The 72089-nt window shown below is 43.9% G+C and overlaps 2 protein-coding genes and 1 non-coding gene across 3 annotated transcripts; 1 reads left to right on the plus strand and 2 right to left on the minus strand.

Annotated features, from left to right (window-relative positions):
• Positions 1-17656: 17656 nt before the first annotated feature.
• trnaa-ugc (transfer RNA alanine (anticodon UGC)) lies at positions 17657-17728 on the minus strand. Its single transcript has one exon. It is a non-coding gene; the product is annotated as a tRNA-Ala (tRNA).
• A 26928-nt stretch (positions 17729-44656) lies between these two features.
• On the plus strand, positions 44657-45016 carry LOC137312543 (histone H2A-like). Its single transcript, XM_067979080.1, has one exon. It carries the CDS (start codon positions 44657-44659, stop codon positions 45014-45016), a length of 360 nt encoding a protein of 119 aa, XP_067835181.1.
• A 12328-nt stretch (positions 45017-57344) lies between these two features.
• On the minus strand, positions 57345-57734 carry LOC137312377 (histone H2A-like). Its single transcript, XM_067978950.1, has one exon. It carries the CDS (start codon positions 57732-57734, stop codon positions 57345-57347), a length of 390 nt encoding a protein of 129 aa, XP_067835051.1.
• Between the last annotated feature and the right edge of the window lie 14355 nt (positions 57735-72089).

The following is a 72089-nucleotide window of genomic DNA, read 5'->3' on the forward strand; positions in this document are numbered from 1 at the left end:
ACCCCCCGCCAAGTTACTTTAAATCCTCCCCAACAGCACTAACTAACCTCGCGCATTACTCTATCAAACTTCATGATTTAAAATTTAGTCTCCTCTGCTGTATATCCGTGGAAATAATCGAGTATCAAATCCGTCCACAGACAGTTTCCCTTGTCTGGCCTCATTTGAGAGAATCTACGTTGTGCTCTCTATGGGTTTAATGTTGTTTCTAATCTGGGGTGTTCAATCTGCTCATTATAGTCTGGACATACCGGGTTTAACCAAAGAGAACATATAATGAAGTTACATCCTTGTCATCAGCCTCAGAGAGCAGCAACACGGTTTGTAATCAAAGAGAAAGAAGACAAATAACGAATAAATCTTCACCCTGGTCTCTGTAGCTGGTCTCATCTTAGACAGAGGGCTCACTAAAGTCTGCCTCCACTGTCCATTTGCCCCATTTTGGGAAGCCGTGCCTTCAGCCATATCCAAGCTCCAGAATGCCCTCATTTTCAATGCGATGTCCGTAGATAATCGGAGTTATGTTGTTCGAAAAAAACAGTCTCCACGAGTAGTTAATTTATCTCAACAGCTCCGTCTATTGTATAAATCTATTTGTGGTACAAGAATATTAGCCCAGAAATTACTTTTGTTCATACAGTGGACAACGAATGAACACATTCCAATGAAAGTCAACAACAACTCGCATTCACAGACCGCCTTTAATGTACCAGACATTCCGAAGGGGTTTCAAAGAGGAGTGGGTAAAATCGAGCACTAAATTAATAAGAAGATACCAGGAGGACTGGCGAAAATCTTGGTCAACGAGTGGGTTTAAGGAGGGTGTAAAAGGAGGAGAAGCAAATGGGGAGAGGAGGTGATAAGGTTGCTTTTCGAGAGTAGAATTTAGATGTCTGAAGGAATGGCCACCAATGGTGGGATGAAGAGATTGGAGGATGGTACAATATAAGAATAACTACTTGTATTATATAGCGCATTTAACACAGATAAATATCGTAAACCCATTTACTGAGGTATAATTCGGCAAAAATGGACCCCCTGCTAAAGAAAGAGATATTCGGAGGGATGACAAAATCATAAAGCAAGAGATTGATTTCATGGAAGGTCTGAAAGAAGGAAAGAACTTGCCTTTATATAGCGCCTTTCAAGACCTCAGGACGCCCCAAAATACTTTAAAGCAAAGAAGTGCAATTCAAATTGTAGTCACTGTGGTAATGTCGGAAAGGTACCAGCCAATTTGCACACAACAAGCTCATACAAACTGCAATGAGATCAATGACCAGATAATCGTTTTTAGTAAAGTTGGTTGAGGGATAAATGTTGCCCAGGACACTGGGGAGAATTGCAATGCTCTTTTTCGAATATTGCTGTGAGACATTTTACATGTACTTGAGAGGGCAGATAGGCCCTCTGTGTAACGTGTCCTGTGTATGTAGGCAACTCCGACAGTACACCGCTCCCTCAGGACTGCAATGCAATATCAGCTTGGATCACGAGTTCAAGTCTCTGGAGTGGAATTTGAACTCAGAACATTCTAACCACGTCCGACACCTGAAAGGGGGAGAGGGAAGTGGGAGAGCCTTAAGGAGGGAATTCTGGAGCGTGGATGTGGCAGAAGGCACGGCTGTCAAAAGTGGAGCAAATGGACTGCAGTTGCACAAACGGCTCGATTTGGAGTAGCGTCGTGCTTGGCAGGGGCTCTTGGACGGCAGGAGTTTACAGAAATAGGTGTGGTGGATTTAACTGTAAGAAAGAATAAAAATAAACTACCGGCTTAGGAGACTGGAAGCCAAAGCAGATCAGTAAGGACTTGGGTGATTGGTGAGAGACTCTCCAATCAAAAAGAGAAGCGTGGGGATGGACTCTGCGGCCAGGTTGTGGAGACTGTGTTGCCAAAGTTCATGACTTCCCAATTTTAATCTGGACTGAAATTGTGACTCAACTAAAACAGAATGTCGCTCAGACAAAACACATGCATTGGAAGGATGAAGAGAGGCAGTGGTTTTGTCAGCGACCATCTGAAAGCTGGTCCATGTCTGCGGACAATGTCACCAGAGGGCATCATGTAGATGAGGAAGAGGAGGGAGCCAAGGATTGAACTTTAAGAGACATCAGATAAACGGTAATTGGGTGGGTAGAGAAGCTTCTCATGGTTATGATCAGATTGGTGAGTGGAACCAAGCCAGGGTAGTCCCACCAAAATGAGGAGGTCACGGGTGGGTTTCCTGTAGGTGTGGAGGGGAGGGCGGAGATGGGGAGGGGTGGGCCAAGGATGGATTTAAACCCAAGGATGAACATTTTAAACATTAGACGATCGATAACTGGGAGTCAGCGAGGGTCAGTGAGGCCGAGCAGGACCTGGTGCTGGTTGGATGGTGGAAGTTCAGGGGAAATTTAGCAGAAGGGTACCGGGAATGAAGGAATTCAGTTACGTGGAGAGAATGGAGAAGCTGGGATTGTTCTCCGTAGAGCAGAGACGTTTTAGGGGAGATTGAATCGAGGGGTTCAAAATGAGGAGGAGCTTTAATGGAGTCGATGGGGAGAAACTGTAGGGAGGTTCAGTCACCAGAGGACATAGATTGAAGGGAATTGAGAAAAGAGCCAGAGGGAGATGAGGAGAATGTTTTTAGGCTGCGAGTTGATCTGATCTTGAATTCACTGCCGAAAAGGGCGGTGGGAGCAGATTCAATAATAACTTTCAAAAGGGAAACGGGTCAGTCCTTGAAGGGGGGAAATTTGCGGGACTGTGGGGAAAAAGCAGGGGAGTGGGACTAATCGATCGCTCTTTCACAGGGCCGGCACGGGCGCGATGGGCCGAGCGGCCTCTTTCTATGTTGTTTGATTCTCGCTCACTTTTGGGCTCCGACCCACTGCCCGTTTGAATGGAAGGCTGCAGAGTGACTCCGCCCCGTGCGCAGCTCGACACCGGGCGCTGCCAGAGTGGAGATTCACGGGGTCCGCAGGAGGCCCCGAGTAACACCCCCCGTCTCCACCACCGACCCCCTCCCACCGCACTCCTCTCTCAGGCCACTCCCAGGTACGGGCCCTCCCTCTTTCGGCCTTACCCGCCCCCACCGCCCCTCGCCCACCATCATCATCCTCCTGGCGCCGGTATGTTGCCAAGGGAACGCGACACTGGGACAGCGCCGCGTCTGCGCGGCGTCCCTCGGGCCGATCGGCACGTGCGCGTCGTGACGTTCGCGCACAAAGGGAAGAGACGCGGTCGCGTGTCACGTGATGGGAGGAGTGGCGGGGCAGTTGGGAGCTGTCAATCAAAGGGCTAGGATTCAGCCCTCACTGCGCACCGGGATTGGAGAACTTATGTAAAATGCAAAATGTGCAAGAATGAAACAAAAATAGAAATGTGCAAAAAAAGGAAAAAACTGCAAATACAATAATCAGAATTAAAAACAGAACCGTCTAAACTCACGTAAGTCTGATGGTCTGGATCCTCCTGCCACTATTCGCCTTCCCTACCTCGGGCACAGGCTGAGCATAATGCTTGAATCTAACTTTTTTAATGGAGAGGGTGCTGGGTGTATGGAATGGACCAGCAAGAGAGGCAGTGGGGCCTGATTATATCCGCAAGCTCCCGAGAGTTGGCTAAATACCTGATAGTGATACCTTGGAATATGACAGCCTCGAAATTTAAAATTATTTCTGGGACATGTGCACTAGTTTTTAGTGATTGCTGTACCTAGACACCTAAGCCCCTTTGCTCCTCTACCGTCTCCAATTTCTCACCATAAAGAAAATTCTGCTATTTATCACCTGGTGTCAGCAATAGAATTACATAGAATGTACAGAAGGTCCATGACGGGGTTTATGCTCTATATGAGCCTCCTGTCACCCTTCCTCATCTAAGCCTATCAGCATATATTTCTATTCCTTGGGATATGACGGAAATTGGGATCTTGAATGTTATTTCTGTTACATGTGCACTTGCTTTCCACTCTTTGCTATCCAAAAATAACAGACTTTTATTGATTGATGTACCTGGACACCAAAACCCCTTCGCTCCTCTACAGTCCCGATCGATGCTCTTTGTATTACTCCACACATCTTTGCAATCTGTCAGTATTTACTCTCTTCACTGTCCAATAACAACAGAGACGGCGAGAATGGAACATTTTTTTTGTATTTCAAAATATAGTTTATTTCATAAAATTTGTGGATACACACTGTTCAGTGTAAATGTCACAATTACAATTCAAAAGAATACAATACAGATCGTTCACACTACGATTCAATTTTAACAATTCAGCACACAGTAGACATTTTCTAAGACATGATGCACAATAGAAGGTGAAATGGTCTTACACAGTGGCATTTCCCCATAGACCCTTTGTGCAAGCCGCACCTCGCTTCTATGTGTCCCACAGCTGCTGGGGGTTGAACCCCTCTTCGACTCCATCGTATAGGGATCCTGTCTCTATGGAGGGGGGTTATCAACTTTACCTGAATACGTGGATCCATTCGACAACATTCATGTTAGTGTTTGGCAAACACTGTCTGATGTCTTTCAAACACCTGTCGAACCTTGGGGTCAGAGACGTAGTGGATAATTTCCTGATGGAGCAGAAATTAAAATCGGGACGGTTCTATAAGGGGTGGGTGATCCGCTCTACCAGTTCAGCCCTCAGCGATGGTGAATATTTCTCTCCACGTGTTGTGAACTGATCGGTTTGAGACAATGGACCAGCTTGTGGGCTTCGAAGATTGAACCACTGAATAGGTCAGGAAAGGTGTGGCCGATTCTAGGCATCCGCGCCTGGCGGAAATAGGGTGGTCGTGGCTAGTTAATGATGTCAGGTCACTTACCGCCCAATTAACGCTGGTGTTCCTGCCTCCGCCATCGTGGGTAAGGTCCTGAGAAGAGCGGCCCGAGCAACACCCACCGGTTTCCGGTCAGGCCACGTGTAATATGTAAATCAGAGTATTATGGCGTACACGGAACATCATTTAATATTGGGTACAAGTGGGTGGGGGAGCCGCCCTTTCGATGGGCATTGAGTGGTCCAGAACACTGAGAAGTTTCTTTTTAACTTATATTTTGTGGGGCAAGGAGGAGCAGGAGAGTTTTCCCTTGGCCTGCTACGCCCGTACGAAATCTCCTGGCCCCTAATCGTCTCAGAAATGTATCAGGAGGTTTCCTTAAAGAACTGTGGAAGCAGGCCTAGCCTCATGTCCCATTAAACTCCCTGCAGTGAGTAAACATTGCTGCACAACAGCTCAGAGAGGAAACCATTTCCAGAACTCCCCACTGGAGTTTGAAATTACATTAATATTTCACGACTTAGTAACGGTCCGGGTGTTGGTTCATTACTATTCTGTTCTGGTCAAAACAAAAACTCCAATGAACTGGACGATGTCTGACCCTGACAGCTCACCCTCTGTCCATCCCATCGGGCAGTGTGTGTGATGGGAAATAATCATCAACATAAAAGGATAATTTGATTTTATTCATTTCAGGATTAAACATTTAATATTGAAATCATATTATTTCCAGACTAAAAACAGCAAACCATTTCATGTTAAAATCACATGTTGTATCATTTCACAGCACCGCATTTGTCGGGTGAAATATAATTCCTGTCTGGTATTTCCAAATGCATTTAAAGTATTGGATTGATATCAGTTACTTTAGTGAACTCATTGATGTCAATGGATAGTATAATCAGAAGCGCTGAATAATGAGCGCCCAATCCTCGACCGCACGTCTTACGCCACCGCCAAACGTGAGAATGTACTTTAATTGACTTTTTATTTAATTTCGGATGTTTCTATGATTTAACTAATGTAACAATTAGATGCAGTGGATATTTCACCCCGTTCTTCAGCTCCTCTCTGAATTTAGTCTGGGTCACAGCATAAATACACGTGTTGGTGCAGGAACTGAGCAGCTGAAGCATGAATCCGGCTGACTCAATGCCACTCTCTGTGTAGGACTGGGCGTTTGTTATATACAGAGAGATAACATAAAAAACTTCTGTGCTCCATAACAATATAAAACTGCCTGATATACTGAAGAGTAAAATGATGGATTTCATTCGGTTCTCCATCTCTGGATCCTTGTGATTCTCTCCATTGCTGCGGTCCCAGAGTCCCCGGCGGACTCGACTGGCCACTAAAACGTGCCTGGCAGTGAGAATATTGAACAGCAAAATCAGAATAAATGGGAGACAAGGCGTTAACACAAGGTTAAACATGTCAAACGCTGCCCATGCGGATGAAGTCAAAAGGCTCAGTTTCCAGACACAACCCCGGGGTACATTGTCCATTATATATTCCGGGTCAACTCCAAAGTACCAGGGAATGTTTAGTAAACAGCTCAGCGCACTCACCACCCCGATAACAGCAGCCGCCATTTTCTTGGTGCAATATTTTGTTTTCAGCTTCTGACAACAAATGGCCACAAATCGATCAAAGGTGAAAACCACTGTGAACCAGACAGAGGCCGCTGTGGCTGCTAATCTCAGGATGGCAATGAGACGGCACACGGGGGTAATGGTCAAGAATGAAACTGGGAAATAAATATCAACAATGCGCCACATTATGACATCAGTGAAAACGACCAGGAGATCGGCCGCCGCCATTCCCACCAGGTAGCGAGAGATACATTTGGAGAGTCCGCACTTCCCTCGGGACAGGATCACAATCGCCACCAAGTTAACTGTAAGAAAGAGAAAAGGAAGTAGAGAAATTACTGATCAGACCTGGAGCCAAAGCAGCAGTTTGAGAGGATCTGGGGCGAAATTACCAGCTTTGTTGCTCCATCAAACGTTGGAAACTGATTCACTGACCTGAGCAGCGCTTTCGAGCAGAGAAATGTTTTCAAACACAATTATCAATAATCAATTGGGAAATTGATACAGAAAGTGAATAAAGTGAGCACCGGATCCACTGGAAGGGCCGAGTGAGGGCGCAGTGCCGGCGGGGACGGGATAAGGGGTTTTACTGAGCTGGAATTCAACGGATTAAATCCGGATTTGGGCTCCAGATGGACGGGAAAGTGAGCGAGGGCAGGGAAGGTAAGGGGAAAGTGGGAGATGCTGCTGGTTTGTTGCTCTCGGTTAAGAGAGCCGACAGGGAACGGCACGAAACGGGAAAGAGCGAGTTCCACGGCGGTGAGATTGAGGCTTCGGATCGGATTGGAAGAGACAGCTGGAGGCCAAGCCAATGTGTGAGATTGTGATGGAGAAAAGGAAAAGGATATGTTTGAGCTGGCGGGGATTCAGGAGCAGATGATTTGGGAAAGCGGATAAACTGAAACAACGGATGAGGAGTCAGAGGATTCAATGCAGTGGGAGGAGAGTCTGGGATTCACAGGGAGAGACTGTAGGAGAGTGTTAGAGGAAATCTAATTTATAAGTCACAGTAACACAACACAATTAATAAATTCAAAAGTTCATTTCTGTGGTTATTGATGTTTGATATCCTGTGTTGGGTATGAAATGTGTTCAATAAATTTACTTTGTACATTCAATTACAAATAAATTTATATGTATTGATTAAATCAACCTCGTACTTCAATGAATTAAGCTGAGACATGGCGATTCAAATAAAATATCCGAATAATTCATTACCATCTCGAAATGACTGAGTCTATTCTATCAATACACTTCAATTTTGTTTATTTATTGAATCAACTAATAAATAAAAGGAACATTCACATAAACAGATTGAGGACCTGATAGCGATAAACACACCTAGCGACAGTACAATAGAACTCTCACAATCTGACAACATCCTAATAACACCTTCAAGTCTCATTTCCTCTTCCTAATTGTCCTGAAAGTTTCAGCATTTCATTCCAATGAATTACTCACACCACAACCTTCCTCTCTCCCTCTCTCTCTTCTCGCGTTCATCCTCCCGTCTCGTTTTCCTTCTCAGTCGCGTTCCCTATCGCTCCTCTCTATCTCTCCGCACTGTCACTACTCTATTTCTCAATGCCCCTTTTCACATCCGAGTAAATCCTAACATCCTGCCCCTGCTTTCTCTTCACCAGCCCCGTGTTCCAACGATCCTATTATCAGTGTCAGTTTGTTAAATGGTGAAGCCTCTGTGAACATTTAGTGTTTCGACAGACCATCCAAGTCGCCACCTGTTCCCCTACACTGTTCACTTCATTTACAATGCATGGAAAACCCAGAATCGAATGCCTCTTCCAGACACACCTCACAGTAATTGAAATTCCTCCTCCTGTAATTACAAAGTACAGCGTTAGATGGCGGCATTGTTCAATTTAAAAAAAACACCACCATCACCACTACTACTTATAATCGACAGATAAATAGAAGGGCTCCTGATTCCGACAGGTAAATTGCAAATTGATACAACATAACCACAAAATATTGCATTTTACAGTGAATTCATCCACTGTAAAGCAGAGAATGAGATGTGAAAGAATCAGCAGCAAACTCAGTTCAGTAACCAGACATCTGGAGCTGCATTCTATCCACACATAATGAAATAATCTTTCATAACAGTGACAATCAATAAATACATTGAAATCCCAATTAAACTGAACCATGTTATTGTGGAGGGAGGACATTGCGCTGCCTCCTTGTAACATTGAGACCGTGAGCTGTCTCTTGATCAATCACTGAAAACACATTGATGAAAAAATATTACAGGACAGGTTGGTTGCACAACATGAAACTGTTAACAGCTTCTGATTGTCTGATACCAGCTCTTCGCCCAGGCACCTGATTGCAATACATTCAGTACAGTGAATACTCCATTAACAATGCCAGTGTTATATATACAAAGTTCCTTGCAGATATAATGCAGCTCCTGCAAGACCGAAATTGTCTTCAATCCATCATCCAACTGATAGAACAGAACATGCGGCTGCGGAAAACATACGGCAGTAAAACTAATTGGCCAAGTACAGCAGCAGAGTTAACACCGATTTTGAGTATTCACAGGTGAGTTAACGGCTTACCAGGAACTCCAATGGCTGAAATAACGGGATAGCAAACGCGTTCTACCTGAAACATTAATGAATATCCCATTTCTGTGAGAAACAGTAACTTGTGTTGATCTGAACACCGCAGCTCTGGCAGTGACTCTGAGCTAATGCATTGCAACCAGCCCTGATTTATACTGGAGATAAATCCCCACTGACACGGTTATACCCCTGATCATTGCTATTAGTTACAGTCACCTGAACAAACACAGTACATCAGCGGCTTTGTCTCCAATGTAAATAATGACGTGGATATATCACAAACATCTCAAAGTCCAGGACATTATCTTAATGAGACCTCTCTCAGGAATGAAGTTAAAAGCTGCTCAGAAAGGACTGGTCCAACAACAATGAGCGGCTTAATTTACAGTTTTACGACAATTGTATTGATCATGTTCACTCCGGCCGATTCATTTATAAATTTTACAGCATTCTTCGCGTGCACACTGAATCCAGGGACACACGCAGACCCGTTTCACTCTGTTCCTGCAGTTTCCCACTTACAAAATGAATTTTGAGTCTCTGACACGGGGATAGTTAAAGGCCACGTTGAGGATTGGAGCCGAGAAATGAATGTGGGTGATATTAGGGGTGTGGACATTGAACGAACTTCATTGCCATTCCTCTCTCCGTTATTTTACTGCAGATGTTTACCCGTTTATTTTACACTGATTGATGGTTCCAGTAAAATTACTCCCGTGTAACCCCGAGCCAAGCTCATGACCCGATTTGACCTCCACCACAAAGGCTCCGTGCTTCCCTCACGCGCCTCCATTCCTTCCTCAGCCCATTGTCATTGAGACCCTCATCAATGCCTATGTCCCCTTCACACTCCATTTCTCCAATGTTCTCCAGGCCGGCCACTCATCCTCGATCTTCCAACCAGCACCAGGTCCTGGCCGGACTCATCGACCCTCACTGACTCCCAGTTCCCCATCACGTAATTTTTAAATTGTTCATCCCGGTTTTAAAATCCCTCCATGGCCCACCCCTCCCCATCTCCGGCCTCTCCTCCACACCTACCTCCTCAATCATCGATCACTGGCCTCTTCGGTTGGACTACCCTCGCTTGGTTCCACTCACCGTTATTTCTGCTGTCTCTAAAGTTTCAATCCTTGGCTCCCTCCTCTTCCTCATCGATATGCTGCCCTTTGGTGAAATATTCCGCAGACATGGACCAGCTTTCAGCTCTACGCTGACAAAACCACCGCCTCTCTTCAACCTTCCAATGCCTTTGTGTTGTCAGAACGATATTGTTTAAGTTTAGCCCCGATTTCATCCAGTTAAAAATTGGGAAATCATGATCTTTGAGCACACAATCTCCACATTCTTGCCACATGGTCCATCCTCACCCCTTTTTTTTGATTGTTGTGTCCCTCACCAATCACCCAAGCCCTTATTGACCTGCAGTGGCTTCCATCCAAAACCTGTAGTTTAGTTTTATTCTTTCTTACAATTAATTCCACCAGGGCCTCACCCCTCGATATCTCTGTAACCTCCTCCAGCCCCGCAGCCCCTCCCAAATACTCTGGCCGCTTGTGCCTCCTCAGTCCATTAGCCCTACTTTTGACAGCCATGCATTCAGCCATATCCACGCTCCAGAATTCCCTTCCAATGCACCTCCATCTCCCTCTCCCCCTTTCAGGTGTCAGCCATGGCTCTTAGGTCGCAGTCTCAGATTCTGAATTACAAAGTGGTGAGTTCAAGTATCACCTCAGAGACTTGAACACATAATCCAGGCTGACACTGCAGTGCAGTACTGAGGGAGAACTGTACTGTCGGAGGTGCCGACTTTCGCACGTTAAGCCGAGGGCCCATCTGCCCTCTCGGGTAGATGTAAAAGATCCCACGGCAATATTCGCAAATCAGCAGGGGAGTTCTCCCTGGTGGCCTGGCAATGTTTATCCCTCAACCAACATTGCTAATACCGATTCTCTGGTCATTTATCTCACTGCAGTTTGTGGGAGATTGCTGTGTGCAAATTGGCTGGAGCCATTTTCCTACACTACCACAGTCACTGCACTTCTATTTGTGCTTCATTGATTGGAAAGTGTTTTGGGATGTCCTGAGATCTTTCAAGGCGCTATTTAAAGGCAAGTTGATTCCTTCTTTCAGACCCTCCATGAAAGCCACCTCTTGCTTCATGCTTTTGTCATCCACTTAATATCTCCTTCTTTGGCTGGGTTCCATTGTTGTCTGATTATACCACAGTAAATCGCCTTAGGATATTTATCTATGTTAAATCCGCTATATAAAAACAAGTAGTTATTGTTATGTTTTACCATCCTCCACTCTCTTCATCCCACCATTGGTGGCCATTCCTCAGACATCTAAATTTTACACTCGAAAACCAACCTTATCCACTCCGTCCGTCCATTTGCTTCTCCTCCTTTTATACCCTGCTTAAACCCACTCATTGACCAAGGTTTCCGCCAGTCCTCCTGATATCTTCCTATTTCTTTAAGGCCCGTTTTCACCCACTCGTCCGTGAAGCCCCTTGGGAATGTTTATTACATTAAAGGCGGTCTGTGAATGCAAGTTGTTGTTGACTTTCATTGGAATGTGTTCATTTGTTGTCCACTGTATGAGCAAAAGTATTTTCTATGCTAACATTCTGGTAACAGAAATAGATTTACATAATGGGTGGACTTGTTGAGATAAATGAACATTGGCAATTACTCATGAACACTGTTTTGTTTGAGCAACATAACTCGGTTTATCTACAGACATCACATTGAAATAGAGAGCATTCTGGAGCTTGGATATGGCTGAAAGCACGGCTGCCAAAAGTGGGGCAGATGGACTGCGGAGGTAGCCTTTATGAAGTCCTCTATCCAAGATGAGACCACTAACAGTGAATAGGATGAATGTTTATTAGTTATTTGTCTTTTTTAACTTTGTTTATAACCCGTTTTACCGCTCTATCGGGCTGAAGACGAGGATGAAGCTTAAGTATTTATTCTCTTTGGTTAAAGCCCGTAGTTCCAGAGGACAGTCTGCAGTTTCGACGCCCCCTTATAGAAACAACATTAAACCCACAAAGAGCACAATGTAGATTCTCTCGAACGAGGCCCGGGAAGGGAAAATATATGAGTCAAAATTTGAAATACCGGCATTATTTCCACAGAAATAGACACGAAACTTAAATTTTAAATATGAAGGTGTTTGATAGAGTAATAGAGAGTTACTGTATCCTTTGGTTGTGAGGATCAGTGATAGAGTAATAGAGAATTACTGTATCCTCTGGTTGTGAGGATCAGTGATAGAGTAATAGAGAATTACTGTATCCTCTGGTTGTGAGGATCAGTGACAGAGTAATAGTGAGTTACTGTATCCTCTGATTGTGAGGATCAGTGATAGAGTAATAGAGAATTACTGTATCCTCTGATTGTGAGGATCAGTGACAGAGTAATAGTGAATTACTGTATCCTCTGATTATGAGGATCAGTGATAGAGTAACAGTGAATTATTGTATCCTCTGGTTGTGAGGATCAGTCACAAAGAGTCATCAATTCAGCTCATCATGGAAGAGTTTAAGTTTAAATTCTTCACGCAGAGATTTTTTGGAGCTCGGAATGTTTTACCAAAAGGAAGGGAAAAGGCAGAAAAGAGACAATTGCAACTTTTACCATTGCCTCGTTTAAGAGGAAATTGAATTTGTATTTGAAATTGATGAATATATAGGTCATTTGGAAAATATTTGCCATGGCTAACGTTTTGAATTGCTTGAATGATACTACAGGCCGATGTGCTGCCCCATATCTCACAATACGGTACTGTAACTCAGGGATATAACTAAAGTTCCCTCTTATAATCTGAACTGGATATTCATGTTTCTGCACTGTCCAATATCTAATAATACGATACTGTAACCCAAGGAACTAACAATAGTTCCCCCTTCTACTCGGAACTGGAAATTCGTGTGCCTGCATTGCCCAATATCTAATAATACGATAGTGTAACCCAAGGATCTGACAATATTTCCCTGGATAATCTGAACTGAATATTCATGTTTATTCACTGCCCCGTGTCGATCGATACGACACTGTACCCCAGGGATGCATCAATGGTTCCCGTTTTAAACTGAACTGGATATTCGTGTTTCTGGGCTGCCCTTTTCTAAAAATACGACAGTCGAAATCAGGGATGTGACAATAATTTCCCTTATAATCTGAACAGGGTTACTGCACTGTCCAATATCAATCAATACGACAGTGCAACCCAAGGATGTAACAATAGTTCCCCCCTGATAATCTGAACTGGATATAATTGTTTTTGCCCTATCCAACATCTAGCAATGTAATAGTGTAACCTCGAGATGTAATAATAGTTCACCCTTAAAATCTGAACTAGAAATTCGTGTTTCTGTGCATATGTCACATGCCTCACCAATCTTTCAATATTCGGACCCAGGAAACACTTGTTAAGATGAAGCTGATCCCAATCGATGAACTGTTTCATTTCACACCAAGCAAACTCACAAGCCAATCGGTATTATCGGCTTCACCAATTCAATCAGTTCGTCTTAACTGTAGCTATCAATATAAAATAAAGTATATGCAGCACTTCCCCACATCAGCGGGTCTATTTGATTGACCTAATCAAAATGTCTTCTGACTGTCCTCCTGTTGTCTAACCTTCTAAGTCTTTGAAAGCTTGTCCCTCCCCGGAGATCAAACTGGTCCTGATAATTCTATACATGATCCAACTTTTGGACAAGGTGATCTCCACCCCAGCCAGAAACAGGTCCAGCTCTCGCTTGAAGGAATTCGGCGAATCGGCGTCCACTGCACGAGCCGGGAGTCTGTTCCAGAGGTTCTTTATTCTCTGGTAAAAGAATCACTTCTTGTCATCTAACCTCGATCTGGCTTTGTACAACTTAAAATTGTGTTCCCTGGTCCTCCCGAACCTATTTAGTTCGTACGAACTGTCTACTCGAGCTCAATATTTTCCCTTCATCATCTTATACACCTCGATCAAATCACCCCTAAGTCTACACTTCTCAATGGTGTAGAGTCCCAGCTCTTTTAGCCTATCTTGACAAATAAGATACTTCAAACTGTGAATTAATCTAGTAGCCCTCCTCTGCACCCTTTCCAAAGCCTCAATATCACCCACCATGCGGGGAGGCCAAAATTGGACATATATTCAAACTGAGGTCTGACCAAGGTCTTGTACAAGAACAAAATAGTAGGTGTTGTTTTGTAAACAATTGGAGTACAATGTGGGGAAGTGAGAGGTCATTCCCTTTGGGACTAAGAAAATATATCAGAGCATTTTCTAAATGGCGAGAAGCTAGTAACTGTAGATGAGCAGAGAGATTTTGGGGTCCAACTACAGGGATCAATAAAAGCTAGTGCACAGGTACAAAAATCATTAAAAAGGCTGATGAAATGTTGGCCTTTATCTCAAGGGGGCTGGAATACAAAGGGGTGGAAGTTATGTTACAGCTGTGCAGAGCTCGAGTTAGACCCTATCTGGAACAATGTGTTCAGTAAATGGGCACCGAACCTCAGGAAGGATATATTGGCCTTGGTGGGGCTGCGGGGCAGATTCACTTGAATACAGAAGATTAAGGGGAGATCTAAATGAGATGTTCAAGATGATTAACGGGTGTGATAGGGTATATAGACATGAACTATTTCCTCGGGGCGGGGGGTGGGGGGAAGTCAAGAACAAGGGGGCATAAACTTAAAATTAGAGCTCGGCTGCTCAGGGTGATGTCATGAAACACTCCTTCACAAGACGGGTAGTAGAAATCTGGAACTCTCTCCCCAAAACGATGGGGGTCAATTGAAACTTTCATAGCTGAGATTTATAGGATTTTGTTCGGCAAGGGTATTCAGAGATATGGAATCAATATTGCTGGTGGAGTTAAGATGTAGATCAGCTATAATCTAATTGAATGGCGGAACAGGCTCGCGAGGCTGAATGGCCTACATTGGTTCCTCTGTTCCTATCTCCTCCAAAGTGACTCCAGCTTCCTATTCTCTTTACCTATCACATCACGGCGTTGCTCGTGAACCTTTAGAGCTCTCTGCTCTATTTAAAGTTAAGTTTAAGACAGCTGCCGATCTGGGCCTTGAAAGACTGCGGGACTCTCTCGTAAAGATCAGATGCTGCAGTATCAGTTTGTTTCAACCATGGGAAAGAGGGAGAGAGGGAAAGGAGAGAGAGTGAAAAGTTCCAGCAGCTTGTTTTCGCCAGCGAGGATGGGAAAACATTTCTCCTCATTTCCCCTCTCGTTCTTTTGCCAACTCTTCTAAATCTCTGAACTCAGGTTACCGACCCACTTGCCAGTGGAAACAGTTTCTCCCTATTTGCTCTACCAAAACCCCTCATTATTTTGAATACCTCTACTAGGTCTCCTCTTAAACTTCTTTGCTCTAAGGAGAACAATCCCAGATACTCCAATCTCTCCACATAACTCGAGTCCTTCATCCCTGGTATCGTCCGGGTAAACCTCCTCTGTACCCTCTCCAAGGCCTTGACATTCTTCCGAAAGTGTGGTGCCAAAATTGTTCACAATACTCCAGTTGACGGCTTTCCAGTGATTTGTAAATGTTCAGCGTGACTTCCTTCTTTTTTGTTCCATGTCCCTATTTACAAAGCCAAGTGTCACATTCGCTTTCTGAACCGTCTTATCAACTTGTTCTGCCACCTACAAACAGTTGTAAATATGCACCCCCAGGTTCCTCTGGTCTTGCACCCCTTCAAAATAGTACCATTTGGATTCTCCTGCCTCCACATGTGGTTCCTCCTAAAATACATCAATTCTCACTTATCCGCAATAAATTGCAACTCCCATTTATCTGCCCATTTCGCCTGTCTGCCTATATCACCCTGAAGTCTGCTACTATCCTGCTCACTCTTTATCTTTCGATTTTGGATAAAATTGTGAAAAGATCCTCTTGGACTCACCTCACCTTTAAACACAAGGAAGGCAAGACTTTCGTTACCTGGAGACAAACCTAATGCTCGGCAGAGGATAGCATTCAATGGAAGAGCGCACGCACCGTATCAATGGTTCCGAACCCAGGGCTGGATTGCGGGCCCAGTGAGAGAGTATTCCACTTTGACAGATTGGGGAGGACCCGGGACAAGTGTTTAGACTCCGCAAAGGCAGGAATAGGCTGGATGTTAGGCGGTTCTTCTTTTCCCAGTGAGTAGTGAGCCTCTGGAATGCGTTGCTCGCTGGCGTGGTGGGGGCTGACTCTCTGTCTGCCTTCTCCAGGGAGCTGGACCGGTTTTTGGGCTGGGGCAGAGGTCGCAACATATAAAAGGTAAGAGGATTTACAGTTACTGTACGTACGATCCATGTGATCTCCTGGACTGGTTGTGATCACCTGAGGCGGTCGGGAGGAATTTTCCAGTGTATTCTATCCCTTAGAAGCCCTAGATTTTTCTCACATTCTTTGCCTCTCCCAGGAGATTCCATGGCTGCCGGCGGGGGGAAGGGGGAGTATGTGTCAGTAATGATGCTCCAGCCATCACGAGTGAGGGGCGGGCCTGATGGACCAGCTGATCTTTTACTGCCCGACATTTCCGTTTGTTCGTCCACATCACCAGCCTGTCAAGGTGTTTTCAATGAAGCGATCTTCACACAAACCCACACCTGGGGCATGTCCTGCGTCTGTCTTTAGTGAAACGGGACGCAGTGTCTCTGCTCCTCACGTTATTTTCCTCTGAAGCTCAAGGGCTCGAAATATTCTCGTGGCCTCTGCTACAATGTGTCTGAGAATTTCTAGTCCCGTCCAACCGTCCGTTGTGGGATAACATGGCTGTTGTCTGCTTGAAGCACAAGAGGAGATGATTTTAAGCACAGTAAATCATTGTGTTGTCTAAACACAGTAAACACTCTGTCCTTCTACCCTTGGTTACAGGTCTATTGGATTCGGGATTGTAGCTCTCTGGTCTCGCGCCTGCTTTTCATGTATATATTTCTGGGTTGAATATCTAACACCTCAAAAATTGTTATTTCACCAAAATGTCCCGCAGAATGGCGAATCGTGCTTTCAGAGCGAAGCGAGTTACAACTTCTGAGACAAACATTCTTCAACTGTTCCGGAGCAGGACTTCATCTCACGGTCCCCTCAGCAGCTCAGCTCATAGCAGCCGCTGACTGACCGGAATTCAAATCATAAAGTCCTTGGGAAATAACCTGCGACCTCATACACGCGAAACATGCGGTCTATCACTGAGCTAAAATAGCCAGATAATAACGACATCTAACCATGTGTAAAAGGGCTGCGTGCCTCTGTTTGCGAAGTCTACCCGAGGATTTACTGGGCTGAAAAGCATCTCATTTTTTAATCATAGGAGACAACTATACCTGAGGTTTGCGGACCTGATACAGACATAGTTGAACAGAAGAAACCAGGTCTCGCTACTCAGAGAAATGAGAAAGGAAGCGTTGAGAAGAAAGTCTGAGAGTCTCCTCGGGCTGCGCTGACCATTATTTCTGTTTTAGGTCGGCGTTCTTCGAACGCCTACGCTGGACATTGCACCGTCACATATCCCGATCAGTCGGCGGTTGCTATGAGCTGAGCTGCTGAGGAGACCACGAGATGAAATCCTGCTCAGGGGCAATTTAATGCTTGTGGAGCCTCAGAGGTTAGAATTCGCGGCAGACCGAAATCAAGATTCGCCTTTCTGTGGGTAATTCTGGTGAAAAAATAGCGTTGGAAATACTGGGGTCTAAACCCAGGACCTCATACATGCAAAGCACGCGCTCTACCACTGAGCTACATCCCCACATATGAGCACCTTCCAACGAAGAGCTGATCTCCTTAATTTCATGAGGCAACATAAGGTTTTTTGGGGGGCTTCAATTCATCTCCTTTTCTGCTCCAACCAGACAATTAAACATGAAGTTTGTGGACCTGATGTAATTGTGGGTGAACGGAAGAAACCAGACCTCGGCACTCAGAGCAATGAGAAAAGGGGCGTTGAGAAGAAAGGGTGGGAGAGGGGGAGAGTCTCCTTTGGCTGTGCTGTAACCATCCTTCCGATTTCATGGCACATTTTTCGAACGGTCCCGTTATCAGTCACTTTGCTTACGGTTGGACGGGACTAGAAATGCTAAAGCACATTGTGGCAGAGGCCGGCAAGAATATTTCGAGTCCCTGTGCTTCAGAGGAGGGTAAGGTGAGACACAGACAGCATTGTGTATAATTTCACTATAGACGGATGCAGGACTTGCCCCAGGTGTGGTTTTGTGTTTAAAGATCACTTCACTGCAAACACCTTGACGATCTGGGGCTACAGACGGACATGATGGTCAGGAAAAGACCAGTTGGTTCATCAATCCTGCCCCACATGCCTGGAGCATCGTGACTGGACACTTCCCACCTACACCACCCGCCCCTCCTCCGGGAAACATGTAATCTCCTGGGAGCGGTTACAATCTAGAAATAAATCCAGCGCCAATAAGGAGGGGACATTCTGCGAAATTCCTCCCCGACTCCCTCAGGCGATCGAATCGAGTTCAGTGGATCGCACTGACCATATGTAGGTGAACTGTAAAATCACCCACCTTCCATATGATGTGATCTCTGCCTCAGTCAAGAACTGGTCCAGATCCCTCGAGAAGGCAAATTGAGAGTCAGCACCCACCACACCAGCCGGCAATGCATTCATTATTCTCTGGGAAAAGAAGAACCGCCTAACATCCAGCCTATTCCTACCTATGTGTAGTCTGAACGCCTGTCCGAAGCTCCTCCCCGATCTGTGAAACTGGGAATAATCTATTTCTTCACTCAGAGGGTGGTGAACCTGTGAAATTCTCTACCACAGAAGGCTGTGGAGGCCAAGTCACTGAATATATTTAAGAAAGACAATATTCTACACACAGAAGGCATCAAAGCGTATGGAGGGAGAGCGGGAATATAGTATTGAGATAAAGGATCAGGAATGATCATATATAATGGCGAAGCAGGCTCGAAGGGCCGAATCGTGATCCTATTTTCTCTGTTATTATTACTGGGCACGCTCTCCAGCCCCGGGATGGGAGCCATTTCAAAGGCGCGTGCGTGCTTCCATTGCATTGCATCGTATGCAGAGCGTTCGGTTTTTCTCGAGGTAAAGAAACTCTTTCCTGTCCTTGTGTGTGAGGACAAAAGGATCTTTTCAAAATTCGAAACATAAAGAGTTTGGAGACATCGGGGATTGACCCGGGGAACCTCATACATAAAAAGCATGCGCTCTTCCACTAAGCTACAGCTCCTTACTAAATCCCTTTCCACTTTAGAATAAAAAAGTGGGCTTTCTGCTCTGTCTCTCTCGGAGAACGAGATGCCCAGTCGTAGTACGTGCTCACAATGTTCAACCTCTGCTTCAGTTCACGGGGTTTCTGTCCTCTTTACTTCGAACTTTCCAAAAAAAAAGTCAGCGGAAATTTTAAAAATACAATTGTCAATGATCAGTGACGAGGCTGACATCCAACCTCTGAATCATAAAGTGAGATGAATGAATGACAGAGCGTCAAACAAGAGCTGGGACTGCTCGCTCGACATTGCACTGTCAAACATTCCGGTCAGCCGGCGGTTGCTATGAGCTGAGCTGCTGAGGGGACCGTGAGATGAAGTCCTGCTCCGGGGCAATTTATTGATTGTGGAGCCTCAGAAATTGAAACTCGCTGCGCTCAGAAAGCACGATTCGCCTTTCCGTGCGTAAATCTGATGAAAAAATATATTTGGAGGTGGAACCCAGGACCTCATAGATGCGAAGCATGCGCTCTACCACCGAGCGACATCCCCAAATAAGAGGGTGGTCCAACCAGGGAAAGAAGAGCTGATTTTTCTCATTCTTTGAGACCACCAAATGTGGGTCTGCCACGTGATAGATTATTTCCAGTTTCAAAGATTGGGGAGGAGCGGGAACAGGCGTTAAGACGACAGAGAGGGAAGAATAGTCTGGATGTTTGGCGGTTCTTCATTTCCCAGAGAATAGTGAGTCTATGGAATGCACTGCCGGCTGGTGTGGTGGGTGCTGACACTTTGTATACTTGGCTTAAAATCGTCTAGTTTTCTGCTGCAACCAGACAATTAAAGGTGAAGTATGCGGACCTGATACAACTGTGGGTGAATGGAAGAAACCAGGCCTCGACACTTAGTCTAATGAGAAAGGGGGAGTTGAGAAGAAAGGCTGGAAAAGGGGGGAGAGACTCCTTGAACTGTGCTGTAACCATCCTTCCTATTTCAGGGCGCATTATTCGAATGGTCCCGTTATCAGTGACTTTGCTTACGGTTGGACGGGACTAGAAATGCTCAGGCACATTGTAGCAGAGGCCGGCAAGAATATTTGGAGTCCTCCAGCTTCAGATGAGGGCAAGGTGAGGCACGGAGAGCATTGAATCTCATTTCACTATAGAGGGCCAGGTGTGAGTTTGTGTTTAAAGATCACTTCACAAAAAACACCTTGACGAGCTGAGGGTACTGACGGACATGATGGTAAGGAAAAGACCAGTTCGTTCATCAATCCTGTCCCTCATGCCCGAAGCATCGTGACTGGACACTTCCTCCCTACATCAACCGCTCCACACACCGGAAACATATAATCTCCTGGGAGCGGTTACAAACCAGAAAAAAATACAGGGCCAATTTCTGGAAATTTCCCCCCCGACATGTTCAGGCGATCGAAACCAGTCCAGGACATGACATTGAACATGTGTCGGTTAGCTGTAAAACCACTCACCTTCTGTATGATGCGATCTCTGTCCCAGTCAAGAACCGATCGAGATCCATCGAGAAGGCAGCAGAAGACTCAGCACCCACCACACCAGACGGCAATGCATTCCAGAGACTCACTACTCTCTGGAAAATGAAGAACCGCCTCACTTCCAGCCCATTCTTACCTCTAAACCCCTGTCCGCTGAATTCCAGCCTCGGAATCATAAAGTGAGTTGTATGAATGAGAGAGTGTCAAACAGGAACGAGAACTGTGATTGCTGGCTTGACGTTGCACCATCACACATTCCGGTCAGTCGGGGGCTGCTATGAGCTGAGCTGCTGAGGCGACCGTGAGATGAACTCCTGCTCCAGGACAATTTAATACTGTGGAGCCTCAGAAAATTCACCTTTCCGTGGGCGGCGGGTGGGAGAGGGGCAAGAGACTCCTTGCTTTAAGATTAGGCATTTTTAGCATATCAAGCCGACATTTAGATTAGAAGTTTTCAAAATATAAACCATAGAAACCTCTCACGTTTACATTAGGCATCTTAATGCATAAACAGCACCCGCTTATAAAAATAAGATCTCTGAGGATAGTCGCTGAGGATCATGAAATGGCCGAGTTAAAACTTACCCAGAATACAGAAGGTCAGACTGAGCGAGGTGATGCTGGAATCTATTTACATTCCAGGGTTCAATCATTTTGCAGAAGGTAACAGGCGACATTGTGAATGTGTAGAGAATGTGTTGAGAATATGATGAGGATGTGTTGCGAATATTTAGACCTTGGGCATGTCGTGATATAGGGGCATTGGGTCCGCACAGACCATCAGCATTTCTGATAGAGGGTCAAGGAATGTGAATAAGAAATAATGATAAGGGAGAGTTTGCATGAAATGAGTGGTATAAAGAATTCTAGTTTTACATTTCAATTTATGGAAGGACAGGACGGCGAGAGAGAGAGACGGATAAGCAGCCACCCGAGGGTTACAGCTTCTATGCAAAGCAAGACTAAAGGTTAGTATCCTGTCCTTCTGACTAATAATATGGCCTGAAACATTGTGTGTGTGTTGATACTTGCTAATATTCAATAAAGGATTAATCACAACCTATTGGTGTCGAGTCCGAATCGATCTTATAAACTAGCGACTGCGGCGTCGGACCTTGACAAGAGATAATGTGGATTGAGTGAAACTAAGTGCTTCAGACGGACAAGGTGCTAAACCCAGTCCGTTAAGGTAGGAAAACCGTTTCGCCGGGACCATGAGTTTTACTCTCCAATGCTTACAGTTACCATGGGGGCTATCAGGGAAGCTTTTTGAAAAGTATCTGAGCGTCGTGATGGGCAGAGAAATCTGTTAAGAATTGTCTAGGAGGTAACAGGTATGGGTGAGACTCAGACTGTGAGTTTGAGTCTTTGACTCAGTACAAAATGGGGTTAACTAGCGAACAACAGTAATTGAAAATTGGTTTGGGAGAAAACAGGATAAATTAGTTTATCATATAATAAAAAAGGAGAGAGTGGAAGATCCAATCCCTTTTGTAGTTACAAGCTACAAAAGTTCTTTTGTTTGCGGCGCACTGTTTCTTTAAAAGCCTGTGTGAATGTTTCGGTGCCAGTGGCTGTGGCAAAACCCTCTTTTAAAGCCTGCAGTGCAAAAAATGTTACAAAGATTTTGTTCAGCTGCGAAGGCTAACTTTTCTTCAATTATATTCAGTACTTTTTACACTCAATTGGAAAGGCGACTGAAGAAACAACAAAAAGAAAGGGAAAGTAATGTATTGGGTTTTTGTAAGCACGCGCTATTTCTATAATGTTATCTGTTTTGAATTGTGTTAAGTTTAAGATATTGCTGAATTAAATTGGAGATATTGAGGTTAACTAATCTATTAAATTGTGAAAAAACAGACTTTTATTGCGGCCACGGTGAAATTCTGATTATTGTAAATTATGTGTGAGACTTTAGTTCCCAACATGAGATTATCACATTAAAAGCAATTGGCATTTTTGAATTTCTCACAAATGCCAAGGAGTTAATGATTTCAATTGGATAAGTAGTTGATGTTGAGTTTAATTAGTAGGCAAAAGGTTAGGCACAACCTACTCTTTTCAAAAAGAGATGTATGAACTAAAATGCTGCCTTCCCTGACAGGAATATGTTTAAAATTAACAGTGATGTTAGTCATGATTTCAGCTTGTTTTAACCGATTTTCAATTCCTAATGAAAAAAAAGCTTGTTTAAACAAAATCTGTGCTTTCTCGGCTCATGTATTGAAAAATGGAAGTCAAAAATAAGCTAACATTTATTTTCCAGAATTTAATTGTATTCGGATCTTTGTGCAAATTATTATTGCTTAACGGCACAGAGGCATGGATGGGGTGGGGCGGTTGGGGGAGAAGTAAAATGGAGTTAGGTTCTTTTTCATTCAGCTAAGTTTTTTAAGTTGATGTTAAAGCAGCGTGGGACAAGATGCGTGAGCCTGATGATATCTGGTTCCGCCTTCTTTTCACTGCAGAGAAGTTAAGCCCTTCCACAGGCAGCTGCTTTAGATTTTTTTCTTGTCTAAGATTAACCCTGCCTCAATATTGACCAAGCAGCAGCTTTTCTATTGCAGAATGTAAGCATATATAAGGCATTATTACATTTTTAGGTTTCTTAATTTGAGTGGATATTTCTCCACATTGATGGAAGGAGATCAGGAATTGACAACTTCGGTTCTCAAGAACAACCAGAGTGGATCTTCTTTTAAAACAGGTGAACATGGTTTTCGGAACCGAATCTGTGTTGATGGTGCAGGATTACCGAGAATAGTTCTTTGATATAAAAGTGGCCTCACAGAGTTGCGGAGCAACCCTTGCTGAAAAAGCCTCGGTTCAGGAGGAGATCCAGTAGTGTTAAGAATTTAAGACCTCATCGGCAGACATCGGCAGATATCGAATGTCACAGCGTTGTGATGATTTGGTCCAAGACTTTGCCTCTCAAAGGCTCGGATTTAACCCATTCAGGGTTATTTGTTATCATCCGAGATAGAGTGTTCGAGGGGGTCGTGATATGAGATTTATCTCCAAAAGTATTTGCAAGCACTGCTGGATTGTAACCATCCTTCCTGTTTCAGGTCCCCGTTTTTCGAACACTGCCCTGATCAGTCAGGAAGCAGTCAGTTGGACGGGATTAGAAATGATCAGGCACATTGCAGCAGAGGCCTGCAAGAATATTATGAGTTCTTGAATTTCAGAAGAAGTCAACATGAGACGAATAGAGAACGGGGTCTCATTTCACTAAAGATGGACTTAGGACATATCCCAAATATGGGTTCGTGTTTACAGTTCGTTTCACTGAAAACATCTTGACGAGCTGGGGTTGGTGGCCATTGAAACGGCGCGTGCGCTCTTCGATTGAATTGTATCATATGCGGAGCATTAGATTTTTCTCCAGGTGAAGAAAGTTTTGCCTGTCCTTGCGTGTAAAGGCGAGGCGAGTCGAAGAGGATCTTTCCAAAATTCGAAACAAAAGTGAAGAGAGAAGCTCAGAATAAAACACAACCCTGCGCACATGCGCTTTACCACTGAGCTACCGTCACATTCGAAAGCCAGCTCCATTTGAAGTAAACAAGCGTGTTTTCCCCTGTGGCAAGTACCTCGTATCTGTTGGACAAGTTCAAGGACCGAGGCTCCTCCTGCACTGTATCCTGGGTTCCCACACCTGCCTGACTCGCAGTCACTGAACGAATCTAAACTATTATCTAATCTAAGATGCGGTTACCGGGGATCTCCATGCTCTGCACCAATTCCCACATGCTGCAGTTACGGAATCGCCTGCCCTGCCACCCCCATATAACCGTGTTTTATTTAATTACTTCACTGGAATTTTTTGTACACTTCTAATTCTTAGTTTTATTAACTAATAAGGTTATCTACTTTAACTTATACATGTAATCTCTTAATGAAACCCACTGCCCTATAGCAATACTTACCAACCGATTACCTACCTGCTGTCCTGTGACGTCACTCTTTGATTTTAGTTTTGTTTCTGATTTCACCGAATGTGGACTGGGACCACCGACTGAGACCACCGACTGGGGCCTACGACTGGGGCGACAGACTGATGCCTCCGACTGGGGCTCCGACTCTCGCTCTTTTTACCTCCGACTGGAGCTTCCGACTGGGACCACCGACTGGGGCCTCCAACTCCCGCTCTTTTTATCTCCGACTGCGGAGGAACTCAGAGAGGTGAAGGACCAGGAAGCCTCAGTCGTCACCTCTGAGTCTTGAAAGTTCATCTTCCCGTCCAGAGTCCGCTCCGTGGAGCAGGGAGAGAAGTGCTCGCGCTTCTTCCAGAAGAACTCTGTGATCAGCAGCCTGAAGGAAGAAGACGGCTCGCTGACGTCCTGGCAAGCCGACATACTGAGGAACAACAAGTCCTTTTATATTGGGATTTATGAAGTGAAGCCCACAGACTGCACGGATTCTCAGTCCTTCCTGTCCTTTATTATGGAGGTTATTGAGGACAGCGGGTGGGAGATCATTGATCGGCCACTGACCTTGGACGAGCTGACAAAGGCCCTCCAGTCCTTCGAGAAGAGTAGAACTTCCGGGAGTGATGGTTGATTGGTTGAGTTGTATTTGGCTCTGTGGGACTGGATAGGCCCAGACCTACTGGAAGTGTACGGGGGTATGCTTCTGACAGGCAATATGTCAGAGTCCATGAGGAAAGTCATCATCAGCCTCATCTACAAGCAGAAGGGGGAGAGGGAAGAAATCAGAAATTTGGCACCCATTTCCATACTAAATGTTGACTACAAGATTCTATCGAAGGCCATCAGAACATGCTCTGAGCTGGAGCTGGAGATCCACCCGGATCATACCGTAATGTACCTGGCAGAAAGATGTCTGATAAGGGAGCAGAAGTTATGCTGCAGCAATACAAAACCCTGGTTAGACCACACCTGGAGTACTGTGAGCAGTTCTGGGCACCGCACCTTCGGAAGGATATATTGGCCTTGGAGGGAGTGCAGCGTAGGTTTACTAGAATGAAACCCGGACTTCAAGGGTTAAGTTACGAGGACAGATTACACAAATTGGGGTTGTATTCTCTAGAGTTTCGAAGGTTAAGGGGTGATCTGATCGAAGCTTATGAGATATTAAGGGGAACAGATAGGGTGGATAGAGAGAAACTATTTCCGCTGGTTGGGAGTACTAGGAGTGGGGGGCACAGTCTAAAAATTAGAGCCAGACCTTTCAGGAGTGAGATTAGAAAACATTTCTACACACAAATGATTTTGAACACTATTCCGCAAATGACAATTGATGCTAGCTCAATCGCTAAATGCAATTCTGTGATAGATAGTTTTTTGGCAACCAGAGGTATTAACGGTATATGGAGTTAGATCACAGATCAGCCAAGATCTTATAAAATGGCGGAGCAGGCACGAGGGGCTGAATGGCCTACTCCTGTTACTATGTTCCGATGTTCCTATCCTTGCACTGCTCAGTGATACGATCACCTGCGTGCAGGACATGGGGTGAACACTTGGCTCATCAGCCTGGACCGGGAGAAAGCCTTCGACAGAATATGCCGCATGTACATGATGGACGTGCTCTTCAAAATGTCGTTTGAGGAGGGAATCCACGATTGGATCCGACCGGTCTACACGGACATCTATAGTGCAGTCTTAATCAATGGGTGGGAGCCGGAGGACTTTCCAATCAGATCTGGAGCCAGGCAGGGCTGTTTCTCTTCGTGGTCTTGTTTGTGTGTTGTATCGATCCGGTTGCTGCTTCCATCAGGATGGTCGCAGGCATCGGTGGGGGGAGGGTGGATGGGTGGTGGTGACGATCCCAGGCAGTGGAGGCTCTCAGATTCAAGCTTTCCTCTCCATGGACGACGTGACCGTATTTTGCTCCGATCAGCGGTCGGTTCGCAGACTGATGGATATCTGCGATCGTTTCCAGCTGCCCTCGGGGGCCAGAATGAACCGAAATAAACGCGAGGCCATTTTAATTGGCAGGTTGGAAGCTCGGTCCCTTGTTCCCTTCACCGTTAGTTTCGATTTCGTGAAGGTGCTGGACATCTGGATCGGGGGGGGGGCCCTGGCCTGCAGCAAGAACTGGGGAGAGCGGGTCGCCAAGGCCAAACAGAAGCTTGGCATGTGGGTGGGGCGTTCCCTCACCATAACCGGCAGGGACCTGGTGATAAGGTGTGAGGTACTCGCAGTGTTGCTCTAAGTGACCAGGGTGTGGCCCATACCCCGCCGATCCGCCGTCACAGTCAACCGAGCTATCTTGCACTTTTTCTCGAGGTCTAAGGCAGAACGTGTCCACAGGGACACCATGTACAAGACCCCAGACAAAGGGGGGAAGAGTGTCCCCAAAACTACCCTGATCCTGATGGCCACCTTTTTGTGTGGCTGCCTCGGGATATGTGTAGAGCCCCCACTACGCAAACACCAAGTGTCACTACGTGCTGAGTTTTTAGCTGTCCACCACACTGAGAAGGCTGGGTCTGGCCACGCTGGCCGAGCAGACGCAAGACGTCCCGTCCAACTGAGCCGTAAGCACCCAACCCCATCTGTCCCAGGTGGAGAGGATCCTGACGACCACAAGGCCGCCAGACAGTGTGAGTGCTGAAGGCAAAGGAGAGGGTGGATCTGATCCTGCAGTACCCTGACCAGACGGTCGATGCCATTTGGCAGAATGACTCATTGCCAGAACTGACCAACAGGCGCCAGGATGTAGCCTGGATGATGGTGAGAAGGGCACTCGCAGTGCATTCCTACCAACATGCACGGAATCTCAGCACCACCGCGAGCTGCCCTCGAGACTGCGGCAAGGAGGAGACCATCGTCCATCTCCTGGTGGGCTGCCCCTTGGTGCAGAAATGTGGAGACAGATGTATTTGTATCTGTCCGGGTTCATCCCCAACACCTCAGTAACACAGGTCATTGTGCTCCACGGGCAGTTCCCGGGGATGCACACCAAGACAGATATCAACTGCTGCTGGAAGACCATCAAGTCGGTGAAGTTGGCCCTTTGGTCCGCCCGAAACCTGCTGGTCTTCCAGCTGAAGGAGCTGTCCATGATCGAGTGTTGCCGACTGGTACACTCCAAGGTCCAGGAGGACGTGCTGAGGGATGTAATGAAATTAGGTGCGGCCTAAATAAATGCTCTATGGGGCAAGGCCACCTTATAAGGCGATTTCACATTGTATTGCACAACATGTATTCGAAGAATGTTCTGTGATTTGAATTATAATACTGAGTTCATTGTGTGAACGATCTGTATTGTATTGTTTTGAACGGGAATTGTGATTTACATTGAAATGTGTGCATCCTTACATTTTAAGAAATAAAGTATATTTTGAAATTTTAATGAAATCAAGGGGCACAAATACACAAATCACTAAAAGTAGTGATGCAGGTTAAAAAAGGCAAATCAAGCACTGGGATTCAATTCTAGAGAAATAGCATTGATATGCAAAGAAGTTACGTTAAACTGGTATGGAGCCTTGGTTAGGCCACACTTGGAGTATTGTGCGCAGTCTGGTCTCCATATTATAGGAAGGATATAAAGGCATTGGAGATGGTGCAAAAAGATTCACAACGATGATAACAGAACTGAGAGGATATCCTTATGAGGAAAGGCTGAACAGGATGGATCGCTTTTCTGCAGGAAAGAGAAGACTGAGGGGTGACCTGAAAGATATCTTTAAGATAATGTTAGGATTTGACAGGGTAGATGTAGAGAAAATGTTTCCACTTGTGAGGGAGACCAAAATTAGAGGTAATAAACATATGATAGTCACTAATAAATCCAGGAATTCAGGTTAAACGTCTTTAGCTAAAGAGTGGTGACAATGTGGAATGCGGTACCACAGGCAGTAGTTGAGACAAATAACGGAGATGCATTTAAAGCGAAGCCACATAAGCACAAGGGGGAGAAAGAATTATGGTGTCCTGAAAGGGTTAGATGAAATAAGGAGGGAGGATGCTCGTGTGGAGCATAAAAGCTAGCATAAACCAGTTGGGTCGAATGGCCTGTTTCTGTGCTGTAATTTCGATGTAACTCAATGTACTGTTTTGAGGACGGTTGAAGAGCAGACGGACCTTGGGGTGCATATTCATAAATCTTTGAAAGTGGCAGGGCAAGTTGATAAGGTGGTTAAGCAAGCGTGTGGGATACATGGGTTTGTAAATAATGGCATTGAATACACAAATAGGGAAGTCATGTTAAACCAGCTGGAGTATTGGGTACAACACTGGGCACCACACTTTAAGAAGGATGTCAAGGCATTGGAGAGGGTACAGAGGAGATTTACCAGGGTGATGCCAGGGATGAGGGACTTCAGTTATGTGGAGGGATTGAAGAAGCTGGGATTGTTGTCCTGAGATCAGAGAAGGTTAAGGGGAGACCATTAGCGGTGTTCAAAATAATGAGGGGTTGTTCTGGAGCAAATAGTGGAAACTGTACACTCTGGCAACTGGATTGGTAACCAGAGGTCATCGGTTTAAAATAATTGGCAAAACAACAAAAGGGGAAATGAGGAGCATATTTTTTACACAGAGGGTTGTTCAGCACTGCCTGAAAGGAAGAAGTCCCTTTTAGAGGCTGTCTTCGTGTCAGAGACTCAAAATACATACTTTAACTGTGAAACTGCGGGAACAGAGTGAAACGGGTTTGCTTGTGTCCCTGGATTCAATGCACAATGTGGAGAAACCTGTAAAATGTATAATTGAATCGGCATGGTCAATACAATTATATGAAAACTGTAAATGAAGCCGCTCATTGTTGTTGGACCAGTCCTTTCTGAGCACAGCTTTGAACTTTATTCCTGAGAGAGGTCTCATTAAGGTAACGCCCGAGACTTTGAGATGTTTGTGATATATCAACGTCATCATTTACATCGGAGACAAAGCTGCTGAAGAAATGTGTTTGTTCAAATGACTGTAACTAATAGCAATGATCAGGGGTATAACCGTGTCAGTGGAGATTTACCCCCTTGCATAAATCAGGGATCGCTGTCATGAATCCACAAAGACTGCCTGCCGGAGCTGCGGTTTCCAGGCCAACAGAAGTCATTGCTTCTCACAAAAATGGGATATTCAGTAATGTATCAGATAGAATGTATTTATTATCCTGTTCTTGCAGCCGTTGGAGTTCCAGGTAAGCCATTACCTCAGCTGTTCATGGTGTATATCGGTATTAACTCTGCTGCTCTGCTTGGCAGTATTTTTCTCCCATCCTGTATTACGCAGTGGATTGTTCTGTTCTATCAGTTGATCGACTTTCCTAAGTCCCTGGTCCTTTTGTCTTGTGGCAGCTGCATTGTATGCGTTATGATCTTGTATATCTAACCTTGGCATTGTTCCTGAAATATTCCCTGTACTGAATGTTTTGGAATCAGGTATCTGCGCGAATAGCTGGTATCAGACCAACAGGAGCTGTGAACAGTTTCGTGTTGTGGAACTAACCTGTCCTGAAATATTTTATCATAAATGTGTTTTCAGTGACTGGTCATGAGACAGCTCACGGTCTCGATGTTACAAGGAGGCAGCACAATATCCTCCCTCCCCGATAATGTGGTTCAGTTTAACAGGGATTTCAATGTATGTATTGGTTATCACTGTTATGGAAGATTATTTCATTGTGTGTGTATCTGACTCCGCTTCAGATGTCTGGTTACTGAACTGAGTTTGATGCTGATTCTTTCACATCTCATTCTCTGATTAACTTTGGATGAATTCACTGTGAAATGCAATGTTTTGAGGTTATGTGGTATCAGTTTGCACTTTACCCGTTGGAATCATGAGCCGTTCCATTTATCTGCAGATTTATAGTAGCACCGGTGATGTTGGCGTTTTGTTAATTGAACAATGCCGCCTTCTAACAGTGGACTTTATAATTACAGGAGAAGGAATTTCAATTATTTTGAGGTGTGTCTGGAAGAGGGATCCAATAATGTTTATTCCATGCATTGTAGATGAAGTGAACAGTGTAGGTGAACAGGTGGAGACTTGGATGATCTGTGGAAATATTAAACTGTTCACAGATGCTTCAGCATTTAACAATCTGACACTGAGAATAGGATCATTGGAACACGGGGCTGGTGAAGAGAAAGCAGGCGCAGGATGTTAGGATTTACTCGGATGTGAAAAGAGGAATTGAAGAAGAGAGTAGAGAGAGTTCGCAGAGATAGAGAGCAACGATAGAGAAAGAAACTGAGAAGGGAAACGGGAGGTAGGAGGAGAAGGAACGATAGAAAAAGAGAGACAGGGAGAGAGATACACACAGAGAGAACGAGAGAGAGGTGGGAGAGAGAGAGCAGCAGCTGTGTGAATAATTCAGCGGAATGAACTGCTGAAACTTACAGAGCAATTATGAAGAGAAAATGTGAATTGAAAGTGTAATTAGGATGTCATCAGATTGTGAGAGTTTTATTGTTCTCGCGTCTGGTGTGTTTATCGGTATCAGGTGCTCAGTCTGTTTATGTGAATGTTTCTTTCACTTATTTACTGATTGAATAAATAAACATAATTGAAATGTATTTAAAGAATAGGATCAGTGATTTCTTTATCGCATTGAATTAAGGGGATATTGTATTCGAGAAGTTATGTGTCAGCTTTATTCAATAAAGAACGAGGCGAATTCAATGATTGTATTTCAATGTAATTTTAGTTGAATATACAAAGTAAATTTATTGAACACATTATGTAACCAACGAGCAGGTCATTGACACCAATAACCACAGAAATTAATGGTTGAATTCATTAATTGGATTGTGTGAGTTGGACCGAGAGATTCGATTTCCTCCAACAATCTGCTGCAGTCTCTCCCTGTGAATCCCAGCCTCTCCTCCCACTGCATTAAATCCTCTGTCTCCTCAACCGTTCCATCAGTTCATTCGCTTTCCCAAACTATCTACTACTGACTCCCCTCCAGCTCATAAATGTCCGTTTCCTTTGTCTTCCTCCTAATCCCATTCACTCGCTCGGCCTCCAGCTGCCTCTTCCAATCCAATCCGAAGCCTCAATCTCACCGCCACGGATCACGGTCTTACCCGTTTAGTGCCGGCCCTAGTCGGCTCTCTCCACCCAGAGCAATAAACCAGCAGCACCTCCACCTGTCTCCTCACCTTCCTGGCCCTCGCTCAATTTCCCCTCCATCTGGAGCCCAAATCCGGATTTAACCAGTTGGATTCCCGGTGTTTAAATTCCTTCTCCCTTCCCCACCGGCACTGCCCCCTCACTCAGCCCTTCCAGTGGATCCGGTGCTCATTTTATTCACTTTCTGTATCAATTTCCCAATTCATTAATGAAAATTGTGTTTAAAAACTTTTCTCTGCCCGAAAGCGCTGCCCAGGTCAATGAATCAGTTTCCACCGTTTGATGCAGCAACAAAGCTGGAAATTTTACCCCAGATCCTGTCAAACTGCCGCTTCGTTTCCAGGTCTGATCAGTAATTTATCTCCTTCCGTTTGTCTCTCTTACAGTTAACTTGGTGGCGATTGTGATCCTGTCCCGAGGGAAGTGCGGACTCTCCAAATGTATCACGCGCTACCTGGTGGGAATGGCGGCGGCCGATCTCCTGGTCGTTATCACTGATGTCATAATGTGGCGCATTGTTGAGATTTATTTCCCAGTTTCATTCTTGACCATTACCCCCGTGTGCCGCCTCATTGCCATCCTGATCTATGCAACCACAGCGTCCTCTATCTGGTTCACCGTCGCTTTCACCTTTGATCGATTCGTGGCCATTAGTTGTCAGAAGCTGAAAACAAAATATTGCACCGAGAAAACGGCGGCTGCTGTTATCGGGGTGGTGAGTGCGCTGAGCTGTTTACTAAACATTCCCTGGTACTTTGTAATTGGCCCGGAATATATAATGGACAATGTACCCCGGGGTTGTGTATTGAAACCTACATTTTTCACTTCACCCGCATGGGCAGCGTTTGAGTTGTTTTATCTTGTGTTAATGCCTTGTCTCCCATTCATTCTGATTTTGTTGTTCAATGTTCTCACGGCCAGGTACATTTTAGCGGCCAGTAGAGTCCGCAGGGGACTCCGGGGCCGCAGAAATGGAGAGAATCACAAGGATGGAGAGATGGAGAACCGTCGGAAATCCATCATTTTACTCTTCAGTATATCAGGCAGTTTTATATTGTTATGGAGCACAGTCGTTTTTTATTTTATCTCTCTGCGTATAACAAACGCCCAGTACTATACGGTCAGTGACATTGAGTCAGCCGGATTCATGCTTCAACTTCTCAGTTCCTGCACCAACACGTGTATTTATGCTGTGACCCAGACTAAATTCAGAGAGGAGCTGAAGAACGGGGTGAAATACCCACTGAATCTAATTGTTACATTAGTTAAATAATAGAAACATCGCAAGACTTTTCATCCGAAATTAACTAAAAAGTCGTCAATGAGAGAACATTTCGACGTTTGGCGTAAGACGGGCGGTAGCGGATTGGGCGCCCGTTATTCACCGCGCCTGATTTTACCATCCATTGACATCAATGAGTTCACTAAAGTAACTGATATCAATCCAATACTTCTGATAAATTTGGAAATACCCAACAGGAATTATAATTTACCCGACAAATGCGGTGTTGTGAAATGAAAGATTATGTGATTCTAACATGAAATGGTTTGCAGTTATTTGCTTGGAAATAATATGATTTCAATATTAAATGTTTAATCCTGAAATGAATAAAATCAAATCCTCATTTTCGGTTGATGATTATTTCCCATCACACACACTGCCCGGTGGGATGGACTGAGGGTGAGCTGTCAGGGTCATTGGGACATTTGTTTTGATCAGAACAGAATAATAATGGACCAACACCCGGACCGTTTGTAACTGGTAAAATATTAATGTAATTTCAAACTCCAGTGGGCAGTTCCGGAGATCGTTTCCTCTCTGAGCTGCTTTGCAGCAATGTTTACTCACTGCAGGGAGTTTAATGGGACATGAGGCTGGGCCTGTTTGCACAGATCCATAAGGAAACCTCCTGATACATTTCTGAGACGATCAGGTGCCGGGAGATTTCTCACGGCCGCAGCAGGCCAATCGAAAGCTCTCCTGCTCCTCCTTGCCCCACAAAATATGAGTTAAAGAGAAACTTCTCAGTGTTGTGGACCACTCAATGCCCATCGAAAGGGCGGCTGCTCCACCCATTTATGCCCAACAATAAATACTCTGATTTACATATTACACGTGGCCTGACCGGAAGCAGATGGGTGTTGCTCCGGCCGCTCTTCTCAGGACCCGACCCCCGATGTTGGAGGCAGGAACTCCAGTGTAAAAGGGGCGGTAAGTGACCTAACACCATTTGCTGGCCTCTACCACCCCATTTCCGCCAGGCGGGGATAATTAAAATCGGCCACACTTTTCCTGACCGACGCCCGAGAATCAATCTTCGAAGCCATCAAGCTGGTCCATTTTCTCAAACTGCATCGGTTCATAACACGTGGAGGGAAATTTTCACCATCGCTGGGGTCTGAACTGGTCGAACGGATCACCCGCCCCTGACAGAACCGGCCCGATTTTAATTTCTGCTCCGTCAGTTTACCGCCCAAGCTGTGAAGGTGAAATTACCCCCGACGTCTCTGACCCCGAGGTTCGACAGGTGTGTGAAAGACATCAGTCAGTGTTTGCTAAACACGAACATGAATGTGGGCGAATGGATCCGTGTGTTCAGGTAAAAGCTGATAACCCCCCTCCACGGAGACTGGACCCCTATACCGTGGAGTCGAAGAGGAGTTCATCTCCAACAGCTCGGTAACACAGGTCGCTGTCCTCCATGGGCAGTTGTCCAAGATGCACAACGAGACAGATATCAACTGCTGCTGGAAGACCATCAATTCGGTCAAGGAGGCCCTTTGTTCCCCCGAAACCTGCTGGTCTTCCAGTCGAGGGAACTTTCCGCGGCTATGTGTTGGCCACTGGCACACTCCAAGGTCCAGTATTTCATGCTGAGGTGCACACTGAAGTGAGTTGCGGCCTACACAAAGGCTTTATGGGGAAAGGCAACCGTGCAAGGCTATCCCACCTTGTATTGTACAGCATGTAGAAGATATTTACTGTGTTTTGACTTGTAATAATGAAATCGTATGATGTGTATTGTATTTGTTTTGAATTGTAATTGTAATATTTACATTGAACTGTGTGTATTCATGAATTTTATGAAATAAAGTATATTTTGAAATAATAAAAAAAAGTTCCAGTCTCACTATGTCTCTTCTTATTGGACACTGAAGAGTGGAAACAGACCCGAATCGTAAAGATGTTGGAATTTATACAAATATCATTTATTGCAGCCATCAGGTGAGAAATAGGGAGTATTTTCTTAATGGTGAGATACTAGGGACAGTGGAGGAGCAGAGGGGTTTGGGTATCCACGTGCACCAATCAATAAAACTAAGTGCACAAGTGTAAAAATGAATGAAAGATCCCAATTTCTGGACTGTCATATGCCAAGGTAGCGCTATCAGGTACTTAGCCAACTCTGTGGAATTTGTTGATACAATCAGGCCCGACTGCCTCCCTTGCTGGGCCATTCCATACATCCAGCGCCCTCTGTATTAAAAAATATATATTCAAGCATTCTGCTCATCCTCTGCCCCAGGTAGAGAAGACTGAGAATGGCAGGAGGAACCAGACCATTAGCCTTATGTGAGTTTGGACATTTCTGTTTTTAATCCAGCTTATTGAATTTGCAATTTATTCACTTTTTTGTACATTTCTACTTTTATTTTTTAAACAAATTCTCCAAACCCTGTGCGCAGTGAGTGCTGACTCCGGGCCCTTTGATTGACAGCCCACACCTCCGCCCGCCTCCGTCCTGGGCTGACTCCTCCTATCTCGGGACAGCGACCCCATCGACGGAGGGACCATGACCCTGACACGGAGGGACCGCGACCGCGTGATGGTGGGACCGTGACCCCGGGAGGGAGGGACTGCGACCCCAGGGACGAAGGGACCGCGACCCCGGGACGGTGGGACCGCGACCCCGGGAGGGAGGGACCGTGACCTCAGGACGGAGGTGCTGCGACCCCGGGAGGGAGGGACCGCGATCCCGAGAGAGAGGAGCCGTGACCCCGGGACGGAGGGACCGCGACCCGAGGGACGGAGGGACCGCGACCCCAGGGACGGAGGGACCATGACCCCAGGAGGGATGGACCATGACCCCAGGAGGGAGGTGGTCTTTGAGACCGTCCATACTCTGTTGTGAGATCTCTGTGTGTGTCTTGTTCTGTTCGTGTTCCATTACATTGACTCCCGGCATGGCAATGCATCGATTTTAAAATTCTCATCCTCGTGTTCAAATCCCTCCATGGCCCTCACCCCCTCCCTTTCTCTGTAACTTCTTCCAGCCCTACAATCCTCATGTTCAAATCCCTCCATGACCCTCTCACTCTCCCTATCTCTGTAACCTCCTCCAACCGATTTAATCTCCACCGACAACCCAAAGTCTCGCCACCCTGTCATGGATTCGACCCCACCCATAAACTTCCTCCTGCACCAATGTGCACCCTGCGCTCAGTGCTCGGACACTCAGTCCTGTAAAACACACAGTCAGTGCTGGGACGCTCAGCCCTGTTATTGACAGAGTCAGTGCTGGGACAGTCAGTCGTCTTGTAGACTTAGTCAGCGCTGGGACACTCAGTCCTGTTATACACAGTCAGATAAATAAATAACTGCAAACTAAGAATGGAATCTCCAGGACCTGACAGTTTCCACCCCAGGGTATTAAAGGAAACCGGTGGGGAAATTGCAGATGCATTAGTTATAATTTCCCAAAGCTCTCCAGACTCAGGCATTGTGCCTTTGGATATGAATGTTGAAAATGTCACTCCGTTATTTAAGAAAGGAGGGAGGGCGAAACCAGGAAAATACAGACCTGTCATTTTAACATCGGTTGTGGGGAACCTACTGAAATCTAGCATGAGAGACAAAATGAGCTGGTCAAAGGGAGTCAACTTGGATTTGTGAACGGCAGGGCATGTCTGACTAATTTAGTTGGATTTGTTGAGGAATCTAACAAGGTGGACAGGGGAGTGTTTATGAAGGTTTTCTATATGGACTTACAGAATGCATTTGAAAAGGTTCAGCACAAGAGATTAATAGAATAAATAAAAGGCACAATATTGAAAGTGACCTTGTGACTTGGGTTGGAATTGGTTGGGAGGTCGGAGAAAAGAGTAGGGAGAAAGGGAATGTTCTTTGATTGGCGGGATATGAAAAGTGGAGTCCCAAGGGATCTGTACTGGGGCCTCAGCTTTTCACCATATTTATCAATAACTTGGATGAAGGAATAGAGAGTTGTAGATCCAAGTTTCCAGCTTACACTAAGTTAGGAGGCACAGTAAGTTGTGTAGATGGGAGCAGGAAGTTACAAAGGGAAAGTTTAAGTGAATGGACAAACTGTGGCAGATGGAGATCAATGTGGGGAATGTGAGATCATTCATTTTGGATGCAAAAAGGAAATATTGGAGTATTTTCTTAAAGTGAGAGACTGGGAATGGTGGAGGAGCAATGGGTTTTGGGTGCCCATGTACACAAATCACTAATGGCTAGTGCACAGATACAAAAAGCAATCACATACGAATGGACTTTATCTTCGGGGCTGGAATACAAAGGGAAGGAAGTGATGCTTCTGTTCTACAGAGCCTTGGTCAGAGCCCATCTGGAGTACTGATCCTCACCAAGGATATATTGACCTTGGAGGGGGGACAGTGCAGATTCACCAGAATGATACTGAGGCTTGAAGTGTTTAATTATGAGGACCGGTTGCATAAACTTGGTTTTGCATTCCCTTGAGTTTAGAAGATTAAGGGGTGATCTGAACCAGGGATTTAAAATAATAAAGGGATTCGATGTGGTAGGAATCGAGACTACTTTCTCTCGTGGAAGAATCCAGAACAAGAGGACATAACCTTAAATTTAGAGCTCGGGCGTCTAGGATTGAAATCAGGAAGGTCTTTTTCACACATGGATAGTGGAAACCTGCTCAGGCTGATTGAAGTGGACCTTGTGATATAATCGAATTTTCTGTCCTGTCAGACTGGGACATCTTGTAGATCCATCTTTTAAAAAGGTGGAGGAGCTCAGTTCTAAGACGTATTCCACTCACGTCGTCATAAGTCCTCTAACTGTTTCTTTTATCATCGAGATATGAAGGTCTATAAACAGTGTGTTTAAAAGAAAGCTGATTTATTTGATACTTGTACGGAATAATAAACTCCAGCCCAGTTAAAGGGGGTCATTATCATCAGAAACAAACTTACAACTGTCAGAATGAACGTGGTTTAGTCCTGGATGCAGCAATAACAGCAGAATCCAAATCCAGCAGTCACATGTGAACTCGCTAGTGACTCAGCAGGTGGGATGACTGAGTAAATCCCATCCCACACACGGAAGAGGTGTTCGGCCTCTCCTCAATGTGAATACGTTCATGTCTCATCAGATCCCATGTTCTTTTAAAGCTCTTCTCACATTTAGAACAATTAAAGGGTCTCTTATCAGTGTGAACAAGTCGATGTTCAATGTGGCTGGATGAACAAGTGAATTCCTTCCCACACACGGAGCAGCTGAACGACCTCTCCCCAGTCTGGACTCGCTGGTGTGTCAGCAGGGTGGATCACTGAACGAATCCCTTCCCGCACAGGGAGCAGGTGAACGGCCTCTCCTTGATGTGAACTTGCTGATGTCTCAGGAGGTGGGATGATCGAGTGAATCGCTTCCCACACACAGAGCAGTTGAACGGCATCTCCCCAGTGTGGACTCGCTGGTGTATCAGTAGGCTGGATGACAGAGTAAATCCCTTCTCACACACGGAGCAGGTGAACGGCCTCTCCCCAGTGTGAGTGCGTTGGTGTATCAGCAGATCACTTTTTCATTTAAAGCTCTTCCCACAGACAGAACATTTAAAAAGACTCTTATCAGTGTGAACCAGTTGATGTTCAATGAGGTGGGAAGATTGAGTGAATCCGCTCCCACACACAGAGCAGGTGAACGGCCTATCCCCAGCATGAATTCGCTGGAGTGTCAGCAGGTTGGAAGACTGAACGAATCCCTTCCCACACACGGAGCAGGTGAACGGCCTCTCCCCAGTGTGAGTGCGTTTGTGTGTCAGCAGATCACTTTTTCATTTAATGCTCTTCCCAAAGACAGAACATTTAAAATGTCTCTTATCAGTGTGAACAAGTTGATGTTCAATGAGGTGGGATGACTGAGTGAATCCCTTCCCACAAACGGAACAGGTGAACGTGTCTGTGTCGATGAGTTTCCAGCCGGGACGAGTAACTGAATCGCCTCCCACAGTCCCCACATTTCCACGGTTTTTCCATGGTGCGGGCGTCCTCGTGTCTCTCCAGGTTGGACGATCAGTTCAAGTCTCGTCTGCACAGAGAACATTTGTCTGGTTTCTCCCCACTGTGAATGGTGCGATGTTTTTTCAGGCTGTGTAACTGGTTAAAATTCTTTCCACAGTCAGTGCACTGGAACACTCTCACTCGGGTGTGTGTGTCTCGCTGCTATTCCAGTCCCAGTGATGTTTGAAATCTTTTCCCACAGATGGAACAGATCAACATTTTTCCTATATTTTAAGGCCGATAATCTTCAGGTGCTGGTGAGTCGAGTGTCTGTCAGATCTTGACGTGATGTTTGGTTTGAGTTTCTTGTCTGCAAATCCTCCCCTTCAAATACCCTGTAAAAGGAGCTAACAAAAGTCCTCACTGTGAATACGGGATAGAAATTCAGAACAGGCAATTCTAGCTTCCATTGAACATTCTACCCGCTCATTCCCCCAGACTGTAAATCCCTGTCCCGCACACTCACCCTCCTCCCTCTGCTGAAACCCAAACCCATCGCACCACTTCCAACAATTTTCCTTCTATTTAATTTTTCTCTCTTGAAGATCCCGACTCGGACTAGGTTCAGTTCGACACTCACTGGTTCCCTTCCCTCTCTTCCCCTGAAGGTGCTGACTCTGGCTGGGTTCAGTTCTAAACTCACTGGTACCCCTCTGCTCTCCTGAAGATGTTCACTCTTACTGTGTTTATCTGGTCTGGCCCTCATTTCGACACTATGTCCCTCCCTATAGCTGCCTGTCCGCACTCCATCTGTAATATCTCCCAAATTTGGCGACGGAATCTCCCTGACCAGTCACCATTTCTCCTTCATTTAAAGACTATCCCTCACCTACCACAATTTCTCCTTAATTTGCAGGCACTCCCTGACCAGTCACCATTTCACCTTCATTCACAGACGCTCCCTGACCAAACGTCATTTCTCCTTCATTTATAGACGCTCCCTGACCAGTCAGCATTGTCCTTCATTAATAGACGCTCCCTAACCAATCACTATTTCTTCTTCATTTATCGACATTTCTTGACCTGTCAACATTTCTCCTGCATTCACAGACACTCCCGGACCAATCACCGTTCCTCCTTCATTTACAGACACTTCTTGACCAGTTACCATTTCTACTTCATTTACAGACACTCCCAGAAAAAACACCATTTCTCCTTCATTTACAAACTCTGCCTGACAAGTCACCATTTCTCCATCATTTACAGACTCTGCCTGAACTGTCACCATTTGTCCGTCATTTGTAGATACTCCCAAACCTGTCACAGTTTCTCCTTCATTTATAGACACTCCCTGACCTGTCACGATGTCCTCTCCCCTTTATAGACACTGCCTAACCAGACACTCCAAAATCAGACAATTTTTCCTTCATTTACAGACGCTCCCTGACTGATCACTATTTCTTATTCATTTGCAGACATTCCCTGACCCGTCCCAATTTCTCTTTCATTTATAGACACTCCCAGAATCTTCACCGTTTCTCCTTCATATAGAGACACTCCCTCACCCGGCACCATTTCTCCTTCATTTAGAGACAATCCCTGTCTCGTCACCATTTATCCATAATTTATAGACAATGCCTAAGCAGTCAGCATTTCTCATTCATTTACAGACACTCCCTGACCGACCCCATTCCTCCTTCATTTATAGACACTCCCTGACCTGTCACCATTTCTCCTTCATTTACAGACACTCCATGACCAGTCACCATTTATTCTTCATTTATGGACACTCCATGACCAGTCAGCATTTCTCCTTCATTTAAAGACACATCCTGACCAATCACCATTTCTCCTTCATTCACAGACGCTCCCTGACCGTCCCCATTTCTACTTTATTTACAGACACTCCCTGACCTGTCACATTACTCCTTCATTTACAGACACTCCCTGACCGGTTAACATTTCTGCTTCATTTACAGCCACTCCCTGACCAGTCACCTCCTCTCTCCGCATCTCCCTCCAGGTGTCCGTTCACTTGTGAGCATGGCCCTTGCCATCCACAAGCTTATTGCGGATGGCTGCATTTCGGAACAAAGCAGTTGGCCATTCAGCCCCTCGAGCATGTTCCGCCATTCAATTAGATCATGGCTGATTCATATCTTAACTCTATCAACCCTCCTTGGTATCATAACCCTTAATACTCTGGCCAAACAAAAATCTATCAATCTCAATTTTCAAATTTACAATTGACCACCAGCCTCAACAGCTTTTTGGAGTGAAGAGAGTTCCAGATTTCCACTCCCCTTTGTGTGAAGAATTGCTTCCTGACATCACCCATCAATGGCCGAGCTCTAATTTTAAGATCATCCTCCCTTGTTCTGGACTCTCCCACCAGAGGAAATAGTTTATCTCCATCTACTCTATCAAAACCTCTAATCATCTTAAACACCTCAATTAGATCAATCATTCATCTTGTATATTCAAGAGAATAAAAGCCTAGTCTACGCATCTGTGCTCATCATTTACATAATTCATCACCATAAGTACAGGATTGAAATTCAGAACTGAGTTCTAGTTTCTCTGGAACATTCTTTTCTCCCTTGCCCCTCCTAAGCTGTGAATGCCCCGTCTCACACTCTCGCTCCACGCCCCTATTCAGCTTTGAATTCCCCCATCCCACACACTCTCCCTCCGTGACACGTCCTCCCTGTTTGAAATCCAGATTTATCGCAGGATCTATTTTTCATCATTTTCTCTCCTGAAGGTTCTGCGTGATGTTGGGTTTCGGCCCCAGTCACTGTTTGCCCTCCAGTACCCGGCCAAGTGGTAATTCTACACCTGTGAGCCTGTACAGCGAGCTGCCGGCATTTCAACCATGGGAAGCAGCACAGTCACCGTCCCTGGCTGATTCTGTTCGGCAAAGCTGAGGCCAACGGGAGCAGATCAACAACAACCTGCATTTACACTGAGCGGAGCCTCATCAACACCGAGTGCGGATCAGGCCCTGAATCAGAGCCGGGGTCCCGGGGGATCGGGCGGGCGTGGGTCCCGGGACTCCATTACACCCATCATCCAGCTCCCCCCCCGTCCTAACATCCGCTTCCCGGTTTCGACTCCCGTTCCCACCGAGTCCGCCTCACGAACAAAGGAAAGGAGCGATGCGTTCCCAGAATGCACGGCGGGCCTGGGGAGCATGCGCAGTCTGAGCGGAAAATCGGCACCTTGGAGAGATAGAGGGGTTTCTGGGGCGCGGGGGATTGTGGGGCCTCCGGCCGCCATTAATCGTATTGCGTCGCTCAGTGTTTCATTGCCCGCGTCGCGCACAGAACCGTTTCTCGAAATACAGAATGAGGAATTCAGAGCCGGTTTGCTATACAGACACTGACCGTACAATGAGGAACAGTGTTTTTCAAACTTTTTTCTCGTGACCCAGTGGAAGAAAAACACTTCCCCCACGGACCCAAAACAATAATATCTTCTGACTGGAGTTTTCATCAAATCTCTGTTCACTTCACTTCAAGTAATAAATAAAATTAGACATCGACGTTCGTTGAAAATCATTTTAAAAACAGTTTAAATACAATAATAAAACGGTCAAGTTGAGTGACGGGTGGGTCTGCCTGTTGTTCGTGATCTCTTTCCAATCTGGATCACAAGATGAAAGCTCTACACGCATATCAGGTGCGCTGTTGAGTCGGTTTCATTCTCTTGTTTTTAACCTTGTCAGTGTCGAAAATCCCAGTTCGCAGATGTAGGTTGTTGTGAACGGCATCAACAACAGAACATTAATTTTATTCAACAGAGGATATTCATTGAAAACACTGATCGAATTAGAAGACACACTGAATGACTTGTGGCGTGTTTTCAGTGTGCTCACTGGTGAGTCGCATCAGCTCGTTTTCTTTCTGAGGCATCAAGTTTAGCTTCATTATTGATTCAGGATTTTCGAAAGCAAAAAAGATCTTTCACCCAACGCTTTTCCATCTAATTTTCAAATCCCTCTGCGGGGAAGTAGCGATCAAAATGTTCAGACAGAGCAGCGAGATGTAACTGTATGACACATTTCATTTCATTCCCTTTATCTTAATTGATGCTGTTCTCTCCACCCCAGAGGGTTCTGGATGCTCAGTCGTTTAGTGTATTAAAGATTGAGTTGGATAGATTTTTGTTCAAGGATATCAAGGGACATGGGGATAGGGCGGGAAAGTGGAGATGAGGCTCAAGATTAGCCATGATCTATTGAATGGTGGAGCAGGCCAGTGGGGCCGTATGGCCTACTCCTGCTCATATTTCTTATGTTCTTATCCTGCCAGAGGTGCGTTGCCCAGAACTGAACACAGTACTTTAAATGAGGTCTAACCAGAGCTCTGTATAACTGGGACATAACTTCCACTCCTTTTTATTCCAGATACTTTGAGATAATTATCAAAATTCCATTACCATATTAACTTTTTTTGCACCATTTTGTGAATTCTGTACTTGGTCCCATAAATTTCTCTGCTCACCCACAGTTTCTAGTTTCTTGCCATTTAGAAAATACTCTAATCCATCTTTTTATTGTCCAAAGTGGATGGCCTCACACTTCCCCAAGTTGAACTCCATCTGCCACAGTTTTGCCCACTCGCTGAATCTATCAATGTCCCTTTGCAACTTTCTGCTCCCATCTATAATGCTTACTGTGCCACATAACTTAGTGTCGTCAGCATATTTGGATATAAGGTTCTCTACATAAGAACGTAAGAAATAGGAGCAGGAGTAGGCCATACGGCCCCACGAGCCCTCTCCATCATTCAATCAGATCAGGGCTGATCTTCGACCTCAACACCACTTTCCCTCCCGATTCCCATATCCCTTGATTCCCCTTGAGTCCAAAAATCTATCGATCTCAGCTTTGAATATGCTCAACAGCTGAGCCTCCACAGCCCTCGAGGGCAGAGAATTCAAAAGATTCACAACCTTTCGTGTGAAGAAATTTTTCCTCACATCGGTCCTAAATGGCCGACCCCTTATCTTGAGACGATGAGCTCCAGTTCTTGACTCTCCAGCGAGGAGAACCAGCCTCTCAGCATCTACCCTGTCAAGCCGTCTACGAATGCTATACATTTCAATGAGATCACCTCTCATTCTTCTTTCTCCACAGAATATAGGCCAATTTTACACAATATTTTCTCATACGACAATTGCAGCAAGTCCTCCTTACTGTTATGTTCCAACACACTTACAATAAAGGCTACCATATCATTTGCCTTCCTCACTCTCATTAGACCCTTTGTACCTTACTATTTCCAGCATGTTTTTCCTCTATTCCTTCTATAGGGAAAAGAAATGAAGGCTGAAATCATTTTACTATAATTACACCCGTTTATGTTTTGGAAACAATATCCAACTGAACTGCATCAAATTCAATTGCAAAGTTAAGAGTTTCTGAAGGAAATAGACTAATGAGAATACTTTACGTTGCGATGGTTGGGAATCGAAGCTGGGGAAACTGCTTCGAAAGCAGGTATGCTCACCACTATACCACCATCGCGGACAACGCATGACATTAAAAAAAGTTCCTAAAAATCAGACCCTGAACAGACACTGCAGGCTGTTGGATTTTGTTCCTCATTTAAACGGGTTTCTGACGGATCATTTATCGCTCTGTTGCAGTTCACGTACATGTCGCCAAACCCCAAGTGTTTGTGAGATTGTGGAAATGTCTGGAAGAGGAAAAACCGGCGGTAAAGCTCGGGCCAAGGCCAAGTCTCGCTCATCCCGGGCCGGACTGCATTTCCCTGTGGGCCGTGTTCACAGGCTCCTGCGAAAGGGGAACTATGCTGAACGTGAGGGTGCCGGAGCCCCGGTCTATCTGGCTGCTGTGCTCGAATATCTGACGGCTGAAATCCTCGAGCTGGCCGGCAACGCGGCCCACGACAAGAAGAAGACCCGCATCATCCCCAGACACCTGCAGCTGGCCATCCGCAACGAGGAGGAGCTCAACAAGCTGCTGGGAGGGGTGACCATCGCTCAGGGTGTTGCCAGATATCCAGGCCATGCTTCTGCCGACGGAAACTAGCATTGTCAGCTCGAAGAACAAGTAAAGCGGCCAAGACTTAATCTGATAACCCAAAGGATAGGACCAACCTTATTGAAATCTTTGAAGAAGGAACAGAAAGTGAATACAAGTTTAATGCAGTAGATGCGATATATTTGGATATTCCGAAGGCCTTCGATAAGGTACCGCATTGTAGACTTATGGCTAATTTCAGAGCATGTGGAGTCAGCGGACAGGTGCCAGAATGGATAGCAAGCTGGCTACAAAACATAAAACTGAGAATAGAGGTTAAGGGTCGCTACTCAGACTGGCAAAAGGTGGGAAGTGGTGTTCCAGTTGCTGGGACCACTGTTCTTCACAATTTACATTAACGATGTGGAATTGGGAATCGGAAGTACAATTCAAAATTTGTGGACGACACCAAATTGGGGGATGTAGTTAATACAAAGGAAGAATGCATCAAAATGCAAGAGGACATTAATAAACTTGCAGACTGAAGAATAAGGAGATCACACACTGCTTGGATAATAAGAGTCTCAACGGGATGGAGGAGCAAAGGGATCTGGTGGTACAGATACAAAAATTACAAGAAGTAGCGACGCAGGTCAAGAAGGTCATAAAAAGGAAACTCAAACACTAGGATTCACTTCTTGAGAGCTTGAATTGAAAAGCAAAGAAGTTATCGTAAACTTGTCTGGAAACTTGTTTGGACCAAACTTGGAGTATTGTGCACAGTTCTGGTCTCCATATTATAGAAAGGACGGAGAGGGATTGGAGAAGGTGCAAAAACGATTCTCAAGATACGAAAAATGAGAGAATATTCTTATCAGGAAATGCTGAAGAGACTGGGGGTGTTTTCTCTGGAAAAGAGAAGGCTGAGGGGTGACCTGATTGAGGTCGGACGATGGGGTTTCATAGGGTAGACATCGAGAAAATGTTTCCACTTGTGGGGAGTCCAAAAGTAGAGGTAATAAATATAAAATGGTTGCTAATCAATCCAATAGGGAATTCAGGAGAAACTGATTTACCTAAAGAGTGGTTTGAATGTGGAAAACGCTACCACAAGCAGTAGTTGAGACAAATAGCACAGATCCATTCAAGGGGAAGCTGGATTAACACATGAGGAAGAAAAGAATCGAAGGATAGTCTGATAGGGTTCGATGAATTAGGGAGGGAGGAGGCTCGTGTGGAGCATAAACGCCGGCACAGACCAGTTGTGCCGAATGGCCTGTTTCGTTGCCTTCGTTTCGATGTAACTCTATGTAAAGGCTCTTTTCAGAGCCACCCACTGTATGTGTGAAAGGGCTGGTTACTCTCTGAGGGAGTTGCTGATATCATGCTACCAGTGTTGCTTTGAGCTGCTTTTGTCTCGTTGTAGACGAGATGAGGTATTAATGGGACTGGAGTCAGGGCACCGACCACAGTCCGGTACTTTAAACGGTGACTTATGGACCCCAGCCCACACATCACCAGATTTCTTGTATTTATTTAAAATACTTGCCATGTTGTGCTGTTAAAGCATCACCAGAACTGATGGACTAACCGATCTACATCTGTTGAATTCGGCGCTTCGATCCGTTTCTGTTCTATTTTGTTGGATTATTTGCATAACGCATCAAACTCACTGTGGAATCACTGAAATGTATCTCTGTACAGAAAAAAATGACATTGAATTGCGTGGTGCCCAGGAGATCAGAAACATTACTCGCCTTTCGTCCTGTTAACAACTAAACCGTGTTTAGAGTCCTCCAACCAGCGTTGGTTCCAAATGGGGGATAAAACAGATACAGCGGGAGGGGAGGAGTCAGAGTGACGGACAGAGCGGAGAGCGGCCTCTGATCTTCCAGCTCCACCTCCAGCTTTCTCCACCCGCCAATTTCAAACCGTTTATCCATAATAGAACCGAAATACAGCGCTCCGCACAAACCCTTACAGACTCGGGCTTCATATTCAAGGATTTCCAGAAACCCGGAGCTTTTAAATAAGCCCCGTTACAATTAACAGTCAGTAATATTCCGGCCGAAATGCAATCCCTTCTGTAATAAGTCAACCCGCCTCCTTCCATTTCAGTGGCAGAACGGATTCCATCTCCCCACATATCCCTCCCAGAATGGTTCCGCAGTTTACTCATACCTCATTCCAGCTGATTTGGAGAATCTCATGTGTTGGGGTTTGAGTTATGACGCGGAGTTTCTCCGCCAGTTTCACGGTCTCACTGAGACTCTCGCCCTGAATCTGTGAAAAGATTATGACCATGAACTGGGACTGGAACAGAACACATCCTCGGTTACAGTGAGGCCCGGCCCGGACATCTCATTCTCTCTGCTTTATATCGGACAATATCGCACCTTCATGTCCAGCACTAGAGAGAGAGACACACACACTCTGTAAGTCTTACACTTCCTATCAGTGTGCTCATATCACTCTCAATCGCAGTATCCCACCTTCATATATCGCACCAGAGAGAGAGACACACGTAAACGCCGTCAGTCTTACACTTCCTATCAGTGTATTCGTATCACGTTCAAAAACAGTAACCCACTTTCATATATAGCACCAGCGAGAGAGAGAGAGGGAGACAGGTACGGTGAGAGAGAGAGAGAGCGGAGAGACAAAGTGCCACACTCAGTTCCAGACCGACCTGTAAAGTTTCGTTTTACCCAGAAAGATCCCATTGGAGAGACAAAAGATGCAATCTCATCTCTCACTGATATTGTACCAAAGGCAGACACACTATTTATCCCAAACTCAGTGCAGAGTGCGATAAAAACAATGCGCCACATTTAACCCTCTCTTGCCTGTTGTACTATAATCTGTTTTGCAGCACAGGGACGTTTGTTATTACAGTAATCGAGGGTTTCAATCTGATTAAATTAATCTGGGACCCGTGCTGTCAGATATTAATCCTACACGGTCCCGACAAACACATCAACTCACTCTTTCCTCCTATTTTTCCCCAGGATTGGTTTGAGAAATCTTCACTCCAGTTTCTTCCTCACGCGTCAGTTTTATCACCAAAGAGTCCAAGAATGAATCAAAGCCATTGGCTCATTTCACAGACGCTCACTTTATCTCTGAAAAGCTCTTTACCATCAAAAGATACCGAGAGAAACAGCAGGGATGGAAACATCTCGTTTAATGGTTAGAGATTGTAAAGTCAGTCTGGATTCCAGCGTTAGGCACTGGTGGAATCCCATCTCTTTCCCATTCTGGTGCCTGTTCCTACACTGCCTGTGGACCCCATTCAATATGACCTTTCCCCCAGCCCCACTTCCTTTGCTCAGACTGAAAAATTCGAATTGGGGAAAGTTTCCATCGAGTTTTGTATTGGGAAGTAAACCCGATATCTGCGCATGCGTGACGCAGCCACGCCCCCAGCCTTGGTCGTTGGTGAACGGAAGAGCGCATGTGCGCTCCCCTCCCCCAGCTCGGCCTGTGGGAGCCTTTCCCTCAGTGAGCGGAAGAAGACGGTTCAAAACAGCCGAGAATGGAGAGATCACGGCCCCCGGGGGAACGGAGCAAAGAGCAGCCTCGTTACAGCAGCTCATCGCTTCGGGACCGTGTCCGCAGATGGGCTCAGAGATCGGCATTGAGTCCGGGGGAAGTTCAGGTGAGTCCGGGGGCTGTTTGTAAGAGGCGGAGTGGATCAGGAACTGGTCCCGGAACATGGAGAGAGCGGGGGAAGGGAGAGGTCATTCTCGGGCTGTGTGTGTACAGGGTGTGTCCAGGGTAAGGGAGAGTGAATGGGAAGAACCTGCTCTTTAAAATCATAGCTGCTTTCTCTCCCCAAACCAGTAGTGAATGTTCCTGGTTTAGTTCCAGTCTCACCCTGTTTGTTGTTATTGGACAGTGAACAGTGGAAACAGAGCCGGACGGTAAGGATGTGGGGAGTTATACAAAGACCACCTATTGCAGGCATCAGGTGAGAAGTTTGAAGGACACATCTGAAACAGGGGGTGTTTGGTTTTGGTTGAACGGTTAGTCATCTGGGAGAGCGGATTATGTACAAAGGTCCCTGCCCCATCGTGTAGTCCCATTCATGGACAATTGTTGTTAAACAGCCCAACACACCTGGTGTGCAGAAGCTGAGTGCTGCAGTACTGAATTGGAGTCAGACACTGACACTGTTTGTATCGCTGGTTTTCATTTGTGGATATTCAAAATGATCATTAATAGCTATTAAACTGATCATTTTTGTATTTTCTACCTCACCTGTTCTTGAGTTACAAGACATACATTTTCTTTCTACAGGCACATCCTTGAAGGAGCCAGAAAAATGTGATATTTCCTCTAACTGCGGCACAAGGAACAGTGCAGCCAGCTCCTTCTCACACACAGTAGGTATATTATCACTCACGAGCACAGTCACACACACACAGTTCATCAGTTCCACAGTCTCAGACATTAGGAGTAGTCAGTCCCGCACTGATCCCAAGTTCCAGAGACGCATTTTCAATCCAACAGTCAAACAGAGCAGGTGAGGCAGACACTGATCCATTTCCCCCTAACTCAGTACCGCTGACAGGTAGATACAAAAATCCCAGTCCAAAATCACACTCTCAGATTGAATGGCACTGTGTCAATTTCACAACAGGGCAACATTAGCTCAGAATTAAATACCAGATAGAAATCACATATGGTACCCGATTGAAAGGTACAGAATGAATCCCAATAATGTACAGCGAGATTCAAATTGAATACAAGCCCAGAACTCTCACACACATGAATTTAATAAATGCAATATTCATCCGAAAAGTGTACCATTTGCTACAAATTGCAAACAAGTCCAAAACTCTGCTACAGTATCAGCTTAAGAAATGCTGAAAGATAGTCAGCCTGAGAAACAAATTAGATACCAGTTCAGAACGCACTCGTAGTATGAGAGTTAAAGAAACAGTATCAATTCTCTTAGTGCAGACTGAGCTACACGTTACATACCAATTCCAAAATGTCACCTCATCAGTTTGAAAGATATATTATCATCCACAATCGTACTCACAGTGATACAGATTTAATAGTAGTCCCAAAATAACACACATTATCTGATTAAAACCGACAGCATCAAATCCTAAAGTGTATCCATATTTACCAATTATATAAGGAGTAAAACTATTTAAACATTAAGATATTAAAGCAACAGTATTGAACACCGTAATGTAATCTGAGAGAATAATTATAGACAGATACAGAATGAATCTCACATTCAGTCACAGTACAGCGACACAGACACAGAATGAATCCAACACTCAAAGATGTAAAAGGAATCCCAACCTCTCATACAGTACTAGGGACTGACAGACAGAGTTAATGCCAAACTCTCAGATAAAGTACCAGAGATTGAAAATTCAGTATGAATCCCATGTTCACACAGTACCAGACACTGAGAGATGCCGAAAGAATCCCACACTAACATACGGTATGAGAGATTGCATACACAGAATGAATCACAAACTCTCACACACTTTGCTGACAAGATACAGAATGAATCCCAAACTCACACACAGTACCAGAGACTGACAGATACAGAATTAATTCCACACACACACACACAGTACCAGAGACTGACAGATACAGAATGAATCCCAAACTCACACACAGTACCAGAGACTGACAGATAGAGAATGAATCCCACACTCACACACAGTCCCAGAGACTGACAGATACAGAATTCATATCACTCGCATAGAGCAGCAGAGATTCAGAGATACAGAATGAATGTCTCACTCATGTACAGCATCAGAGGCTGACAGGAACCGAAAGAATACCCCACACACACAGTTCCAGATTGACAGATACAAAATGATTCCCACACTCACATACAGTACCAGAAAGTGACAGGAACAAAGCGAATCTCACTCACAAACAGTACCAGGGACTAACAGATACAGAATGAATCCCACGCTCAGATACCGTACCATAGACAGATAATAACTCCTACACTCACATACAGTCCCAGAAAGTGACAGGAACAAAGCGAATCTCACTCACTAACAGTACGAGAGACTGACAGATACATTATGAATCCCTCTCTCGGATACCGTACCATAGACAGAGAATGACTCCTATATTCACATACAGTACCAGAAAGGTGACAGGAACAGAGTGAATCACACTCACACAAAGTACCAGAGATTGAAAGATACAGAATGAATCCCACACTCACACACAGTACTACAGTCAGACAGATACGAAATGAATCTCACAATCACATTACTGTAGATTGAGTTTGAAATTACTTACCAGTCTGAAAATCTCATAGGATTTGTTTGAATGATACTCTAAAAATTCCATTCGTGAAGATGGAGCTACACATTACATAGCAATCCAAAAATGCCATAGTGTCAGCTTGAAAGATACAGTATCAATTCCATTAATGCAGACTGAGCTGCACATTATATACATTCCTAAGTACTCATACACTATTAAACTGAAATATACATTATCAATTCCGTTGATACAGACAGAACTATACATTAGTCCAAAAATCTCATAAATGATCAGACTGGAAGATACAATATCAATTCCATTAGTGCAAACTGAGCCATACATTATATTGCAGTCCAACAATCTCATATCATAACAGACTCAAAGATACAATATCAACTCCATTAGCACAGACTGAGCGACATGTTACACGCCAGTCCAAAAATCCCAGAATGTCAGACTGATAGATGCAATATCAATTCCATTAGTGCAGGCTGTGCTACACATCACATTCCAGACCAAAAATCTCATAAACTATCAGACTGATAGACACTTTATCGATTCCATTAGAGCAGGCTGAGCTACACATTACATATCAGTCCAAAAATCTCTTACAGCAGCAGACTGAGAGCGACATTATCAATTCCATTAATCCTAACTCGAACCCGAATACAGGCTGAGCTACACATTACATACCAGTCAAAAATGTCAAACAGTATCACACTGAGATACAGAATTAATTCCATTATTGCAGACTGAGCTATACATTACATACCAGTCCAATAATTTCACCGGGAACAGATTGAAAGTTATATTATCATTCACAATAGTGTTCAAAGATTAAGATGTTTTGTTACTCCAAAACTCACACACGTCATTTGATTAAAGAAAGTAGAAAAGTGTATCCAAATTCACAAATTAAACACTCGACAAAGAACTGTATATACTTTAAAGAATTAAAGATGCAGTTTCAAATCCGATACTGCAAACTGAAATAAGAATACGGAATGAATTCAGACTTGCTCATTGTCTCAGAGACCGAATTACAGAATGAATCCCACACTCAGATACAGCACTACAGTAATAGAGTTAATTCCACACTCACACACAGTACCAGAGACTGACGGATACAGAATTAATCCCACATTCACATACAGCACCAGAGACAGGCATTTACAGAATGAATCCCTCACTCATATATAGCAGCAGAGATTAACAGATACGGAATGAACCCCACACTCACACACCGTTCCAGAGACTGACAGATACAGAATGAATCTCACACTCACACACAGTACCAGAGACTGACAGATACAGAATGAATCCCACACTCACATCCAGTACCAGAGACTGACAGTTACAGAATCAATCACACACTCACACACATTACCAGAGACTGAGAGGTACAGAATGATTCCCACATTCATTTGCAGTACCAGAGAGTGAAAGATACAGAATGAATCTCAAACTCACATACAGGACCAATGACTGAGATTCAGAATTGCTGCTTTACTCGGTCATCATTCTTTGAATCTGATGGAGAAATTGAAAGAAAGTCAGTGAAACTGCCCAATTTTAATGTTTGTCTCTGTAGAATTTACTGCCCAATAAAGTGAACACGGGTCCGGGGTCCGTTCAATTCCCTTTTGCTTTGCTCTCGCTCTCATTCAGATTTACACCGCCCCCGGTTTTCCAGTTAACCACTACTTTCAGGGCTAAGAATCAGAATTTAGTTACTTCCTCTTTCTCACTGTGGAGCCAATCTCTGAAATAATTAATCACTGATGTTAATATCCCGCATATTAGCAGCATGTTCCCCGCAGTGTAACAATGCAGAATGAACGATTGGAGAAAATAATCGGCACATTTTAAGGCTTCGTCAATGATTCCGTTTTCAGGACACACGGTTTCTGTTCAGTCCCTGCAACGGAATCAATCGATAACGTGTGATTTGTTATTTTGCAGGTAGAAGTGAAATTTGTCCATATCAGCAATCTATGAATGGGGTTTTATTCCGCAAGTGATAGACAATGTGTTTTTGAAACAGCGCTCGGAATTTGGAACATGTAATACGGAATAACATTATTACAAAGAGATTTTAAGTCTTCGTCTAAAAGCGACATGGCCGAGTAATTCACTTATTTCATAAACTGAAATTGGCGGCTTTTTTCAAATTTTAAAAAAATCGGTCAATTGGGCCAACAATTTGCTCTGTTTTCTTATTGTCGTCTCTCCGATTGGTTAAGGAAGTTGGTTTTCAAACAAAGCAACCAATGAGAAGTAGCCTCTATTTCCAGCGGGGTTTGCCAGTTGGGCCTGTGGTAATTCCAGGTCCCAATGACGGAGTTCAAACGGTTCAATTTCACAAACCCTCTCAGTATCAGTGTCAGAACAACCGTCAGAGGGAAAATCCATATCACAGCGGCTCAGCTTAACCTGTTCTCCCATGGAAACCCCCGGTCCCACATCACAATATCTGACTGATAAATGCAACCAAAACAGAGCGAATGGAGTGAAGGAGCATTTCACCGAGGGGGAATGCATGTCCGGGTAAACTCACTTGTAACGTTCCCTGGACAATTCAATGCACTCAAGAAGGGAAATGTTCCTCTCAGTAACCGGTGCAGAACACCGCCGATCCCACGTCACCGTTCTGTGTGTTACAGAAAACTCCTTAATTATAAAACTATTCCGTAGCCCCACATATCCCCGCAGCAGTTTCCAGGTCAGTGCTCTCTCTGTGAGGCGGTGGGTGGCTCTTAGAAGAGCCTTTGTTTTGTGTCCGGTTAGAAAGGGTCCAGTCGTTCAGCCGCCGAATCCATAGAGAGTGCGTCCCTGCCGTTTCAGAGCGTACACCACATCCATGGCAGTGACCGTCTTGCGCTTGGCGTGTTCAGTGTAGGTGACCGCGTCCCTGATCACATTCTCCAGGAAAACCTTCAGCACCCCGCGGGTTTCCTCGTAGATCAGACCCGAGATCCGCTTGACACCGCCACGGCGAGCCAGACGGCGGATGGCTGGTTTGGTGATCCCCTGGATGTTATCACGAAGCACTTTCCGGTGCCGCTTGGCTCCGCCTTTGCCCAGTCCTTTGCCTCCTTTACCTCTGCCAGACATGATGATTCTTCACTCAGATCGCTGCTGAATGAAAGACTCTCGCCTTTCTTCTGTATTTATAAAGCCCGCCCCGACCTGGTTGAGATAGGCACATTATCGGAGAGGCCGGGGAGGAGTGTCTGAATGACAGACAGAGCATGAAGTGCGGGAGGGGAGGAGCCTGGCTTAGAATGACGGACCAGAAGACGTGCAACTTCAAGCTCCGCCTCCAGCAATGAGTTACCGTCCTTTCTAAAATTTTCACCAGCATCAAATAGGAAATATAAATTCAGACACAATCCTTACAGACTCCGGCATGATATTCAATGATTTCCAGCAAAAAAGGCGGAATATATCATTTAAATTCAATAAATGAGGCACACTACAGTTCCAATACAATCACAATCATAATAAAATCAATCAATGCCGCTACGGAACCGTTGGAAGAGGGACAGTTTTAGTTTTCAGATTTGTAGCTGACAGGAGGCGCCCAATAGTTTAATAAACATAAATCGGTGTGGAAGGCACTCTATACCTTTCCGTGCTTGGGTCAGTATGGGACTGGATAGAATCAGGCACTGGGATGGATGGAGAATGATCCTGTGTGTGGACTGGATAGATTCAGGTCCTGGGATGGACAGAGACAGTTCCTGTGTGGGTACAATGTGTTTATTAGAGCTGAAGTCTTTGGGGACTCGACAGATTCAGGGAACGGAATGGACAGACCCAGGTCCTGTGTTGGGACTGGATAGATTCAGGTATTGCATGGACAGTCCCAGGTCCTGTGTGGGGACTGCATAGATTCAGGGACCGGGATGGACAGAGACAGTTCCTGTGTGGGTAAAATGAGTATAATTAGAGCTGAGGTCATTGAGGACTGGATAGATTCAGGGACATGGATGGATGGAGATTGGTCATGTGTGGCTATTATGAATTGAATTAGAGCTGGAGTCAGTGTGAAATTGGATCGATTCAGGTACCGGGATGGACAGACCCAGGTCCTGTGTCGGGACTGGATAGATTCAGGGACCGGGATGGACTGACCCAGGTCCTGTGTGGGGACTGGATAGATTCATTGGTCGGGATGGACAGACCCAGGTCCTGTTTGGGGACTGGATCGATTCAGGGACCGGGATGGACAGAGACTTGTTCCTGGCCACTGTGTGAGCCGGAATATGACCGTTCGCAACCTTTGTGTCCTATCTGACCCTGAGATGAGCATCCGACCACATATCCGCTCCATCACCAAGACCTAATTCTACCTTTGAAACATCGCGCGTCTCCGCCCCTGCCTCAGCTGATCTGGTGCTGAAACACTCATCCATTCCCTTGTTACCTCCAGACTTTGCTATTCCAATGCTCTCCTGGTCAGCCTCCGATCTTCCACGCTCTGTAAACATGAACTCCTCCAAATCTCCGTTGCCCTATTCTAACTCCCTCCAACTCCCGTTCACCTGTCACCCATGTGTTCGGTGACTTACATTGGCTCCCATTCCTTTAACCGCTATAGTGATGTAATAATGTGGAGATGCCGGTGATGGACTGGGGTTGACAATTGTAAACAATTTTACAATACCAAGTTATAGTCCAGCAATTTTATTTTAAATTCACAAGCTTACGGAGATTTCCTCCTTCCTCAGGCAAATGTTTCAAGAGCTCCTTGAAGCCTACGCATTTATACATATAGAACAATACATGGTGTTTACAGACTGCCCCTGCAACTGCCCGTTGCCAAGGCAATCACCGTGTTCAGACAGAGAGGTGTCACCTTCAGAACCCCCGAATACACATTCAACAAAAAAACAAACAGGGAAAAAAAAACAGAGAAAAAAAAACAGAGAGAGGCAGAAACATCCGGAAGGCAGAGAGAGCCAGCAAATGACCCATTATATTAAAAACAGATAACATTTGTTCGCTGGTGGGGTAACGTGTAGCGTGACATGAACCCAAGATCCCGGTTGAGGCCGTCCTCATGGGTGCGGAACTTGGCTATCAATTTCTGCTCGACGATTTTGCGTTGTCGTGTGTCTCGAAGGCCGCCTTGGAGTACGCTTACCCGAAGGTCGGTGGATGAATGTCCATGACTGCTGAAGTGTTCTCCGACTGGGAGGGAACCCTCCTGTTTGGCGATTGTTGCGCGGTGTCCGTTCATCCGTTGTCGCAGCGTCTGCATGGTCTCGCCAATGTACCATGCTCTGGGGCATCCTTTCCTGCAACGTATGAGGTAGACAACGTTGGCCGAGTCACAGGAGTATGAACCATGCACCTGGTGGGTGGTCTCCTCTCGTGTGATGGTGGTATCTGTGTCGATGATCTGGCATGTCTTGCAGAGGTTACCGTGGCAGGGTTGTGTGGCGTCGTGGACGCTGTTCTCTTGAAAGCTAGGTAGTTTGCTGCGAACGATGGTCTGTTTGAGGTTGGGTGGCTGTTTAAAGGCGAGTAGTGGAGGTGTGGGGATGGCCATAGCGAGGTGTTTGTCCTCATTGATGACATGTTGAAGGCTGCGGAGAACATGGCGTAGTTTCTCCGCTCCGGGGAAGTACTGGACGACAAAGGGTACTCTGTTGGTTGCGTCCCGTGTTAGTCTCCTGAGGAGGTCTATGCGATTTTTTGCTGTGGCCCGTCGGAAATGTCGATCGATGAGTCGAGCGTCATATCCCGTTCTTACTAGGGCGTCTTTCAGCGTCTGTAGGTGTCCATCGCGTTCCTCCTCGTCTGAGCAGACCCTGTGTATTCGCAGGGCCTGTCCATAGGGGATGGCCTCTTTGACGTGGTTAGGGTGGAAGCTGGAAAAGTGGAGCATCGTGAGGTTGTCCGTGGGCTTGCGGTAGAGTGAGGTGCTGAGGTGCCCGTCTTTGATGGAGATTCGTGTGTCCAAGAAAGAAACTGATTCTGAGGAGTAGTCCATGGTGATGTAATATATCAACGTAGACCGGGGACAACTGTGATCAATAGGTCAGTCTCTTCAGACAGTAACCAGCCCTTTCACAGATACCGTGGGTGGCTCTGAAAAGAGCCTTTGGGTTTATCAGATTAAATCTTGGCCGATTTACTTGCTCTTGGAGCTCACATTGCTGGTTTTCTTCGGCAGCAGCACGGCCTGGATATTCGGCAGCACCCCGCCCTGAGCGATGGTCACCCGTCCCAGCAGCTTGTTGAGCTCCTCGTCGTTGCGGATGGCCAGCTGCAGGTGTCTGGGGATGATGCGGGTCTTCTTATTGTCTCGGGCCGCGTTGCCGGCCAGCTCGAGGATTTCAGCCGTCAGATACTCGAGCACAGCAGCCAGATAGACCGGGGCTCCGGCACCCACACGTTCAGCATAGTTCCCCTTTCGCAGGAGCCTGTGAACACGGCCCACAGGGAACTGCAGTCCGGCCCGGGATGAGCGAGACTTGGCCTTGGCCCGAGCTTTACCGCCGGTTTTTCCTCTTCCAGACATTTCCACAATCTCACAAACACTTTCACGATGAATGAAGAAATCCTCCCGCACTCGCCCTTCTTATACCTTCTGTAGGAGTAAAGTGGGGGCACTTGTAATTGGTCAATCTGTTGTCAATCTCATTGGTTTAGCTAACATCCCAATCAGAGAGCTATTTTATTCGCCAATCAATAGCCGGCAGTGAGAAAAGTGCGGAAAACACCGAATTGAACCGTTTTTTTGAAATTTGAAAAGCCCGCCAAAATATTTGCAACACAAGAAGCGGATTTCGTAAATAATGTCGCCTTAAGACAAATATTTAAAAATCTCTCTGCTTATACTCTGTTATTCCACATTTCCCGTCAAAACTTCCTGAATCTTTTACAATCCGTTTAAAATCCGGCTCCATTCACCGTTCGCTTTCAATCCGGCGGGAATAAAGTCCCATTTTGTAACGGGACAGATCCCAGCTCAATCTTTGTAAAAGTAACAAACCACAGATTGTGGATTGATCCCTGTTCACAGGAGCTGCAGCGCGATCGAAACCGGAGCCGAGACTCCTGGTGTAAGAAGTCGAACAGTGACAGAGCCTTTCGACTTTTCTGTTCTCGGTGTGACGTCCCTTTCAGGGTTGCTGCATTTCAAAGGATTGCGGTTCTGAAAGTGATATTCCCGAATAATGAACAAACAAACGTGAAAAGGAGAAAGAAATGAAGTCTAATCCATCGCCTTAAGACGGCTCTGAAGGGGCAGATATGGAGGAAGGGGCGGAATATGAACGGGAATGAGAGGATCAGGGACACGTTTTTGTTTATTGGGATTAAATAGAAAGCGACACACAGATTATACATGGCAGTGATTATGAGAATCTTCCAGATTTCAAGAGAAATTACAAAAGCACAAGAGTTATAGAGAGACAGTTAGTATCAAACTATCTACAGTAAAATGATTCCATACAGAGGGGTCGGTACAGCTTCTCCAGGGAGGATGTGGGTGGCTCTTAAAAGAGCCTTTGTGTTTATTTTTTTTCAGTTGATTGTGGAGTTTTACTTGGAGCTGGTGTACTTGGTCACCGCCTTTGTCCCTTCCGACACGGCGTGTTTGGCCAGTTCTCCGGGCAGCAAAAGGCGCACGGCGGTCTGGATCTCCCGGGAGCTGATGGTGTGGCGTTTATTATAATGGGCCAGGCGGGAAGCCTCACCCGCGATGCGCTCGAAAATATCGTTCACAAAGGAGTTCATGATGCTCATGGCCTTGGAGGAGATGCCGGTGTCGGGGTGAACCTGCTTCATCACTTTGTAGACGTAGATGGAGTAACTCTCCTTCCTCGACTTTCTCCGTTTCTTGCCGCCCTTGGCTGGTGCTTTACTCAAGGTTTTCTTGGCGCCCTTCTTGGGAGCTGCTTTCTTGTCCTCAGGCATCTTCAAACTCAATTTCAGACCCAGAAATGACCCAAATCCACTCCGAGCTCGGATTAAATAGGCAGCCCCACAGCCCTATGCTAATGAGGGATGGTGGAAGGCAATGATTGTGATTGTGTCATTGGGAGCGATAAACGTCACCTTTTCCTTTCACTCTCTGATTGGTTTCTTCAGATATCCAATCAGATTCAGTATCTGCCACCAATCACATACACGCTCACACTGCACATTGTCCGGTTTCAGCAATTTGTTCCGACCTGTTGCAGTTCTGCTTCCGGCCAGTAGATGTCCCCAAACCCCTGACATTGAAGTTTGCAGATGAGAGAGGGACAGAAGATAAACTCATTCTTCACATTATATTGCACGAGTGGGATTCAGAGAAACTGGGAATGGAGAACATTTTGTTGGAGCAAACATTTGTTGTAATGTCGTGTGAAATGCTTGTAATTATTTAGTGGGTATAGCCTATACTGAGGAAGAATCTAACAAAATTCAAGAAGACTTTAATAAACTTGCTGAAAGGCGGTGTAAATGGCCATTGAATTTCCATAGAGAAAGTTGTGACGTGGTGCATTTTGCTCGGGGGAATAAGGAGGCCAAACACTGCTTGGAAAATAAGAGTCTAAATGGGGTCGAAGAGCAAAGGGATTTAGGGGTACAGATTGACAAATCATTAAAGTAGCAACTCAGGTTCATAATGTCATAGAAAACAAACAGAGGTTTATTTCTAAAGGAACAGAATTGAAAAGGAGATAAGTTCTGTTGAACTGTAAATTAAACTGTCAAACCTTCTGTCAAACTATAAAACCTTAAACCTTCCCTTTCTGAAATCCGTGCTGACTATTCTTTATTATATTTTCGGTTTCTAGATGTTTATCTACTGCATCATTGAGTAAAGGATTCCATGATCATCCCCACCACCGACCTTTCGTTAACTGCACTTGTTCTATCTCCTGTTTTAAAATATAACAATCCCATTAGCTGTCATCCAGTCCTTTGGCACTATTCCACTTTGTGATGATTTTGTCTATATATGTAACAGTGCCTCTGCTATCTCTTCCCTTGCTTCATTTAATATGCACGGATACAATCCATCAGGACCAGTTTAACCACCCTTTCTAACTTAAATGTCTTGATATCTTTATTGACCTCTTCCTTTAATATCATGTTCACCCTGTTAATCTCCCGGGTAAATATTGAGCAAAGTAATAATTCAATATTTCTGCCATTTCGCTGACGTTACCTGTGAGTTTATCTTGTGCATCCCTCAGTGGCACTCAAACTATTCTGATTTTCATTTTGTTATTTTTGTGTCTGTAGAATAATTTATTATTTCTTTTCATATTCCTTGATAATTTGATTTCGTTGTTCCTGTTTTCTTCCGTAATTGTTTTTTGACTTGTTCCTAACCTCTTCCTGTTTGCTTTTGTCATCCTTTTATTTAATATCTATGAATGAGAAATTCCACCAGCTTGTTGTGTCTGATCAGGGGCTGATGTTTGGGAACTATTTATTGTCTGTGATTAAAGTGCCAAAAACCCAAAGGGCGCAATTCAGTGTGAAACTCCACAGAAACACTCTACTTCTCTCTCCTCGTGAAATAAGGCGCTATAATGGTGAGTATAGCTGCCTTCCAAACAGTTAATTCCAACAGGTTTGAATCCCAGCACGCTGAATTCAGAAACACCAAGACTGGAATCAAATTTGATGATGTTCAGAGGGATAGTGTTTCCAAAACACAAACGGGTCTAATTTATATTTTAAATATTCATTTATTTCCCCCATAACGTTGAATTTAACTTTGTTCCTTTGTATTATTATTTCTCCTGATCTGTACAGTGGATACAGGACACAATTGCCCGGAATCAGTGAAATGAATTGATTTTCTGAAGTTTTTCCCTCTGCAGATTCCAGTTCCTTATTTAAATTATGTCGGATTAACCTTTCTGATCTATAGAAGGGTCATTGACCTGAACCGTTAACCCGAGCTTCCCTTCTCCACACATGCTGCCGGACCTGCTGAGTCTTTCCAGCATTTTCGGTTTTAATTTTTTCTATGTTTTATCCCTTTCACTTTTGACGGTCATTGGAACTTCCAGATTTGCGCTCAGTTTCTATTTGTGTTTCTGTTCGGTTTATTTGACTTAATATAAATCGTGTCCTGAGAAATCAGACAAAAATATTGCGCAATGTAGAGTGAAATATAATGGGGCAACTTTCGAATGAGCAAAACAAGAACTTTATTATGAATCAATTGTCTTCATTTTCACTGACAAAATATGAAAAAATACGAGAGCAGAAGTTACAGAGAGAAACTATTTCCTCCCATTGCACATTGTCCTGAATCTGTATCAACGACAGGTAATGTGAATTTGTTCCACTCTGTTACAGTTCTCCCTTACAGCCAGTAGATGTCAGACTGTATGTGAGTTTGGGATTAATTCTCTGTCAGTTTCTGGGACTGTATGTGAGTGTGAGATTCATTCTGTGTCTGTCAGTCTCTGGTACTGTGTGTGTGTATGTGTGTGTGTGGGATTTATTCTTGATCTGTCAGTCTCTGGTGCTTTATGTGAATGTAGGATTCATTCTATTCTTGTCAGTCTCTGGTACTGCGTGTGAGTGTGGGATTCATTCTGTAACTCCGTCTCTGGGACAAAGTGCAAGTCTGGATTCGTTCTGTATTCTTATTTCATGTTACAGTATATTGCTTGAAACTGTATGTTTAATTCATTAATATATGCAAAATCTTTTGTCTAGCAATAATTTGTAATTATGGATACACTTTTGGATTTTGTTTTAATCAAACAACGTGTGTGAGTTTTGGTGTAGGATTACACTTTAATCTCTGAAGACTATTGTAAATGATAATTTACATTTCATCTTTTACTGTGAAATTATTGGACTGGTATTTCTTGTGCAGCTCAGTCTGCGCTAATGGAATTGATACTGTATCTTTCAGTCTGATTCTGTGTAATATATTTAGATTAGTCTGTAAGGTGTAGCTCAGTCAGCTATAATGGAATTGATACAGTAACAGACTTAAAGATGAAGTATGAGGTTTTTGAACTGGTATGGAATGTGTAGCTCAGTCTGTACAAATCAAATTGATACTGGGGCTCAATCAGCTATAATAAGAATGAAACTGTATCTTTCAGTCCGATACCGTGTGAGGTTTTTGGACTGGTATGTAATGTGTAGCTTGGTCTGCACTAATGGAATTGATGCTGTACCTTTTAGTCTGCTACTGTGTAATATATTTAGACTGGTGTGTAAGGTGTAGCTCAGTCTGCACTAATGGGATTGATACTGTATCTTTCAGCATGGCCATGAATGTGATTTTTGGACTGGTAGTTAATTTGTAGCTCAGTTTGCAGTAAAGGAATTGTTACTGTATCTTTCAGTAGGATACACTATGCAAATTTTGGACTATATATAATGTGTAGCTCAGCCTGCACTAATGCAATTGATAAAGTATCTTTCAGTCTGACACTGTATGAGATTTATGGGTTGTATGTAATTTGTAGCTCATTCAGCATTGATGGAATTGATACGTTTTCTGTCAATCTGACACTGTGATTTTTTTTGTTCTAGTATGCAATGTGTGGTTCAGTCAACACTAATGGAATTGATGCTGTACATTTCAGCATGAGCTTGAAGTGATTTTTGGACTGATATGTAATGTGTCGTTCAGTCTGTACGAATGGAATTGACACTCTAGCTTTCAGTCAGAAACTGAGAGAGATTTTTGGACTGGTTTGTAATGTGTGGCTTAGTCCACACTAATAGGATTCATACTGTATATTTCAGTACGACACTGCATGCGAATTTTGGACTGTATATAATGTGTTGCTCAGTCTGCACTAATGGAATTGATACTGTATCTTTCAGTCTGATGCTGCGGAATATATTTAGACTGGTGTGTAACGTGTAATTCATTCTGCACTAATGGGATTGATACTGCATCATTCGGCATGACCCTGAATCTGTTTTTTGAACTGGTATATAATGTGTAGCTCAGTCTGCTGTAATGGAATTCATACTGTGCCTTTCAGTTTGACCCTGAATGTGATTTTTGGACTGGTATATAATGTGTAGCTCAGTCTGCACTAATGGGATGATACTGCATCTTTCAGTCTCATACTGTGAGAGATTTTTGTACTGGTATGTAATGTGTACGCCAGTCTGTACTAATCAAAACAACACTATATCTTTCAGTTTTATACTGTATGAGAATTTTGGGCTGGTATCTAACGTGTACCTCAATCTGCAGTAAAGGAATTAAAACTGTACATTTCATTCTGACACCATGAGGTTTTTGAACATATATGTGAGTCAAATATGGGTAACATCTGAATTGGTATCTAATTTGTATCTCAAGGTGCACTATTGGCATGAATACTGCACCTTTAAACTCAAAATGTGTGTGAGTTGAGGGCTGGTATTTAATTTTAATCTTGGAGTACACTATTGTTATTCACTCTGTATCTATCAATCAGTACCATGTGTCAGTTCTATCTGGTATTTAATTTGTAGCTAAGGCTGAAATAATGTGAGAATTGAAACAGTGCCTTTCAATCTGAAACTGGGTGTGATTTTGGACTGGGAATTATTTATTTGCCAGTCAGCGGTACTGAGTCATTGTGAAATAGAAATTCCGTCTGTCTCTCCTGTTCTGTTTGACTGTTGGATTGGGATCAGTGTGGTATTGACCATTTCTGCTATCTGAGAATGTGGAACTGATGACCAGTCTGTGTCTCTATGCTCTGAGTGTTAATGTACATACTGTGTGTGAGAAGGAGCTGGCTGCACTGACTGCTCCTTGTGCCTCGGGTGGAGTAAACATCACACTGATTCTGGGTCCTTCAACGAATTGACTGATGGAAAAAAAACTGTCTCTTGTAACTCAAGAACAGGTGAGGTAGAAAAAACCAAATGTGATCAATTGAATCTCTCTGTTAATAATCATTGTGATATCCACAAAGGAAAAACAGCGATACAAACAGTGTCAGTGTCTGATTCCACTGCAGTACTGCAGCACTCAGCTTCTGCACACCAGGTGTGTTGGGCAATATTACAATTTAGTGACATCCAGACACAACCCAACCCCTGCACTGATCCATGAATGGGTCTACCCGATTGGGCAGGGACCTTTGTACATTTCAGATTTCTACTCCCCTTTCTCATGGGACTAACCGTTCAACCGAAACAAAACAGCCGCTGTTTAAAATGTGACCTTCACACTTCTCACCTGATGCCTGCAATAGATGCTCTTTGTATAACTCCCCATATCCTTACTGTCCGGCTCTGTTTACTGTTCAATAACAAACACTAAAGGTTAATGGGCAGGTTTAAAAAATCAGATTTAGTACCTGCCACCAATCACAAACACGCTCACACTGCACATTGTCCGGTTTCAGCAATTTGTTCCGAACTGTTGCAGTTCTGCTTTCGGCCAGTAGATGTCCCCAAACCCCGGGACATTGAAGTTTGCAGATGAGAGAGGGACAGAAGATAAACTCATTCTTCACATTATATTGCACGAGTGGGATTTAGAAAAAATGGAGACGAGCTGCAAGTACATTTTTTTGGGACCAAAAACTACTTGTAATGCTGTGTTAAATTCTTGTAATCGATTTAGGGCGTATAGTCAATATTGAGGAAGACTGGGACAAAATAAACTTGCAGAACGGCCGTGCAAATGGCCATTGAATTTCAATATAGAAAAGTGTGAGGTGGTGCATTTCGCTCGGGGGAATAAGGAGGCCACATACTGCATGGAAAATAAGAGTCTAAATGGGGTAGAGGAGCAATGTAAATCATCCTGAGATATCAGCGAGAAATACTTCGCAATGTAAAGCGAAATACAATGGGGTAAATTCACAACTATCGAATGAGTGAAACAAAAACTTTATTATGAATCAATTGTCTTCATTTTTCACCGTCAAAAAGTGCAAAAATACGAGAGTAAAAGTTGCAGACCGAAACTTCCATCACATTGCACATTATCCTGTTTCTGTGACCACGACAGATAATGTGAATTTGTTCCCTCATTACAGTACTCGCTTACGGCCAGTAGATGTCAGTCTCTAGCACTGTACATGAGAGTGGGGTTGATTCTGTCATTGTCAGTCTCTGGTACTGTGCGTGAGTTTGGGATTCATTCAGTATCTGTCAATCTCTGGTACTGAGTGTGAGCATGGGGTATGTTCTGCATCTTTCAGTCTCAGGTACTATATATAAGTGATGGATTCATTCTGTATCTGTCAGTCTCTGGTACTTTATGTGAGTGTGGGATTATTTCTGTATCTGTCATTTTCTGGTGCTGTATGTGAGTGTGGGATTCATTCTGTATCTGCCATTCTCTGCTACTTTATCTCAGTGTGGGATTCATTCTGTCATTCAGTCTCTGAGACAATGTGCAAGTCTGGATTCATTCTGTATTCTTATTTCAGTTTACAGTATCGTATTTGAAACTGTATCTTTAATGCTTTAAATTATATATAGTTCTTCGTCGATTATTTACGTTGTTAATATGGATACATTTTTCGATTTTCTTTATTCAAACAATGTGTGAGAGTTTTGGAGCAGTATTATATCTTAATCTCTGAACTGTATTGTGAATGATAATGTACGTTTCAATCTGTTCCCGGTGAAATTATTGGACTGGTATGTAATGAGTAGCTCAGTCTGCAATAATGGGATTAATTCTGTATCTGAGTCTAACACGACATGTGATTTTTGGACACGATATGTAATATGTAGCTCATCCTGCACTAAAGGAATTGATACTGTATCTATCAGTCTTATACTGTATGAAGTTTTTGGACTGGTGAGTAACATGTAGTTCAGTCTGTGCTAATGGAATTGATATTATATCTTTGAGTCTGATAAGGTATGAGATTCTTGGATTGCTATATAATGTGTGGCTCAGACTGCACTAATGAAATCGATACTGTACCTTTCAGACTAACATTGTATGAGATTGTTGGACTGTTATATAATGTTTAGCTCAGGCGGTGCTAAAAGAATTTAAACTATATCTTTCAGTCTGATCATTTATGTGATTTTTGGACTCGTATGTAATGTGTAGCTCAGTCTGCACCAATGGTATTGATAATATTTATATCTGTATAATACTGAGTATTTACCAATATATCTAATATGTAGCTCAGTCTGCACTAATGGAATTTATACTTTATCTTTCAATCTGATACTATGAGATCTTTGGACTGGTCTGTAAAGTGTAACTCAGTCTGCAGTAATGTGACTGTGACATTCATTCTGTATCCGTCAGTCTCTGGTACTTTTTGAGTGAGAGATTCATTCTGTATCTGTCAGTCCCTGGTACTGTGCGCGAGTGAGATTCATTCTGTTCCGGATACTGTATGTGAGTGTAGGATTCATTCTATATCTGTCAGTCTCTGGTACTGAGTGTGAGCATGGGGTATATTCTGCATCTCTCAGTCTCAGGGGTATTACATATAAGTGATGGATTCATTCTGTATCTGTCAGTCTCTGGTGCTATCTGTGTGTGTGGGATTCATTCTGTATCTGCCATTCTCTGCTACTTTATCTCAGTGTGGGATTCATTCTGTAATTCAGTCTCTGAGACAATGTGCAAGTCTGGATTCATTCTGTATTCTTATTTCAGTTTACAGTATCGTATTTGAAACTGTATCTTTAATGCTTTAAATTATATATAGTTCTTCGTCGATTATTTACGTTTTTAATATGGATACATTTTTCGATTTTCTTTATTCAAACAATGTGTGATAGTTTTGGAGCAGTATTATATCTTAATCTCTGAACTGTATTGTGAATGATAATGTACGTTTCAATCTGTTCCCGGTGAAATTATTGGACTGGTATGTAATGAGTAGCTCAGTCTGCAATAATGGGATTAATTCTGTATCTGAGTCTAACACGACATGTGATTTTTGGACACGATATGTAATATGTAGCTCATCCTGCACTAAAGGAATTGATACTGTATCTATCAGTCTTATACTGTATGAAGTTTTTGGACTGGTGAGTAACATGTAGTTCAGTCTGTGCTAATGGAATTGATATTATGTCTTTGAGTCTGATAAGGTATGAGATTCTTGGATTGCTATATAATGTGTGGCTCAGTCTGCACTAATGAAATCGATACTGTACCTTTCAGTCTAACATTGTATGAGATTGTTGGACTGTTATATAATGTTTAGCTCAGGCGGTGCTAAAAGAATTTAAACTATATCTTTCAGTCTGATCATTTATGTGATTTTTGGACTCGTATGTAATGTGTAGCTCAGTCTGCACCAATGGTATTGATAATATTTATATCTGTATAATACTGAGTATTTACCAATATATCTAATATGTAGCTCAGTCTGCACTAATGGAATTTATACTTTATCTTTCAATCTGATACTATGAGATCTTTGGACTGGTCTGTAAAGTGTAACTCAGTCTGCAGTAATGTGACTGTGACATTCATTCTGTATCCGTCAGTCTCTGGTACTTTTTGAGTGAGAGATTCATTCTGTATCTGTCAGTCCCTGGTACTGTGCGCGAGTGAGATTCATTCTGTTCCGGATACTGTATGTGAGTGTAGGATTCATTCTATATCTGTCAGTCTCTGGTACTGAGTGTGAGCATGGGGTATATTCTGCATCTCTCAGTCTCAGGGGTATTACATATAAGTGATGGATTCATTCTGTATCTGTCAGTCTCTGGTGCTATCTGTGTGTGTGGGATTCATTCTGTATCTGCCATTCTCTGCTACTTTATCTCAGTGTGGGATTCATTCTGTAATTCTGTCTCTGAGACAATGTGCAAGTCTGGATTCATTCTGTATTCTTATTTCAGTTTACAGTATCGTATTTGAAACTGTATCTTTAATGCTTTAAATTATATATAGTTCTTCGTCGATTATTTACGTTGTTAATATGGATACATTTTTCGATTTTCTTTATTCAAACAATGTGTGAGAGTTTTGGAGCAGTATTATATCTTAATCTCTGAACTGTATTGTGAATGATAATGTACGTTTCAATCTGTTCCCGGTGAAATTATTGGACTGGTATGTAATGAGTAGCTCAGTCTGCAATAATGGGATTAATTCTGTATCTGAGTCTAACACGACATGTGATTTTTGGACACGATATGTAATATGTAGCTCATCCTGCACTAAAGGAATTGATACTGTATCTATCAGTCTTATACTGTATGAAGTTTTTGGACTGGTGAGTAACATGTAGTTCAGTCTGTGCTAATGGAATTGATATTATGTCTTTGAGTCTGATAAGGTATGAGATTCTTGGATTGCTATATAATGTGTGGCTCAGTCTGCACTAATGAAATCGATACTGTACCTTTCAGTCTAACATTGTATGAGATTGTTGGACTGTTATATAATGTTTAGCTCAGGCGGTGCTAAAAGAATTTAAACTATATCTTTCAGTCTGATCATTTATGTGATTTTTGGACTCGTATGTAATGTGTAGCTCAGTCTGCACCAATGGTATTGATAATATTTATATCTGTATAATACTGAGTATTTACCAATATATCTAATATGTAGCTCAGTCTGCACTAATGGAATTTATACTTTATCTTTCAATCTGATACTATGAGATCTTTGGACTGGTCTGTAAAGTGTAACTCAGTCTGCAGTAATGTGACTGTGACATTCATTCTGTATCCGTCAGTCTCTGGTACTTTTTGAGTGAGAGATTCATTCTGTATCTGTCAGTCCCTGGTACTGTGCGCGAGTGAGATTCATTCTGTTCCGGATACTGTATGTGAGTGTAGGATTCATTCTATATCTGTCAGTCTCTGGTACTGAGTGTGAGCATGGGGTATATTCTGCATCTCTCAGTCTCAGGGGTATTACATATAAGTGATGGATTCATTCTGTATCTGTCAGTCTCTGGTGCTATCTGTGTGTGTGGGATTCATTCTGTATCTGCCATTCTCTGCTACTTTATCTCAGTGTGGGATTCATTCTGTAATTCTGTCTCTGAGACAATGTGCAAGTCTGGATTCATTCTGTATTCTTATTTCAGTTTACAGTATCGTATTTGAAACTGTATCTTTAATGCTTTAAATTATATATAGTTCTTCGTCGATTATTTACGTTGTTAATATGGATACATTTTTCGATTTTCTTTATTCAAACAATGTGTGAGAGTTTTGGAGCAGTATTATATCTTAATCTCTGAACTGTATTGTGAATGATAATGTACGTTTCAATCTGTTCCCGGTGAAATTATTGGACTGGTATGTAATGAGTAGCTCAGTCTGCAATAATGGGATTAATTCTGTATCTGAGTCTAACACGACATGTGATTTTTGGACACGATATGTAATATGTAGCTCATCCTGCACTAAAGGAATTGATACTGTATCTATCAGTCTTATACTGTATGAAGTTTTTGGACTGGTGAGTAACATGTAGTTCAGTCTGTGCTAATGGAATTGATATTATGTCTTTGAGTCTGATAAGGTATGAGATTCTTGGATTGCTATATAATGTGTGGCTCAGTCTGCACTAATGAAATCGATACTGTACCTTTCAGTCTAACATTGTATGAGATTGTTGGACTGTTATATAATGTTTAGCTCAGGCGGTGCTAAAAGAATTTAAACTATATCTTTCAGTCTGATCATTTATGTGATTTTTGGACTCGTATGTAATGTGTAGCTCAGTCTGCACCAATGGTATTGATAATATTTATATCTGTATAATACTGAGTATTTACCAATATATCTAATATGTAGCTCAGTCTGCACTAATGGAATTTATACTTTATCTTTCAATCTGATACTATGAGATCTTTGGACTGGTCTGTAAAGTGTAACTCAGTCTGCAGTAATGTGACTGTGACATTCATTCTGTATCCGTCAGTCTCTGGTACTTTTTGAGTGAGAGATTCATTCTGTATCTGTCAGTCCCTGGTACTGTGCGCGAGTGAGATTCATTCTGTTCCGGATACTGTATGTGAGTGTAGGATTCATTCTATATCTGTCAGTCTCTGGTACTGAGTGTGAGCATGGGGTATATTCTGCATCTCTCAGTCTCAGGGGTATTACATATAAGTGATGGATTCATTCTGTATCTGTCAGTCTCTGGTGCTATCTGTGTGTGTGGGATTCATTCTGTATCTGCCATTCTCTGCTACTTTATCTCAGTGTGGGATTCATTCTGTAATTCAGTCTCTGAGACAATGTGCAAGTCTGGATTCATTCGGTGTTCTTATTTCAGTTTACAGTATCGTTTTTGAAACTGTAGATTTAATACTTTAAATTATATACAGTTATTCATCGAGTATTTAATTTGTTAATATGGATGCTCTTTTCAATTTTCTTTAATCAAACAATGTGTGTGAGTTTTGGAGTAGTATTACATCTTAATCTATGAACTTTATTGTGAATGATAATGTACCTTTCAATCTGTTCCCGGTGAAATTATTGGACCCTTATGTAATGTTTAGTTTATTCTGCAATAATGGGATTAATTCTGTATCTCAGTCTAAACTGTATGAGATTTTTGGACTGGTGTGTAACATGTAGCTCTGTCTGTGCTAATGCAATTGATATTGTATCTTTGAGTCTGATCAGGTATGAGATTCTTGGACTGCTATATAATGTGTGGCTCAGTCTGCACTCATGAAATCGATACTACATCTTTTAGTCTAATATTTTATGGGATTTCCAGTCTGGTATGTAATGTACAGCTCAGGCAGTGCCAATAGAATTGAAACTCTATTTTCCAGTCTGATCATTTATGAGGTTTTTGGATTCGTATGTAATGTGTAGTTCAGTCTGTACCAATGGTATTGATACTGTTTATTTCAGTATAATACTCCATGAGTATTTACCAATATATCTAATATGTAGCTCAGTCTGCGCTAATAGAATTGATACTGCACCTTTAAATCTGACACTATGAGATTTTTGGACTGGTATGTAATGTGTAACTAAGACAGCATTGATGGAATTGATGAGGTATCTTTCGATCTGCGACTGTGAGATTTTTGCTCTGGTACGTAATGTGTAACTCAGCCTGCACTAATGTAGGTGACTCTGAGATTCATTTTGTATCTCTCAGTCTCTGGTACTGACTGTGAGTGTGGGATTCATGCTGTAACTGTCACTCTCTGGTACTCTATTTGACTGTGGGATTCATTCTGCATTTCCATTCTCTAGTACTGTGTGTGGGTGTTGAATTATTTCCATATATCCAGTTTCTCATAATGTATGTTGGTGTGAGATTCATACTGTATCTGTCAGTCTCTGGTACTGTGTGTGAGTGTGAGATTAATTCTGTATCTGCCAATCTCAGGTACTGCGTGTGAGTGTGGCATTCATTCTGTATCTCTCAGTCTCTGGCACTGTGTGTGAGTGTGGGATTCATTCTGTATCTGTCAGTCTCTGGTGCTGTGTGTGAGATTCATTCTGCATCTGCCAATCTCAGGTACTGTGTGTGAGTGTGGGATTCATTCTGTATCTGTCAGTCTCTGGTATTGTGTATGAGTGTGAGATTCATTCTGTATCTGCCAAACTCAGGTACTGTGTGTGAGATTCATTCTGTATCTGCCAATCTCAGGTACTGTGTGTGAGTGTGGGATTCAGTCTGTATCTGTCAGTCTCGAGTACTGTGTGTGAGTGTGAGATTCATTCTGTACTCTGTCAGACTGTGGTACTGTACGTGAGTGTGGTCTTCATTCTGTATCTGCCAATCTCAGGTACTGTGTTTGAGTTTGGGATTTATTTTGTATCTCTCAGTCTCTAGTGCTTTATGAGAGTGTGGGATGGTTTTGCTATCTGTCAGTCCTTGGTACTGTATGTCAGTGTGTGATACATTCTGTATCTGACATCTCTAGCACCATACTTGAGTGTTGGATTCAATCTGTGTCTGGCAAACTCTAGTACTGTCTGTGAGTGTGGGATTCATTCTGTGTTTGTGTGT

The sequence above is a fragment of the Heptranchias perlo genome, unplaced genomic scaffold, assembly GCF_035084215.1.
Source record: "Heptranchias perlo isolate sHepPer1 unplaced genomic scaffold, sHepPer1.hap1 HAP1_SCAFFOLD_43, whole genome shotgun sequence".
Classification (NCBI taxonomy): domain Eukaryota; kingdom Metazoa; phylum Chordata; class Chondrichthyes; order Hexanchiformes; family Hexanchidae; genus Heptranchias; species Heptranchias perlo.

What these genes read in the sequence shown, in the direction of transcription:
- LOC137312377 (XM_067978950.1), bottom strand. Translation starts at nt 57,734, where the DNA reads ATGTCTGGAAGAGGAAAAACCGGCGGTAAAGCTCGGGCCAAGGCCAAG.
- LOC137312543 (XM_067979080.1), top strand. Translation starts at nt 44,657, where the DNA reads ATGTCTGGAAGAGGAAAAACCGGCGGTAAAGCTCGGGCCAAGGCCAAG.